The sequence below is a fragment of the Anarrhichthys ocellatus genome, unplaced genomic scaffold (assembly GCF_004355925.1).
Source record: "Anarrhichthys ocellatus isolate YVR2014 unplaced genomic scaffold, GSC_Weel_1.0 scaffold192, whole genome shotgun sequence".
NCBI classification, from domain to species: domain Eukaryota; kingdom Metazoa; phylum Chordata; class Actinopteri; order Perciformes; family Anarhichadidae; genus Anarrhichthys; species Anarrhichthys ocellatus.
Genome location: NW_022280222.1, coordinates 153,780 through 225,868, shown reverse-complemented (window position 1 = coordinate 225,868; position 72,089 = coordinate 153,780). Strand labels below are relative to the sequence as shown.

General features: G+C 42.0%; 1 protein-coding gene across 2 annotated transcripts; it reads left to right on the top strand.

Moving 5' to 3' along the window:
• The first annotated feature begins 21,737 nt into the window (after positions 1–21,737).
• LOC116400704 (phospholipid phosphatase-related protein type 4-like) lies at positions 21,738–64,395 on the top strand. Of its 2 annotated transcripts, XM_031878663.1 has the most exons (11): positions 21,738–22,193; positions 32,704–32,889; positions 42,408–42,537; positions 42,669–42,864; positions 46,146–46,203; positions 46,472–46,645; positions 51,693–51,828; positions 54,610–54,838; positions 57,002–57,617; positions 59,401–59,557; positions 60,637–64,395. In XM_031878663.1, exons 1-11 carry the CDS (start codon positions 22,110–22,112, stop codon positions 61,872–61,874), a joined length of 3,204 nt encoding a protein of 1,067 aa, XP_031734523.1. In that variant the 5' UTR covers positions 21,738–22,109; the 3' UTR covers positions 61,875–64,395. The 2 variants fall into 2 exon arrangements, with proteins under 2 accessions (XP_031734523.1, XP_031734524.1); XM_031878664.1 differs by lacking the exon at positions 32,704–32,889.
• The last annotated feature ends 7,694 nt before the right edge of the window (positions 64,396–72,089 follow it).

The following is a 72,089-nucleotide window of genomic DNA, read 5'->3' as shown; positions in this document are numbered from 1 at the left end:
GGCCCGACTCTGCTTAGCTTCCGAGATCAGACGAGATCAGGCGCGATCCCATTCCCATTCTTTCAGTACCCCTGGTCACTGAGAATGAACCCCACTAAAATAAACATTACACTTTATTTAACCTAAAAAAAACTATATACACACCATACATTTAACACCCCTAGTAACAAAGAATAAAACTCAACAAAAGAAACCAAAAAGGAGGATACCGTATTTTGCTGTTAATTCAGAAATCAAAAATAAGCCCCTCACCCTCCACAACCCTGCACAGTGATGTTCTATTTAAAAAGTACTCCGCTAACCACTCCTCCCTGCAGGCATGCAGCAGTCCCAAGTGTGCCTTTAATTAACATGTTTCTGTACATTTCCTTCACGTTTACCACCTTTCCCTCAAATAAAGCAAAATTCCTCCTTAGGACTGCTGGCAAAAGCGAGGAGTGTGTTCACCTGAGCATCTGTCCCCCCCTTACCCTTTCTGGGCATGCCGAAAAGCCATTCCCATTCTTTGAGACTAGCACAGCAACGGGTGCTCAAAAGATCATGTACATATTTCTTCAAATATGTTAGGGCTGAACATTCTAGAATAAGGTGTTCAATGTTCTCATCCTCTAGCCCAGCGGTCCCCAACCACCGGGCTCATTTGGTACCGGGCCGCACAGAAAGAATAAATATTATATCATTTCCGTTTTATTGATTATCAGAGTCTGAAAGTAGTTTTATTTTGAAAAATGACCGGATTCGTTACCTCAAAAAGTAAGCCCGCAAACTAGCGAAAATGAGTAAATAACTTTTGGAGAGCTTCTTTGCAAAGGAGGAAAGGCCACTAAGGAGACGGAAGAAGAGCTACAACTTCCAATAAAATGAAAGCTTCATTTAACAGACAATACCAGGATTCTGATTAAATATCAGGAGTAATTCTGACGCGCCAAACCCGCTCTGCATAATATGTGGTGACAGAGGAAGATGCTGGAGATTGTAAATGACGGTGGCCTTAAAAGTATGTTTGAGACAATAACTCTGCTGGTGTTTGGATTAAAATCAAGGCTGAATATCCTGAGATCGCCACTAAAGCACTGAAAACCCTGCTTCCATTTCACACATCCTCTTTGTGAAGCGGGATGTTCTGCAGTGACAGCAATCAAAACAAAATGACGGAGTAGACTGGACATCAGGAACACACTTAGGGTGTCATTGTCTCCCATTACCCCAGATGGTACCGTCTCGTTGCAGAGAAACAAGCTCAGGGCTCCACTGATTCAGCGTTATTGTGAGTTGTATTTTTTATGCATTTTATATTTGTTTTCATGCCGATCGTATCATTTTATTTCGTCGTGTTTATCCGCCACACCTTGAAGGCCGGTCCGTGAAAATACTGTCTTACATGAAACCGGTCCGTGGTGCAAACAAGGTTGGGGACCTCTGCTCTAGCCCACACACCGCACATGTCCTTTCGAATTTGGTTTTCTAAATCTGATGCAGGACGATGCTAGTAAAGATCCTCCAGTGCCTCAGCTTAAAATCTGTATTGAACACGGCATGCAAAATGAAAGGAATTTTTAAGTTATGCCAGATTGTTCGAATCTCTTTTTTCTGAAACATGATTGCCCATTTTGGCTCTGTCGCCGGTTTTTTAACGAGTTTTCTGATTAGAATGCTGTAGATTACTTTTGTTTTTATTTGTGTAACTGGTATATTCTTTTCCCCCTGGCACAGGAGGAAATTCACAGCATCGCCCTGCATCCTGCTGCTGCAATACTTCAGTGCTTGCCAATTATCACCTATACAGTTATTGATTCTCATTCCTAATCCAACTATCTGTTTTTTCTTGAACCCCACTCCAGCCCTATTCAAGGCCGCCAGTGTTTTCTCCCTGTCGAAAACAATCTCCCCTCTCTCCCACAGACTCCCCTCAGTGTCGTCAAACCCGCCTCGCGGAGAGCCTTGGACACCAGGGGTCTGCCTTTGTGGGAAAAGAAGGGGGAGTTGAGGAAAGGTAAATGCATCACATGCTCTTTGTATTCCACATCAGGTCTGAGGTGGGGCAAACATTTGTCCCAAGCCTCCAACACTTCACGGTAGAAACCGTGCAACCCTCCTGAAACATTTCTGGGAGTAAAACCACACAGGTTGTAATGGCTTCTCTCACCGTACTCTGTCAGGAGGGTCGCCAGGGTGTCTTTCCATGGGTGTTGCCTCTTCGAATCAAGACATTTTCCTATTAATTTCACCCTTAGAGCATCTCTTTTGGCTCCAATGTCAATCAAATCTAAACCCTCCCCTCCCTTTTTCTAGCAATTAACGTCCTGCGAGCGATCGAATTGCCCTTCCCCCTCCATAAAAATGAGGATATCGCACTATTAAGTGAATCTAGGGCCCAATTTGGCAGCTCGCAGGAACCCATAACGTGATTAATTTTGGACAGTACTAGTGCATTATACACGATTACCTTCCCTCTTAAGTTCAGCCCCCTGGCGTACCACAAATTACACATTTTTTGTCTTTTTGATCATTTCTGTCCAGGTTTTGTCCCTGGCCCCCTCTTCATTTCCCCCTATATATACCCCTAGTACCTTCCTCATGTCCGATACTACTTTGAACCCCCATTTGTCATCCAAATCACTTTCTTTATTAAAAAACATTATCTCGGACTTTGTGACGTTTATTTTTGCCCCTGAGGCGAGTCCGAAATCCCTCATATGCTCCATAATATGACTGATGCTTTTTTTTATCCTTGATACAGATGTTGATGTCATCTGCATATTGTATTATTAGGGCCCGAGCCCCGACGTAGTCGGAGCGGAGGACCTATTGTTTTTCGTATGTTTATTATTAGGGCCCGAGCACCGACGTAGTCGGAGCGGAGGACCTATTGAAATTGTACCTGTTTGGGTAAACGTACGCATGGTTGGAGGACTTGCCATGCATGAAAACTCACCAAATTTTGGGGACTTGTCAGGCCTGGTAAAAGTAGCCATCTGAAAAAGAATGCATCTTTCTGTGTAAAAAAATGGCTCTCTAGCGCCCCCTACAATTCGGACCGGCGATGCCCCTCGGCCAGTATGTCCGATTTACTTGAAATTTAACACACATGTCCACTTGAGTTAGATCTACAAAAAAGCCAATCAGACCCCTAAGCTCCGCCTACTTAGATTTTCCGCCATATTGAATTTAGTGTAAAACACATTTTTGTGAACTCCTCCTACATGCTTGGTCCGATTACTACCAAATTGGCTGTGGATCATTACTGGATATACGTCATCAAAAGTTATCAAAACCTGTTTGATAACTCTTTTCGTTTACACGATATGGACCAATACACTTCTTAGGGGCGTGGCTTAATATCAATACACATAACCTCTCAACCGTTTGTCCTAAATTTACAAAACTTGCAGCATATGTGCACATCGTATCCTCTAACATACCCTGAGAATTGTTTTGCATTCAACCACTAGGGGGCGCTACAGCAAACCCGCGAAGTTGTGCTTTTTTGTCACTTTTTGCATTTTTCAGCCTTCGCACTTTAACGAACTCCTCCTAGAGATTTTAAGCGATCAACTTCTACTTTGGTCAGGATGCTCTTAAGACCTTTGTGATTAAAAGTTATCAAAATCGAGAGTTTTCATCAAAGAACCTTGACGTGGCGTGGCGGCCATTTTGCCTCATTGTTTATGAAAAAAGTTCTTATAAGTTGTTATAACTCCAAGGTACATTATCCAATCCGCAAAAAACTTTTTATCCATGATGGTACTTCAAGCCTAAACATACTTCAATTGAGAAAAATTCAATAACTCATAGCGCCGCCTACTGGATAAAGGAAATGTCATATTTTATACTTTTATTTATTCCTCCTAGCCAGGTGACCTGATGACTCTCAAATTTAGTAAGGATAGCCTTAAGACATTGATGATGCATCATCATTAATATTGTGCGTTTTCGTTGAATGCTGTTGCCGTGGCGATGCATTGTTTGCCATGAAAAAGGAAGCTGATGGTTTAGTGGGTTAAGATGCTCAAAAACTCATGGAACTTTGTACATGTGTCATAGGTCATAGGAAGACAGTGTATATGGATTTTTGGCTTGGCCGTTTTAAATTGCCTCTATAGCGCCCCCTACAATATTTCAAAAGAGCAGCCCCAGCGCTATGTTTCAGCTACATGTATGAGAGTTGGTAGGAACATGTATCCTATGGAGACTTAAAAATAAGTCTCTTGGGACCATGCTCTAAACCCTACCGGAAGTCGGCCATTTTGATATTTGTGTCATTTTTCGATAGATTTTGGTCTATTTCTAGTCGCTATTCTTCAACAAACTCCTCCCAGGGAATATGTCTGATCCTCCTCAAATTTGGTCAGTACAATCTCAAGACAGTTGTGATTAAAAGTTATCAAAAGCTTTACATGCTTGATAACACTCATGGCCTGATGATGTCTACAAGCAAATTTTCCCTAATACTCACAGTGCCACCTGCTGGCGAAAGGAAATCTGCGATTTTTGACAAACACCATCCGATTTACATGACTTTCACATAATTTTTTTTTTTTTTTTTACATTTTACATTTTATTTTGTAGTGCTTTTCATAAAACTCAAAGACACTTTACATTAAAATCATCATATATAAAAGCAATACACTAAAAACATAAAATACACAATAGTGGTCACACATTAAAAGCAGTTTTGAACAGGTGGGTTTTGATCTGTGATATGAATATGGAAAGTTCAGTGCAGTCTCGGATGTGTTTGGGGAGAGAGTTCCAGAGGGAGGGGGCAGATATGGTGAAGGCTCTGTCACCCCATGTCCGGTGCTTGGTCCTGAGTGGAAGAGACAGGAGGTTGGCATCAGAGGAGCGGAGCCGACGGGATGGAGTGTGGTGGTGAAGCAGGTCGGTGATAATGTGGTTTACACTTGATATAGAGCTACATGATGCATGTTGGCACGCGTTCTGTAGCGCAAGGCAGCTGATACAGGGAGCATCGGACTATTTGGAAAGCATCATTTCCAGCATCAGGCGGTCCACGCGGGATTAAAAACGTCTCGCTCGCGGACGCGCTGTCCGACGGTCGCGGACGTTCTCGGACGCGCAGGCCGGAGTCCCGCCGGCACCCCCGACGCGCTGCAGATTGCGAGGGCCCGTTCATCGCTGCTCGCAGCTTTAATTATTATAATTATTATTATTCTCTCGAATGAAATGCCTTTTTGGGGGCTTTATCATGTCCCGAACACCCCAATATTTGGTGAGCATATCAGGACTGCGGGGAAATTTGATATTTTATGGGTTTAATGCTCGAGCATGACAAAATTGCTCGCTAGCGCCCCCTAGCATTCTGACCAGCAACGCCTTGCGGCGCCTCTCACCCAGTATGTCTGATTTACTTGAAATTCGACACACATGTCCGGCTCCGCCTACTCTACAAAAAAGCCAATCAGAACCCTAAGCTCCACCTACCAAAATTTTCCGCCATTTTGAATTTTGTGAAAAACACATTTTGGCAAACTCCTCCTACACACTAATATATGGACTAATGAACTTCATAGGGCGTGGCCTTCTACAGCAATATATATATAACTTCAAAACCATATGGCCTATCATCACGAAATCCGTAGCATATGTTCACATTGTGTCCTGTAACATGCCCTCAAATTTTCATTCCATACAACCACTAGGGGGCAATGCAGTAATACTCCCATTTCTTTGCATTTTTAGGCATTTTTCATCGTTTTCAGGCATTGCACTTTAACGAACTCCTCCCACAGAATTTATACGATCAACTTCAAATTTGGTCAAGATGATCTAAAGACATTAATGATAAAGTTACTAAAATGGTCTACTGACATTGAACGACCTTCGTTTTATGTGGCGCCCATATCACGCACATTTCGTGCTGTTCGCCATGAAAGAGGAAGTTGTTGTAACGCCAAGGTACTTTATTCAATCTGCCCCAAAATTGTTATGCATGATGCTGGTCCAGGCCTGAGCACATTTCCATGGCAACATTTTCACAGTCATAGCGCCACCTACTGGCAAAAGGAAATGACAAGTTTTATACTTTGATGTACTCTGACTAGGAAGTTGCCCAGATCAGTCTAAAATTTGGTAAGCTAAGCCATAAGACATTGATAATGCTTCATCATGAATATTGTGAGTTGTTGTTAAATGCTGTTGCCGTCATTCACCATGAAAAATTAAGCTTATTTTTCTGTGACTTAGGATGCTCAACAAGCCTTGGAACTTTATACAGGTGTCATAGGTGATGGAAATAAATATTTCATATGGCTTTTTGGCTTGACCCTTTCAAATTGCCTCGATAGCGCCCCCTACAAATATTCAAAATCGCAGCCCCAGCACTACGTTTGACCTACATGTATGAATATGTATGTATCACATGAAGACTTAAAAAAAAGTGTATTGGGATAATGCTCTAAAATGAACAGGAAGTCGGCCATTTAGATTTTTGTGTGAATTTCCCCATGATTTCTAGTCGCTATACTTTAACGAACTCCTCCTGGAGACTTTGTCAGATCCTTTTCAAATTTGGTCAGTATAATCTAAAGACCTTTGCAATTAAAAGTTACTCAAAGCTTTACGTTTGATAGAATGGCGCAGCCGTGACGTGGCGGCCATTGTAGGTGATTCGCTATTAAACAACAATCTGATGTAACTCCACTGGACTTGCTCAAATATGTCCCAAACTTGCCATATTTGATAACAGTCATGGCCTGAGGATGTCTACAAGCCAATTTTCACTCAAAGTCATAGCGCCACCTACTGGCAACAGGGAGACAGCGTTATGTGACAAACTGAATCCGATTTATATGACATTTACATGATGTGGTCTATACTTGATGTAGAGCAACACAATGCATGTTTGCACGTGTTCTCTAGCGCCACAAAGTGGATACAGGAACTGGTGGAATATTTGCACTATATAATTTCCAGCGTCACACAGTCCAAGCATTAAAAATATGTCTAACTTGTGGGCACGCTGTCTGATGGTCGCAGATATTTATGGCCGCTTCTGCCGGCATCCCGCCAGTACCCCCGAGACGCGGGAAGGTGCGAGGGCCCGTTCATCGCTGCTCGCAGCTTTAATTGTATTTGGACTTACATGAAAGTTAACAAATAGTAGTGCCATTTGATTTTACTTGAACACTTTAATTTAACACTGTTTTCATTTTAAGTTCTTCTGCAACTTTAGATTGTAGTGTGAAGCATTCATTATAACGTTTAACCTGATTCTCATGTAGAAGCTCTGGACAGATCATTTATGCTAATGCCCACCGACAGTGGCTTGACAACCACTTTTATCTAATTTCTGCTCTCCAAGCATCTTACTATGCACATATTTAGATCAGAGAAGTCATTCTTTTCTCATGGTGTGCCCACAAACCCTTTCAATAAGGTCAGTGTTGAACCATGTAAAATGGCCGTCACACCATATCCACGTCGTTCGATGAAACCTAAAGCTTTTAGTAACTTTTAATCGCTAAGGTCTTTAGATTGTTCTGACCAAATTCTAAGCTGATCGGATTAATTCCCTAGGAGTTCGTAGTACAGCACCTGGAAATGGAAAAAAAACACGAGAAATTCATACAAAATTCAAAATGGCTGACTTCCGGTTGGGTTTAGAGCATGGTCCCAAGAGACTTTATTTTAAGTCCACATGTGATACATGTGCCTACCAAATTTTGTAAATCTATGTAAAACGTACAGCGAGGGCTGCTTCGTTGGAATTTTGTAGGGGGCGCTATTGAGCCGATTTGCCACTCTGAACCAATAAAATCATATTATATAACTACATTTTGGGCTTTAACTGTGTATGCCAAGTTTGCTTATGTTTCGAGCATGTCTAGCCTCTCAAAAACACCTTAATTTTTCATGGTGAAGAATGCGTCGCCACGGCAACAGCTTTTCACGAAACCACAAGCTTTGAGTAACTTTTCATCACAAAGGTCTTTAGACTGTACTGACCAAATTTGAAGTTGATCTGATTAATTCCCTAGGAGGAGTTCATTAAAGTGCAGTGCCTGGAAATGACAAAAAACGACACTAGAAATTCATAAAAAATTAAAAATGGCTGACTTCCGGTTGGGTTTAGAGCATGGCCCAAGAGACTTTTATTTAAGTCCATAAGTGATACATGTTCCTACCAAATTTCATACATCTAGGTCAAATATACTGCGAGGGCTGCTTTGTCGAAATTTTGTAGGGGGCGCTATTGAGCCGATTTGTCACTCTGAACCAATAAAATCATATTCCATAACTAAATTTTGGGCTTGTAATCTGCTTGCCAAGTTTGCTTATGTTTCGAGCATTTTTAGCCTCTCAAAATGACCTTCGTTGTTAACGGCGAAGACTGCATCGCCACGGCAACGGCGTGCGACGAAACATCAAAAGCTTCATGAACTGGTATTATGAACTTCTTACATTTGTGTGGAAGTAATTTGATGTTGATTTGATTTACCTACTAAGAGAAACAAGCCAAAGTATAAAGACTTTAACTTCCTGTTACCAGTAGGTGGCGCTATGACTATGATTCAAAATTGGCCTACAGATGTCTTCAGGCCTGGAGTCTAATCAAACATGTGCAATCTGGTAAAGATCTGATGATGTGGAGTTGAGTTACATCAGTTTATTCGTTCATGGCGAAGGATCGAAATTCGCCGAGCCGCCACGTCACCGCCCTTCAACAACTTCTTACAATTTTCACAATGAAGCATTATCAAGGTCTTAAGGCTGTTCTGACAACATTTTAGAGGGATCTGATTAATCTGAGAGGAGCAGGATGTCAAAGTACACAACTTACAACTTCCAGTTGCCACTAGGTGGCGCTATTACTATGATTCTAAATGTTCCGGTTGAGGATGTTATGACATATGAGAGATTTGGAGCAGATTCGACAATGTACGGCCGATTTACAACAACTTCCTGTTTCACGGCGAATGGTGTTTTTTTGACGCCACGTCACGGACACATAGTTCGATAACTTTTTGATCTTTGAGTAACTTTTTACTGCCAAGGTCTCAAGAGCATACTGACCGAATCTGAAGTCAATCGGGTCAAATCTCTGGGAGGAGTTCGTTAAAGTATGACGCCTTGAAATGGTCAAAAAACGTCATAAAAGTCAAAATGGCCGACTTCCTGTTTGGTTTAATGAAAAACTCCAAGAGGATTTTTTGTGCGTCTCATCACGTTCCACATACCTACCAAATTTCATACAGCTAGGTGAAACCGAATGTTGGGGCTACTCAATAGGGGGCGCTATCGAGCCAATATTTCATACCGCAGTTTAAATCCAAATGCAATAAATCCTTGATCTGGAAATAGATCTGTAGAATCAGGAGCTTCCTCTCCTCTGTCGTCCTCCTTCAGCATCTCGACCTCGTCCTCCGTCAGTCTCTCCGCCAACCTGCTCAGGATCCTCCTGCTCTGCCAGATGGAATTCAGCCCGAGTAGTGAATCCACTGCAGGTGCATCTCTCAGTCCAGGAACATCTACCTCCACCAGTGTCCTCAGGGTGGTGGTCCCAGAGGAGCACAGCATGTTGTTCAGACCTGGAGTCGTGCGGTCCTGGATGTCCATCTTGGATCCGTTCACCAGCGGTTCTTGAAGCAGTCAGTGTGAGCACGTGGGCTCCGGTCTCTTATTTTCCATTAGCTCCATCATTGTTCAGCTCTTTCTTTAATATCTGAACTATTTTTTTTCAGTCTGAAGCCTTCCTGCTCTGTGAGACCTTCTCTGTCCTTACTCCTCATGTGTGCTCTGACAGAGTTTAAGAGCTTCTCTTTGTCAGAGATGTAGTCCTCCACTTTAGCTCCTCTTACATTTTTACTCTTCATCAGATAGTCCTGTATCTCCTCCACACTGTAGCCTTCAGAGCTCCTACAACTGCCAGCCCTGTATTCAGAGAGCTCACTGTCAGCAGCAGCGTCCTCCTCCTGACTGGGCTCACACTCAGCTGCCCCTATACTTCCTGTTGTTGCCACTTTTTTGGCCTGTGAGTTTCCACTATTTCCTCTCTGTTTCCTCTTCAGCTGAGGGGCTTTGAGTTGCTCCTCGTCTTCCTCCATGTCTACCTCACTACCTGACTCCACCTGTCCTCCAGTTCTCTCCCTCACCTTCTGGACATCACTTGTCCCCTCCTCCCTCACCACCTGTAATCCACTTGTCCCCTCCTCCCTCACCTCCTGGGCCCCACCTGTCTCCTCCACCATCACCTCCTCCACCCTCGCCTCCTGGGCCACACCCGTCTCCTCCACCCTCGCCTCCTGGGCCACACCCGTCTCCTCCACCCTTGCCTCCTGTGCCACACTTGTCTCATCCACCCTCGCCTCCTGTGCTCCACTTGTTCCCTCCTGTCCGTCCTGCTTGTCCCCTCTGCCCTCCTCAGTACCTTTCTGGTTCTGGTCTTTATGAGAACCGTTTTCCCCAGGACAAGCTCTGCTCTGATGTCCTTCTTTCCCACAGCTGTAACATTTCAAATCATCAGTCTTTGCAAAAACTACATAATCAAAGTCCTCTACAGTGATTTTAAACACGAGGTTGACCACTCTGCTCCTGTTGTTGGGGATCATGAGGACATGTCTCCTGTGAGACACCACGTGTTTTAACAGCGGAGATTTAAACCCAGAAGACACTTTCCTAACCGGAGACACTACCTTCCTGTGTTTGGACAGCTCCTTGATTATGGCATCGTTTCTTATAAACGGAGGAACGTTAGACACAGTGACTTTTACTGCCGGTGAGCTGAGAGGGTAAACGGGCAGGAAGTGTTCACCCACCTCGATCCCGCACTCCAACACCACTTCCGCAGCTTCTAAACTATCTAAAAAGATGACCACAGCGTTGTGCGGACTTCACGCAGCTGTGGCCAACAAGCTCCCCTACTGCCAGGCTGATTCCTTCCACTGAACACCCGAACAGCGGCGGGATCTTCACCCCGTTCTTCCTGGTCAAATCCGTCAGGCCCATGGTGGCGTTTAGCAGCCGACAGCTCGCGCTGATCAGCTGCAAACACCCACAAACAAAGACCCTAAAACCCCCTAAATGTGCACACAAACCCCGTGAACCCTACACTACACTATCATACCCAACATTACCTAGTGAAGAAAGAGAGAGAGAGAGAGACTTTTTCTTCAGTAACCTGAAGAACCTATGACCTTTAACCAACGAATTTCTACCTTTAGCTTCTTTTTTGTGTACTTTTCTAAGAACAGTGACGTGTTTCTTAAGGCGAAACCGCTTCTTCTCATCCAGAACGTCAAAACTGACCGCTTTCATAATAGAGATGGCTGATCTTATGAATTTCGGGGTGTCACTGAAGTGTTCGTTTATTCTAGCTATCTTTTGATATGTTTCATCTGGAAAAGTGTTTATTTCCTTCAATGTGTACATATCTGTATCTTGTCTGGGGGTTCCACTCAGAGACTCTATGTCTGACTCATAGTCATGCTCCATGTCCTCTCCAGCTGACAGCTGACTGTTAGACACACTGGGTTCATCACTGGTGGAGGCTGCTTCCTCCACGCTTTCTGCTGGCTGGGGATGTCCAGTCTGAGAGCTGCTGTTCTCTGCAACATCGGCCTGTTGCTCCTCTGCTTGGCTCTGCTCCTTCTCATCTTTATCTTTACCACCAGCCACTGCGCATGCAGTACCGCAATCCGCCACCGCGGGCCGGGCCCCAGGTCCGTCCGCCGCCGGTTCGACCACCGGTCCGTCCGCCATCGGTCAGATCACCGGTCCGTTCGCTGTCAGTTCGACCACCAGTCCGTCATCCTTCGGTTCAGCCACAGGTTCTTCATCCGCGGGCATAGCTCCCGCTCCGGTGTCTGTGTCAGCAGAACCGGCCTTCTTTCTGTGCGGACAGTTAGCCCGCTTGTGTCCCACTCCTCCACACTCGAAACACTTGAGCTGTCCGGAGCTGGCATACACTATATGTAGGAGCCGTCACCGTGCTTCACTCTGAAGGACACCTCCAGGGTTTGAGTCGGTGAGTCCAGAAACATGAACAGCTGCCGCCTCAGAGACTGAACGTGCCTCAGTTTAGGGTCTTTACATCCCAGACTCACTGTTTTTAGTCCGCTAGCAAATTTCCCGAACTTCCGGAGCTCTTTCTCCAACAGTTCGTTCTGGATAAACGGCGGAACACTGGACACGGTGATCCGCATGGAGGTAGCTGACAGCGGGGAGACCTGCACGAACACGTGCCTGATGAACACTCCGCTCTCGATCAGCTGATGGACTAGAGGCTCTTGCTTCAGGAACACCACCACTGCTTTGTTCATTCTGGAAGCAAAACTGAGCTCATCATGTCCCACCTGCTCACCGACAGCCAGCACCCCCTTCTCCACCGTCACGCTGTTATCCGGGGGGACGATCCTCACTACCTGCCGGAGAGACGGAGGTGGCGTCTCCGAGGACGCCATTCCTCCCGAACGCACCTCGGCAGAGCCCCGATCACTCACCACACCAAGCAGTAAAAACGTTCAAGAGACTCACTTGATCCTCCGCCTCAACAGAGGAAGAAAACAAGTTGAAGATCAGGAACCATTCAAATCTAGTGCCACTTGCTCTTCCACCGTCTCGCCTCAGAGAGAGAGAGAGAGAGAGAGAGAGAGAGAGAGAGAGAGAGAGAGAGAGAGAGATCCCTATTGGACTGGCATGATTCTATTGGCCCAGAATCTATTAGTGACAACAGAGCAGAAGAACAGTTGACACAGATCAGAGTACAGTGAGAGAATACATGAAGACATTATCAGGATCAGACCACAGGTCAGTCTCACTCTTCTCTCTCTCACTCCATTTACATGTTGTGGGGACCTCAAATCTGTGAAACAGAAGAAGTTTATAAACTTCAGTTCCTACGGAACAAACCAGCCGGCAGTAAGATACTGGAGAGTCTGGCACAAATAAGGGTTCGGTGTTGAGAAGCACATTGCAGCAGGACAATGGACCAACACAGGAAGAGGTTTTTCCTCTCACGGCGTCCCACTTATTTTTCAATCATAATGATCGTTGCCACTCTCATTGAATTTAACCACATAACCTTCCGCACTGTAAATACAGCTGATACCTAGAATACTTCTGTGTTTGGACACTTAACAGACAAGCAGTCCTGCTAACAGTAGTTTACAATTCACCTCAACAGTGAAAGCATGGCAAAAAGGCAGCTTTCACACTCAAAGTAAAAAGTTGTGTGCTCATTGTGGACCGAAGGTGCCAGATTATATTATGGGTGTTATTTCTTTTTTGTGACAGTTTAAGTTATCTTTAAATCAGAAACTTCATAAAAGTGTTTCTTTTTTTTACTTATTCTCGCCGGTGAGGAAAGGTTCTGAAAGCTCATTTGGACTGTGGTTAAAACAGCTGTACTTTTTGGGAACTATTGTTAGCAGCTAATTAATTCATATTTAGTGTGAGTATTTGGACCAGTAGGACAATATATGTTGGATAAAATGTATTGATTCTGCCAATAAACAGTTTCTGATTCTGATCAAATACACTGCAGTGTGTGTGTGTTCGTGGTAATGATGAAACATGTCACCCAGTGCAAGAGTGTGGTTCACTGGTTTTTTATACTTAAATAACACTGGTGTGTTTTTAATAGTTTTTGGAAACAATGATGACATGAAAACCACATTCAGTCTTGTATCTTTTTGCAAAACAGGGGTTCATATCTTCCAGCTGGCGTAAAGCCTGTCACTTTCTTGCCAGAAGGGATTTATTCATATTTGATAAATAATTAAATATAAGTCGACAGTGTTCCTCCCACTTAGTTCACTATAATAACATGCTACTGTTACTGGTGCTATTATGCTAATATTATATGCTGCATAGAGTTAGCTAGACTTTATTTAGTCAGGGAGTCTCTTGGACAAGAAAGATGTGAGAACAGGTGACATATATACAACAAGACAATCCAGTCACACAAAGCAAGTCATCAGACACACAGGCCCTAAATGCAAAATGTACAAGTATGTTAAAAGTACCAATGAGCACAGCTTTGTAGTCCCCCATAGGAAAGAGTGTCTCTTACTTCAGTTTGTGTGCAGGTACTGGAAACCAGTCCATCCCAATTAAACCTGCAATAAGTGATTATTTTGGGCCACTTGTGGGCAGCAGAAACAAGCTGGGAACACAACATTGATATACAGTATCTTGACCTTTTTAAGTCAACAGGGTGAATTTGTGAGCAGTTCTTTGCTTTCTGTATTTACATTTCTTGTAATCGAATGAGTCCAGAACAAATTTTCCTACAGGGACATTGATACCATGTCATGTCTTATCTTATCTTTACATTACTTATTTCATATTATCTTAGCAGTCAAAGAGGAACATTGTCATTTATTAGCAGTTGGGTTTGTGTCTACCTGAGAATTTTATGTCCATATTCACTCTCCTTTTACCTCTGTGTTTGGTCTATACCAACTCCTGCAGGAAACACGGGTCACTCTGGCTGCTGAATGCTCCACTATGTTCCCCGGAGTCAGTCGGGGAGCTGCTCCAGAGTTGCATTTGCAACACATACCTAATTCGTTGTTGTTGCACCCAGGGTGTTGGATGTTTTCATGAATAAACAGTAATAAAGACATGTGGAAACAGGCCATTATGTGAACGACATCAACAAGCATGACTTCACTGCGCCTGTGTCACTTCTCGCTTGCAGATTACTGCAATTCCAATTATCAGGCTGCTCTAATAAGTCTCTTAAATCTCTCCAGCTGATTCAGAATGCTCCTCCCGGGTTGCCGTACTTTGTAATTGACTTACCCAATCTTTTCAATTACTTTGTAGGTTCCCTGCCAGCCAAGAACTTACATTCCACCGTGGGGACCAGAACTAGGACTCCGTCTCCTGGTTGGAATTCTCTGGGTTGAGCTGCTCGGTTATAAGCGGCACTCTAATCTCTCTGGGCTTTTTCCATGTGCTCCTTCACAATGGGGACCACCGCTGCCATCCTATCTCGCATGGCCCCTACGTGTTCGATCATGGTCCGGTGGGGACAGGGTTGCTCCTCCCAAGTCTCCTTGGCTATGTCTAACAGACCCTGGGGTTTGTGGGAATACAAGAGGTCAAAGGTGAGAAACCAGTGGAAGACTGAGGAACTTCTCTTACTGCAAACAGAAGGTATGGGAGAAGCTGGTCCCAATTTCTTCCATCTTTGTCGAAGGCCTTCCTCAGCATGGCTTTGAGAGTCTTGTTAAACCTCTCTACTAACCCATCCGTCTGGGGGTGGTACACCGAGGTTGTAATGGAAAAAATTCCTATACCCGCTTTGCGTGAGTCTTTTCATGCTGGAATACAAAATACCAAAAACCAGGTTGTCTTTTAAGTATTTATTCTCTGCGCAGAGAAGGTTCAATCATCACAACAGAATGCGTACAGTGTCAGTGAGGAAGAACCTCGAAAAAAATTAACAAGCTTTCTTTATACAGAATGAGCAAAGGTGGGGGCCGATGGCCAATGTTACAGACATTTCAGCCTCAGACTTTTGGTCTCAGACTGATAGGAACAACATTCAAAAACAAACGGTCAGCAACCAAAGCAAGCGGCCCAAAGGCCTTGGTGGTGGAACATTCTCATACAACACAGTTATCTTTGTGAACAGGCAAGGGAGAACTCTTCTTCTGCACAACAGAGACACGGTAAAGTTCAACAAAGTTCAGAGCAAAATTACTTATGTATGAATACAATATACTGAGTAGAAATATATACTAAGTAAGTAGAAATATATATACACACTACATAAAAAATGACCATTACAAGATTCTCCCCTGTTTCACTTGCAAAAGAGAACACAACTCCTTGGTGACCCTAGACATAAAGGGACTCCCTTGGTCCGTAAGGATCTCTTTTGGAATCCCTACGCGGCTACTGAAGAGGAACAGTTCTTTGGCTATTTGTTTAGCATTCGCCTTTCTTAAGGGGACAGCTTCCGGGTACCGGGTAGGATTGTATACTATGACCAAGATGAACTGATGACCTCGAGCACTCTTGGGGAGGGGACCCAGAATATCCATCCCCACCCTTTCGAACGGAGTTTCTATGATGGGCAAAGGGATAAGGGGGTTCCGGTACTGCTGTTTGGGGGCTGTAATCTGGCAATCTGGGCAACTGCGGCAGTAGTTCTCTACCTGCTTGTGAAATCCTGTAATACTCGTTCCTTGGTTTTCTCTACCCCCAAGTGAGCTCCTAGCAAGTGGGTGTGAGCTAACTGTGGAGCGATGAGGTTGGGGAACGAAGAGTTGCTCCATGACTGTCTCATTAGCTTTCACTACTACTACTAAGAGGCCATTTTTCACTGCAAAGTGAGGATATGAAGGAGTTAACCTGGTTCCCACCAAAGTTCCCTCTAGGACCTGGACATTTCTTAAGGCATTACCAAGGGTGGGGTGCTGTAATTGAGCTGTTCCATACTGCCCTTTAAGTGGTGGCCGTTCCAGAGGGCCAACATAGTCACCTTCACTTGGCCCAGGTTGAGGCTCTAGGTATTCCACGTCCACCGGGGTCGATTCCGCGCCACTCGAGTTTCCTGCCAAGGCTTGGACAATCCCTGGTGAGGGGGGGGGCATGGTTCTGCAACATTAACACAAGATTTATTCATTTAATTATTTTTGGGCTTACGTTTTCGGGGTTCCTGCCTGAGCCTCGTTTGGGCTTCCCTCCACAGCATTTGGAAGACCGGGCAATCCCGACCTATCAGGACGGGAACTGGAAGTGTCTTGATTACTCCCACCTCAAGAGTAAACGTGCCCTTGGTGGTTGTCAGCTTCACAACCGTGGTTGGGTACTTGCGGGTGTCTCCATGGACACAAACCACTGGAACTGGGTCTCCGTGAGCAGGGGCCAATGCCTCCAACACAGATTCATGGATCAGGGTCCGGGCACTTCCAGAATCGAGCAAGGCTTCCACATCAGGTTGATTCACCCTCACTGGTCAGGTTGGTCTGCGGTCTCCACTTTCACCCAGGAGAGCAGCAAAGTGGACCTGAGGGCTGCTAGCACACTCTGCTGTGGGCATTGGCTCATCAGGCTGGTCACACTGCCATGAGATATGGCCCAATTCGCCACAGCGATAGCACTGGCGCAACTCGGGGTTCGGGACTCCTCTTGGCGGCCTAGGAGGATTAACAAGTCTATGGGGTGGGCCAGAGTGAGGGTTGGCTGATTTAAGACCTTTTTGTTGAGGCCCACCTGTTTGGACGGGGACACAAGCGATAGGCTTTTTACTGGTAGGGCGGAGCATGTCTGAGGCTGCCTGGAACTGCTCCACTGCTTCTACCAACTCTGTGGCCGTTGTTAATTTTTGGTGACATTACTTTTTTGGCCTCATAAGGCAGAGCTCTTAGATAACGGTCCATAACAAGAGTCTCTATATGTCTGTGGGGCTGCTCTTTCTCTGGTTCCAGACACCTTTTCGTCACCCGTATCAATTTGTGCATTTGGGAACGGGGAGTTATCCCATTTTGGAAGGTCCAGTTATGGAACCGTTGAGCCATGCTAAATTTAGTCAGCCCATGGCGACTCAGTATCTCTCCCTTTAACTGGCCATAGTCTTGATCAGTACTGGCCTCTACGTCTTGATACGCTTTAAGTGACTCACCCGACAGAAAAGGAGCCAGGAGTCCAACCCACTGTGTCTTTGGCCACTCCTCCCGAGTGGCTGTCGCTTCAAATGCATGAAGGTAAGCTTCCACATTTTCCGTCTCCCCCAGTTTCGGAATGAAGTCAGCTGCTTTGGGTTTTGACCTGGTTACCTGTTGCAGCTCCTGCTCTTTGAGTTGGTTTACTTGCTGTTGCAACAAGGCTGCCCCGATGTCTTGCTGCGCCCTCTGGCTCTCCACCAGCTCCATTTCTCCATTTGGGTTGGGTGGTCATTTGTGTGAAGTTCTGAAAAAACTGTGTCAAAGCTTCAATATCTTCCGTCCCAATCATCAGCACTTAAGCCCCACTGCCCACATTCTCCACCATCTGTAACGTCATGAGAGGTCACTAGGGCAGGCTAGGGTGGGGTGGTGCAAGGGAACTAACAAAAATCAAAGGTTCTCAGAATAAGGTCACGTTTAATTCTTATTCTGCTCGGCAACTCAGGGAAGTCTCTTTATCAAAAAAATCCAAAACAAACAAAAAGCATCCAAACTATGCGTTGTTCAATAGAACCGTACTAGACAAAAACTCAACTTAAAGTGTCCTCTGCTTTCTCCTGACAACCGGGTCTTCTTCCTTTGTAAACCTGGGTGAGTGGTGAGGCCTTCTAGGAGACGGAGTTGTTGCCTCGGCGGCCATCTTGTAGTGTGGCTGCTGCTCCTTAAAGGGGAAGTAGCACCCATCTACCACCTGGCCCCGTGTGATGCCACAGTAGGTACTCCATAAAAGGCCCATAGCAGGTCATGGGTATTCAATGTATATTACAAGCATGTGATATACCTCCTCTGTTATAAATTATTAGTCAAAATGTATGTCGAAAATGCATTAAGCGCATACATAAATCTATGGAAAGGAAAACCTCTCAGGGCTTCTGTTTGTTTAAATTTAGTAATGCTGATCAAATTAGTTACAGGTCAAATAAATACACATAAGTTTGTATAGATTAAACAGTAAACAGTTATTTATCTCTTTAAAATAACCAGTTTATAGTTAGTTTCAAGTACCTTATGCTCTCAGTTTACATCGGCCATTTTAACCTAATGACACCTCTAATGTACCTTCATGACAGTGTGGAGGTGAGGGTGATTGATAGGACTGATCACATGTATGGTAGCAGTCTAGCAACACACTGACAACATATTGCAGGCAGTGGCCTGAGGCCGCAGCATGGCACAGTGCTTCCTGCCCGTGTGTCCTGAAGGCTGAGTGCCCCACATATCAGCACGAGTACAGCTCTGTTGTGCTAAAGGGCGCGTTCACACACGCACGCACGCACGCACACACACGCGCTACCCGTGCAGAAAATAGGTTTTTAGCACACTTCTGACGTCACGCCCATCGATCGGTTTTCCTCCAAAGGTTATATAATGAGAAGATGAATCACTCTGTCTGTGAAATCCAGGCCAAGAAACAGTTAAAAAACAAACTACTAGTGATATCTAGCTATGCAGGGAGTTGTGGGCTCTTTATATACATTACAGGCTAATGGAGAATGTATATTAGTGGTTCTCAGCCTGGGGGCCGATCCAGGAAGGATCATAAAAGGGACCTTTTTCTGATACCAACACTGGATGCTATTACCCCTACAAAATACTTCTAAGAGAACAACAATTCATTTAATTATTATTCTTTGCTTTACTTTCATTGATTTAACAAAACGGCAGTTCTCGTGCAACGGCACGAGAACTTTGTCGAGAAGTGAAAATGGTAATATTGAAATAAAATAAATAAAATCATTATTTGAGACAGTAAATATTTTATTAAAGAATAAGTGAACAAGATAAAAATCGTAACAAGTGTGCAGCAGACACATTTCAGTCAATTCCCGCAAAAATATGTAGGTTTCTTACCTAGACTTTGTCACACCCCAAAAAATGGAACTGAATGGAATTGAGGCTTTCTTTTCTTTTCTCTACCAAATGCAACAAGGTAAGGAAAGGAAGCTAAGAGACATCTTACTTGTTTCGATTAATTAGAGGACAATAGGCTACTGTGGGCCTACGCCAAAACAAGTCAACACCATTTAGTGCTCTCTTAACAGGTTTGACAATCCGCTGCTGGTCCTAGACTAACTCTCAACAGACTAGCAAGACAAACACATCCCACCTCACTCTCTATGACAATCAGGTACACATTCACGTGTGCCACCCACCCCCATAGGTAGCTAGACTGATTCTAGCTAGTGGTGGGCTGTCAGGGCCTGCAAAGCCTTCTCTGCTGGCCTAAACAGAATCATAACGTTATAGCTATTTTATAATTTAATATTTTTTCTTAAATACACTACATGTGTTATAATTTATAAAAATATTTTCCCCATTATCTTATGTTCTCATTGCACAGCTACTGTCTTCCTCAGTTGCTCTGCTTCCAGTGCAGCTTGTTTTAAGTAGAGCTTTTATCCAATCAGATTTCACCTCTGTGTCTCTAGGTAAGAACAGAGGCAGAGGCCTGCAGACTCACAAGTGAATCCATGTGCAGTTTAAGTGAATGGGGACGATATTGTTGATTGTCATAGTGTTCAACCAATCAGATCTTTAGTTTGACATGTTGGGTGTATTCTTTGACGTGTCAGAGCCTGCTAGCTGGCCTACAAGTACGTGATTGGTCAGTGGGCTAGCCTGACATGTTGGGCGGTGACAATCCCAATATCTGCTGCCTCTGTCTAGCGGACATTTTCAGCCTCAAACGCATTAAAACGTATATAAGAAATACAACTGGGTAGGCTCAACTGTCTTCACTGGCGTCTATGAATGGAGAAGAACTTCTTGTTGGAACTAAAACACACGGATGTACTGAACAACCGTGAGATTAAACTCTTTATTAACAAAGAAAGGAGGATGGACTTTAAATAGTGAACAGCAGCTCTGGTAAGTGAACTGCTTTTGTTTTTACATCTGCAGTAGCTTTAATATGCTTGTTTATATATTGTTATTTGTACAACTTGTTTTTATGAAGATGAATTTTTGTTTGGTTTTATATGTGATAGAAACTATTGTTATGTCCAATGTTGCTCTGGGGACATATTTAGTCGGTGCCAGTGTTGCCAACTTGGCGACTCTCTCGCTAAATCTGGCGAGTTTCCAAACCCTCATGGAGACTTTTTTTTGTCAAAAGCTACTAGTGACAAATCTAGCGACTTGTTCTGGTGTTGTTGGAGACTTTTCTGGTGTTTTGACTTGTTAAAGCACGTACGTTCTGCACTGTCGTGAACGAGCAGCGCGAGCTGCCGTGAGCCGCCCCAAAGCACACAGTCAGAGCAGAGAGGAGACACTCTATCTATAGGTGTTGGCTTAATTTTGACACGAAACAAATAATAACCGTAGCTGTGTTTCAGCTACGGTTATTATTAGTTTATATTAGTTTATAGCTACGGTTATTATTATTTTAGTTTATAGTGAAGGCCCAGGTATAAAATGCATGGCCCGCTACTGATTCTAGCATATCTAGAATGATTAAAGATTCTACAATCCTTAATCTTTTCTTCTTTCCCTCCAAATGCCCCAGTAGCAGACCTTTGGATGAACTACTATGAACAATTTACAAAGAGAACAATTTACTTCAGCATAAATAGTTCACAGAGAGGTCTGTGGATCTTACGTGGCTCAAATTACTGAAAATAATTAATTTGGTGCAGAGTGAGAGGAGCACAGCTACGGGAGCACATTTTTTTGGGGGGGGGGGTTAAGTGTCTTGTTCAAGGACACATCGACATGCGTCTAGCAGAGCCAGACCCAGGGATCAAACCGCTGATTGAATGACGGCCCTGCTCCACACTTAGCCACCGTTGCCCACTGCTAGTTGCCTGGCACCTGCTGATGCGTCAAGTTAACGAAAGTTAGCCGCTATAGACCAGATGTGGTTATTCTTTTTTGTAGTATAATTCTACCATCAAATTTCAAGCAAAAATCCTCTGTAAATAACAATAACAACATTACAAAGTTTTGCCTAAATGTTGTTTAGAATGCCCAGGGGAATTATTGATTAAATAAGAAACTGTGCTGAGAAATTGTTAAATGGCTTTGCTTTGAAAATCCTGACAGGAACCACTACTATTGTTTACTTGTTTAATGACGGTCCCCTGCTGGCTGCAGCAGAGCTGGAGGAGAGTGAGTGGAGAAGCATCAGAGTTACGCGGGGGTGTCAGGAGTAATCCTCTCCTCTGACCACCTTATGCATTTCCAGGATGAATTTTAATGTCAGCACACAGGGCGAACAGATTTAGGGGAGACAATGCCAGTCCTGCGCCGGCACCATTTTTGAAGCCCAAGAACCGCAATTTTAGAGGCGTCCACGGACAAATCACATTAGCAGGCATCGACACCTCCAGCTCACCTCGTCGGGCGATGGAGGTCTGCCGTTAAGGGCTTGGGGGAACCGGAGTCCGTCGGAATTTCGCCAAAATTACGACGGGAATCAAATACAGCTCCCTGTCTCCCTGCAACGGGAGAGACCACCGGCCGCTCGTTATGTCTCGTGCCAAGGAGCGACTGAAAGGCGGGAATGAGACCAAGGACAGCGTCACTCTGCTGCCGTGCTTTTATTTTGTAGAGGTGAAATATTTAATCTATCTATCTATCTATCTATCTATCTATCTATCTATCTATCAAAACCAACCAACCAAACAACCAGTCTGTCTGCCTGTCTGTCTATCTTTTTATCTGTCTATCACATCAGAGGTACAAGTGGAACTGACTGTTGTCAGGCTGCTGTCTGTTTGATATGGTTGATATGTTGCATGGTTCACTGTTCAGCTGGTCTAAGGAAGCAAGCAACCACACTGAATACCCCAATCAGGTTATGCTGCTAACAAATATGAAGTTATCATTATGGATCATATGTATACTATTGAGATGACACATAACAATGAGCCAGACGGTCTGTAATCCTGGTATGAAGCCCATGCAGTTTGAGGGCAGTGATACTGAGAATCTGTATTCACCTCGTCCCTGTTTACCCTGTTCTTCTTCTGCAGCCAGTGACGCTGCAGTCTCAACAGGGCATCATGATTCCTCGTGTATATGTTACAGCAATGTTGTGGGGCGGGATGCAAAGATTTATACAGCTTGATTCATGAAAGAATGCTCATCATCTGTGTATCATCCGTCAATACACCTTGATAGGAAAAGACTGAAGAGAGCCACGGTGTTCATAGACGACTGTGAATGACAACTGTCCAAATATGAACATATACTTCGATATCATGCCACACTAACGCAATTTCGACACAATTTAAACATCAGCACGATGAAATGCCCGTCCCCGTCACATCACTGTGTTCCACTGTCTCTGTCACAGCCATTGTTCCTCAACCCAGGACTACAGCTGACAGTGATGCTGCATTTAGTTCCTACGCCCCCAGACTGTGGAGCAGCCGTCCTGAAGGCTCCACAATGTGCACTTCTTTCAAAATGATTATTCACATTATTACTAGCACAGTAGTAGTTGTGGTGGTGGCCTTTAATGATGACTTTTGTTTGGACATAACCTACATTTCGATTATCATATTGGAATATGAACACAGGACACTGCATTGTCTCTGACAGGCCCTGATGAATGAGGGCTTGTTGTGATTTTGCAGTATTTTCCTAGTCAGAGAAAGTCAAAGTTCCATTACTATTGCTCTGTGTTAATTAAAGGACCATTTCAATTAGTGTCAGCCTAATTTTAATGCACCTGCCATGGACTGAATGCTTGCACATTGTATTACAGAACATAATGCAGTGGCAGCCGTGCTCCGTCCACCACTTGAATTCTCCACCTGGTGATGCAGTTAACCACGGGCTGATCAGCAACAAGACAGTCATGTTTTGCCAGAATCTGCCTTCCGAATTTCTGGTTTGAAATATTGAAATGGTAGGAATGATCAAAGGTGTTGGGGCTCTATTGAGTCCTGCCTGCTGCTGCTGAGCCCCTGCTTGCACCATCAGGTGTTGAATGTGGGGTTAGAGTGGGTTAATAGAGTCTTTGACCAACAGAGTGTACTAGCAGGTCATACTGCAACAAATACAGACATTATCTCTTTACTTATTTACAATTAACTGAATTACCAGGCAACCTAAATTGCTGTAGTATGTATACATGAAGGCATTAACCTAGTCACGTAAAAAGAATGTTCAAGCCGTTAAGTATCGCATTTCCATAAAGTTGGATGACAGATAAAAAAATAAATAAAGAACGGGCCTAGTTCAGCAGAAGCTGAGATTACCTGACATTTAGTCCTTAATATAGGGCAAGCTCCAACATGACTGGTCCTTAACTTCCCATAATGCAACTCAATAGCACCTTTACAGAGTGCTGCAGAAATTAGTCCTAAAACCCCCAAATTAGTCAGCATTGTACACTTACGGTTTCCTTGTCTCGAAGTCTATGGGATTTTTGAACAGGCTTTTGGTTAGATGCTTGAAATAAGGTCTGTGGCTAACACAAGTTTAGAAGATTCTAAGGATTTCTTGTACAACACAAAATATGTCAGAAAATATCCCACTTGTGAATTTTTAAGTTTTTACGTGTTTTTATGAAGGTGTTTGCTAGCAAGTGACTATATGAGAATACAAAACGTCATCATCTAGTTTAGTGGTGGTGACATGATGTCATGCGATCTTGGTGTAGTTTGCTACTATAGCCTAACGTTAGCTTTTTACTTCTGGTGATTGCATTGTAGTGTTCATTTGTGAAGATTATCTTATTGAACAAAATTCGTAAGTATCAAACATTTGTTTACCTCATTTTCTGCAATAATCCAAAATCCGATGGAAAATCCCATTAGCTTTCTGTCGAGGGAACCAGTTCGATGCTAATTTCCAGGTTAGCCTACACAAATACGTCATCCCTGCAGCACTCTATTAGACCATACTGTATGTAGAACACCTTGGTCTGTGTAACTTTATATTATGATATGGATATTCATATAGTTTGGAATGTAGTGCAGTTAGTAGTAGTCAGTATGAAGTTAGCATTAACATTATAGCAGTTTAGGCTATTTGGCATTTGAAGAAATGCCACAAATGCTCAAGGGCCAAACAGTGATTCGTGGGTCGCGGGACGCGTATTTTTTACTAATTAAAGTGAAGGGGGTTAGCCCCAAAGTTAGCCCCAACTTCGGCCCGGGCTCACTTAAGGTGGACTGACCTAAAAACAAGACACTTGGCCGCCAGGACTAACAACCTTTTTACTGGAAACCCTGAACAGCAGCTGCAATAGGGGCGGTCACTGTGCTAGCAACAGAACACCCAACTGAAGTCAACTGCTGGTGGCAGAATAACTGTACGTGTTTGGTTATAGTATAAGATGTGCCAGTGGGGGTGAAGTTGTGCTCTACTGCCGCCCATTCAAAATACAGAACACTGATGTCACTGGGTGACAGGTGCAGCCGTATCCGCTCTCTGTTTGGAAGCACCTTTCCTGTCTCGTTTGATATTTAGATGACATAATTTAATTGTGTGGCTATCCTGAGTTGTATTCATGAATGAGCAGAAACTGCAGCAGGAAGCAGGGAAGAGAAGTGGAACTGGAGTTTCTGGTAAGTTTGGAACTCAAACTCTCCTGCCACATACAGAGTTGTTTCTTGACGTTATAGCCAATGTAGGTCAGGGACTTGTGGCTATAAGACTGCAAAACCAAAACCAGTGGTCAAAGAAAGCTTGTGCAGTGGGATGGAGGGTAGAGAGAACCCTGACATTCTTCTCCCACTCCACACCGCTTGGCCAGTGTGAAAACCAGTTGGCGGTTGGCAGATTCGCGGTTCAATCCCACCTCCTCCGTTCCAGTGTGAATGGGTAAAGGTTGACATGCAGTGTGCCCACCAAGCAGGCGTCGTGTATGGACGTACAAAACAGGTTGATCTCTTGTCTTGTTGGCCAGATATCCAGAGACGTCCAGAATTAGTTGATGAATGATGTTTCGACAAAAAGATGAAGAAGCCTTTAGTTAAAACTCTTTTTCCAGGTTGTGCGATATACATCGGACATGCTCATGTATCATTACAGAGTCCGCCTGATGTGTCGGTATGGAGTGTGTTTCCCTGTCTACTGCTCACTGCGGGCCAGTTTCCAAACCAATCTTCGAATGGAGAATAGGATCAAACTGTGATCCGACCAAGCTATAGGCAATCCTGTATATTAAGTGTTAGGCACACTGAATAATGGATGAATGACTAATGAGGAAAAAGCCTGTTGGCACGTAGTTTTGCAGATTTTATGCTTATCTTGAAATGTTGCCATGTTAACTGTAAACAGAGCGCGTGATCAAGGATAGTTTCAGCTTGGCCTCTTTCTTGCAGAATTAACAATTTTGTGAAGTATGGCAAGATCCCAAAATTGCACATCAGTATCTATATGAGTGTTTGGTGAAAGGCTGAAATTTCTTGGCTTTTAGTTAAAAAAGCAATTTGAATCTATCATAAATATTGTTCTCCTTATTCTCCCTGACTGAGCTGCTCTGTTTCGCCTACATTTTCTATCTCACACACTGTCACACCATCCTACCCACCAACTGGCTGCTAGGCAACATGGCCCTCTGAATGGGGTGTATTTTTACATCTGTGTGTTCAGGGCTAGAGAGGTTAAGAGGAGAAAAACATCCCTACTGCAGCCTGGTTTCCTCTGTGTGCACAGTGGCTACGAAGGCTTTGGTTGACTATGGGTCTCGAAAATGATCATTATTGTACTCCCTTCATCAGATATGCATGATATAGTACACACCGGGGGATTTACATCCCAAAGGTTTATAATTGCGCCAGTGACAGCCGTGGCTGGAGGCATTATGTTTTCTGGTTATCCATCCGCCTGTCCGTCTGGTCCATTATATTGAACACGATATCCCGGGAATGCCTGGAGGGAATTTTTTGAAGTTTGGCACCATTGTCCCCATGGACCGAAGGATGAACTCATTTGAATTTGGTGATCAAAGGTAAAAGGTCACTCTGACCTTACAAAGCTACTCCGTCTAGCTGTCAGAGTTACCACTGTCACTAACTGCTGTCCCTGAATATATATTATCTAGGTAGGTCTTTATTCACTGTTACAATCATTAAAAAGCGGAAGCAGCATGTGTTTGCATTCAGTATACCTGCAGTAGCTAGGGTAGCAAAGAAAAGCTAACGCTAGTTAATGTGTTCTCTGCTAATATTAGCTCCACAGGTTTTTAGGTAGAAACGTAACAATTCAGAAAGGTATATCTCCTTCCAACCTCTCCAAGTTAGGGTTAGAGTATCACTCAGTGGTGGGCCGTCAGGGCCAGCAAAGCCTTCTCTGCTGGCCCTGACAGAATCACAAAGTTATAGCTATTTTATAGTTTAATTATTTTTCATAAATACACTACATGTATTCTTAATATTTTTTCCTATTAGCTTCTTATCTCATTGCACAGCTACTGTCTTCCTCAATTGCTCTGCTTCCAGCGCAGCTTGTTTTAAGTAGAGCTTTTATCCAATCAGATTTCCCCTCTATGCTGTCGCTAAGTAAAAAAATCTGCCTGGAGGCCTTCAGAATTGCAAGTGAATCCCTTTGCAGTTTAAATGAATGGGGACGATATTGTTGATTGTCATAGTCTTCAACCAATCAGATTTTTAGTTTGACATGTTGGGCGTATTCTTTGACATGCCAGAGCATTCTCGGTAGCCTACAATTACAACATCATTAACGTGCAGCTTGATTGGTCAGTGGGCTAGCGTGACTGTTGTGGAACTAGCTATCTAGTAGAAAGAGTTCAAGGTATAATATCTACTGCCTCCATCAAGCGGACATATTCAGCCCTCAAATGCATTAAAACGTATTCAAGAAATACAACTGGGGAGGCTCGATTGTCATCACTGGCGTCCATGAATCCAGAAGGACTTCTTACTGGAACTAAAACGCACGGATGTTCTGTACGACCGTGTCATTAAACTCTTTGTAATCAAAGAAAGGAGGATGGACTTTGTCTTTCAATAGTGAACAGCAGCTTTGGTAAGTGAACTGCTTTTGTGTTTTTACATCTGCAGTAGCGTTACTACTGTGTTCATTTTTCTATCGTGTCGTGTTTATGATATGGTTAATATTGTTCCCTCTGATGTGAATAATATTTGAATGGTGCTCTTGAGTGTGTGGATGAATGCATGTTTTAGCGCTGCAGTTTTGCTGGAATGTGCAGAGGCATGTTGAGTCGTGTTATTTGGGTTTTATGTTATTCTACATGCTTTGTTGTCATATCAATATATGTGACTGGTTCTTGTGAGTTTGTTCTTGTCATTGTGTTAATTACGTTGATTTTGACTATATGCATTGTCCGTTAATGACGAAGCATCCCGTCATGCACGTATTCATGTATCTGCACTCTGCAGTTAGTGTATTTGTAGGTGTTGAGCTTCATGTAACATTTTATTTCACTTGTCAAACGTTGCAGTGTTATGTGAATATGCGTTTTTTACACGAAACAAATAATAATCCGTAGCTGTGGCGTCATAATGAGGTTATTAGGAGGTGGTTCAACTGTAGTAGGACAGACCTGAAGGCCCAGGTATAAAACACACGGCCCGCCACTGGTATCACTATTACACAACATTTAACCATGACTAGCTCCAAATCCAGTAAACCAGCCTAAAAATATTTATTTTCATTCCTAAAAAGCAAATCATAGGAGGCCTCAATATGCTTCAAAATTCTGTATATGGGTTAGATGACCAAGGCGGTGTTTGGTTTCCGGTTCGTAACCTCTACCTCTTCTACTCGGTTTACTGGGGGATTACATCCATGCAAACCTCTAGCGCCAACTTCTGAGGGTATTTACTACAAACTAGTTGACGGAAATTACCTCATTTTGTATTTCATTTTGTTCATTTTTTGGCAACATTTCTAAAGTTTGCTTTAAAATTTGCTTAACAAATGACATCAAACCTATCTTTGATACATCTGTTAATTTCGTATTGGCTGACACGCTACAGATATATCAGTGTAAATTATATTGGGCTCCTATGTTAAACAGTATGTAACATATCTCTAAGGCTGAGCCCGGCCACCCTACGGAGGAAGCTCATTTCGGCCGCTTGTAGCCGCGACCTTGACCTTTCGGTCACGACCCAGAGTTCGTGACCATAGGTGAGGGTAGGAGATATTGATGTTTTGATAAATGTATTGATGACATGGATCAACCTGATAACAGCAGGGAAGTCTGCTGTATTTTTGAATGCTTTTCTGTTGGCTTGTTGTTGGTGCACACATCTGCTGCCCCACTTCCAGGGTAGCTTCCCACGAGCTTCAGTTTTTAATGTGTTTTTTTCAGAAAGGGTTTTTTACCTTTCCCTGCTCTTTCTAAAAAGTTAGTTTCACATGCTAACTATGCAAAATGCTATTTAGATGCAGATTTTAAAGGGTGTTATATTTCCATGAAGAAATGATAAGTATGAAGTTCTCCCCCAGACTTTTCACAGCCAGAGTATTGAAAATCTCGTAGGTGGGTGAGCAGCTCCTTAGGGCAGTTAGCAGGTACTATTGACTGACACCCATTAAATTGTTTTTGTAAACCCTCCTACACTAAATGATTTGTTTCATTTCTCACCTGGAATAAATACAGAAATGATTTCTCCAGGCAGGGAATCATCAATATAATGTTTTAGAAAAAGAAAAAATCTGTACCAATGTACCAGCATATTATTCTAACCCTAGGTTACAGATTGGGATTTTGAGAAAAGTGAATAATTGTAATGCACTGAACTACTGAATATAATGATGGCTATCATGATGTCATATGTGATTGGTTAAATATGGTGGCAGACATTCAGGAGCATTTGGGCTTCCTTGTGATTGTTATCCTTTAAATCAAGCTCATGGCTCTATGGATGGCCATGTCTGTTGTGTCCATCACTTTGGTCCAGATTGAAATATCTCAACTATTGGATGGAATGCAATAAAATGTTGTACATTTATGTTCCAAGGAGGATGAATTACTTTGATGGTCTCTCCTTTATAATTTTGAGTGAAATATCTGACAACTATTGAATGGATTGCCATGACATTTGGTATGGACGTGCTTGTTCCACATAATAATTTGTGATAACTTTAATGAACCTCCATTTTTTCAACATGTCAACATTTGCAACTGAGTGTTCCTCAGCCATAAATGTAAAGCGGACTTACATTTTAGATATTTATTATTTAGTTAGTTTGAGACATTAGTAATTTTCCACTCCATGAAAACACTTTCAACGCATTTCTCTTGGCCATAGTGTTAGAAAATGTGGGCTAACACTTAATCGACGCCGGGAGCAGCTGATTTTTCAGCAAGTTTACAAGAGGTATTCGTGTCATATCTTGTCTGACCTGTTTTCAGTTTATTTCTCCCCACAAAAGCTATCCTTCAAAAATATATAATGCAACACTCTCAGCTTTGTCCATGATACAAGACAGGCAACCAGGGAAGAAAAGAAGTTATTCAACTGGTACTTAAACTTTAACTTAAATTTGGCATTCTCTCTTGAAGCATAACCAAACAATAGTTTTCTTTATAAATGAATGTAGCAATGTTTGTTTTAATTTTTACTAGTTTATTCAATAAAGTGTCAGAAAATAGTAGCTGGATTCTCGCAATATCAAAACATCAAACAAGAAGTTTCACTCAATAGTGCTTATCTAGTCCTACGATGACTCTTACGTCCTAAACTTTACTACATGTCACACCCATCATACACTGATGGCAGGGGTTAAGTGTCTTGTCCAAGTACATATCGACAGACTAGACAGAGGACCGAACCCCCGCTCCTCTGATTGAAGGACGACCCGATCTATCACTGAGCCCCCTAAATCCATCTTGTCAGGCTTCAAGTAATGCGTTTGTGTCCGAACCACAGTGTCCTTCGAGGAGTAATTCTGGCAGCTATGGGCGGGATTTAGGTGTGTGTGACGACACAGAGAGGCAATAGCATCAGTTACATCAGAACTTGAGTATTTCTTCATTGAACAAAGAGCAAAGAACTACACGGACGCTCTTCTCCCTATTAACCAACTGACTTCACTGGTAGTCCATTGATTGGTTGCCCCGTGGGTTAGACAATGATGGACAGATGGTTCATCCAATTACCTGCCAAGTATTTTTTCAACCCCAACAAAGCAAAAAGCACTATTTATTACAGAGGAACTTTTCATGAGCATATTTTCAAAAATATCTTTTAAACTCACATCCTTTGCAAATGATGTCCCTTGATGAACATTTCTTGGAAAGGATTGGGAGCAGTCTTCTTCACATTTATTTGATGCTAATGCTTTTCATCAGGCTTGGCATTATCCTGAATATGTTCTGAAACACAGATTAAAGTGCAGTGAGTAAAATGATTTCTGCTCGTTTGCAGTGTGAATGATTGGCCTTGTACAAAGAGTTGTTCCTGTAACGGGTGTGGTAAGGACCCAGGAGCAGTACAACAGACACACTGGATGGAATCAAAGCTTTATTTTCCTCTGGACACACAACAGGTAACAGTCTTTGAATAGCACCGATGGATAATCCCACACGGTGGAACGACAAGCCGTTAAGGGAGAAGGCAGACAGAACCCCGAGGAAACAGCGGCAGGATCTCGTGGTCGGGGACAGAAGACTGTGAATTACCGGGGGAGAGGCGAGGCGGATAAGTCCAAAACAGGCAGGGTCGGTAACGGGAAATCAGTCGGAGGGTAAACACTGGAAGGTCTGTCATGAATGCGGAGAACGATCTGGCAGTGAGTGTGTGTGTGACTGGGGGCTAAATAGTGGATGCAGCAGAGTGAGCAGGTGAGAGTGATGAGCTGATGAGGTGGGTGTGACTAGCAGGTGCACTGAATAAGCTGATTAGGTGAGTGAGAGACAGAAAAACAGGATAGTAGTGTCAGAGCTGTGACAGTTCCATTCTATTTGGTTTTGTTAATCTTCTGTCTGCAGGTTTGTGTCTTTGTGTGGCTTACCTGACAAGTAATGGTTAATAAGAGCAAAGAGAGGAGTGTTATTCCTCTTGACCGTCTGTCATTCACACCCTTTAGTACAAAGCTTTGGTCAAAATCTTTGAGAGCAACAAACCATTTACCTCCATCTATTCCTGCATGTTTGTGTCTGTATTTTTGTGCGTATTGTAGCCATAACTGGTAGTGGTGTAATGGGCCGTGGTTGATCCATGATCTGTGCGAATCCCCCCTCACGGTTCGGCACGCACATGAAGCACAGAATTATTACATAGACACTTGAATAAATACAGCTGTTTGAAAACGATGCCTTTACAGCATTATAAAATATATATTACGGAGGGAACTATGACATGTTTCACTTCATAACATTAGCTCAAAGTAGCTTATATTAAAACTTTTCAAGATTTAGTTTTTATCAATAAAAAATACAATCTTTTATTTCTTAATCATTTGAACTGTGTGCAAATAATCACTATAGATGACTACAGCAAAGTAAAAGGATAACACTTAGAACCTTTGATGGTTTACTGACTTCAGAGTGGTTTTGAGACGGTGGAGTCTTGTAGACCAGCTGCTATAATCAACAAAAACAATCTGTTTTTGCCAATATTGATCATCAAAAGATGGCAATTTGTATCGACGGCAATAAAAGCATGATCGGGGTTCTCCAAAAGTTATATTCGCTCTTTTTTTGTGCTGATCCGATTTGTCACTCAAAACCGTGAGTGTTATGAGCCGTTGCACCCCTAAAAACTGGAGTTAACTGAGGTATCTAGTCACTGTTGTTCAGCCTCTGATATGATATACTGTGTATGGTGTTTAAATCATAAAACACCATGGTTAAATATTGAAGGGTTCTAATGGCCACTAGTTTCTGACCCGACTCCCTGATGGATCAGAAAACTTTCTTTTGCTGCCAATAAGCAATTAAATGTATTTACACAGAGTTAAATCATAACATAAGTTACCTCGAGAAACTTTTCATGTAGAGCTGGTCTAAACCGTACTCTATAATTTACCCAACATTCCCCCATTGGCAAACGTTGGGTGATAGTGGCAAGAAAAAAGGTTAATATTTGACAAAATATATAAATACAACTTGACTATATTTTTAAAACTATTTTCTCACTTATATTGTGTTGTTGTTTCTTTACTGCAGCTCCCTATCCTGGCCTCCTCTGTTGTCAGTCTTTATTTCCTGGAGCTGACCGATATATTCCAGCCGGTGCATTCTGGGTACAGTTGCAATGACCGCAGTCTGTCTCTGCCCTACATCCTGCCCAGACAGGAAGTCTGCACACTGCCTCTGCTCTTCAGCTTGGCCTTCGCCGCTCCCACCGCAACAGTAAGTCATCACCCCCACACTGTACCTCACATTAATATCTACGAACCGAAGGCTTACGAGCCGAACAATACGTTTGAATAATACTAGTGCATTTGGAAAATGCAGAAGCTTAAATTGTGGGAAATATAATCGGTGCACTCAACCTGGCAACCCACCCAGCGTAACAGACAACATGCTGCCACCACGGTTCTGCTAGGCTATACTAAACTAGCTTAGCAGGAAAACAACACGCATAAACTCACGCTACAAGCACACATGCTACAAACTCTCCCCGTAGCGTTTAGCTGTTCCCTACTGATTCAAACAGGGCTAAAGCAATCGCCACACAATCCCCATTTCTCCAGACCATAATTCCTGCTTTGTAAAAGAAAACAAAAGCCCAAACAGAGAATCAAATGTCCGACCCTAACCTCGCGATGACGGCATGCTTCGTCAAAATTAATGTAATTAACACAAAGAACAAACTCAGAAGAACCAGTCACATATATTTATATGACAACAAAGCAACAAATCAATCCAGAAAACTGCGGCGCTAAAACACATATTCATCCGCACACTGAAGAGCACGAGCCATTCAAATATTATTCACATCAGAGGGAACAATATTAACCATATCATAAAAACGACACGATAGACAAATGAACACAGTAGTAACGCTACTGCAAAAACACAAAAGCAGTTCACTTACCACAGCTGCTGTTCACTTAAAGACAAAGTCCATCCTCCTTTCTTTGATTACAAAGAGTTTAATGACGCGGTTGAACAGAACATCGGTGCGGTTCAGTTCCAGCCAGAGGTCCTCCTGCGAACGTGTTCGTTGAGTTATTGATCCATTTGGGTCTCAGCAAAAGTTTTCAAAAACACCGTAGCTTGTAAGTTTCGTGTCGTGCTATGGTGTCTTGTTGCTGCCTTGGTTAGCCACCTCAGCTTAGCAAATCTAGCATAGCTCCAAACACCAAGACGCTCACTCGCAAATAAAACTCATTCTTAGCCATAAAATGTGTAACGCTTCTCCGACACTGTCAGCCAGGAATACCATTTGTACAAATCCTTTTCCTGGCTGGGTCAGGGCTGCTAGCTGTGGGGTTGGCTGACCTTTTCTTACAGCTTTTCTGGAAATGTCCTTCAGAAAGCTGTTGCCAGTAACTCCCAAATCTGTTTCTCCTCCTTCAGCCATTGAGTGTTAAAAAAACAAAGCCACACCAAGCAAAACGCTAAAAATATCATGTCAATGTCATAACCTCTTATATCTTTCAACTTGGACTCTTACTACTACTAAGTTCTGCTAGCTAGCTTTCAGCTTCACAACAGTGCCGCTAGCCCACTGACCAATCACGGCGCACGTTAATGCTGAGCTGCACGTTAATGCTTATGTACTTGTAGGCCACGTAGGAAGCTCTGACATGTCAAAGAATACGCCCAACATGTCAAACTATAGATCTGATTGGTTGAAGACTATGACGATCAACAATATCCCCCATTCACTCAAACTGCAAAGGCTTCCTAGAGCACCTCAGGCCTCTCTCCTTACATAGAGACATAGGGGCGGAATCTGATTGGATAAAAGCTCTACTTAAAACAAGCTAATGGGAAAAATAATTTGAAAACATGTAGTGTATTTATGAAAAATTATGAAATTATAAAATAGCTATAACTTTGTGATTCTGTTTAGGCCAGCAGAGAAGGCTTTGGTGGCCCTGACGGCCCACCACTGGATTATACATGTAGGGAGGAGCTGTTGTGAGAGGTAACAGAAAAACGCAAACATAAAAAACTTCAAATTCCATTTAAATAGTTTGACGACTTCAAAAAGATTGCAGAATCTAGTATACAAGTGTGTTAAACTTGTATTCTCTCTACTGGCCATCAGGGGGTGACTCCTCTGGTTGTATAGAAGTCAGATTGTACAGAAGTCTCTGAGAAAATGACCCTACTTAAACATCGTATACATGAGTTTATGGTTATACTTTTTAGTTTAAAGTCTTCTTCAATACAGCATGGTATTCATTTTGTAAATTATGGTCCATTTAGAGCAGGGGTCTCAAACTCATTTTCACTCCGGGCCACATCAGCATCATGGTCGCCCACAAAGGGCCGGTTGTAAATGTAACTACTTGTAACATATTGGTAAATAACTCTCTGCATTTGATTATTGTTTATTCAAGTGTAAAAATATTGTACATGCAGTTATATAAATGTATAAATATATTTAAGCACATTTGTTATTAGAACTTAAATCCTTTTAACCCACATTACTCTATCAAAGATCAAACTATTAAAGAAAATAGCAAACACAAATATCAAACACAAGTTATTACAATAACTTTGTTCAAAGCTTAAAATCCTTTCAAGGGTGCGTTTGCACAATCCCACGTGAAGTATTTCATGTGTTTTAAAGCCAGTTTAAAGTAGTCTTCAATGTACTCACAATACATTTCATGTCACATGTACAGTAACCAGCCAAAGAGCTGCTTCTGTGACTGTGTGTTTAAGTATTTCATAATTTTGACTTTCAATCTCATCATTTTGACTTTCTATCTCATAACTTCGACTTTCTATCTCATAATTTCGACTATGGGGATATTTTTATTATCAAGTCTAACTTCAACTTAAAAATTTTTTTTTTTTTTTTTACTTTTCTTTTTTTTTTTTTGCTGGCGGATTCGCGGGCCACATAAAATGAGGTGGCGGGCCGGATTCGGCCCGCGGGCCGGGAGTTTGAGACCCCTGATTTAGAGTCAAATAGACCATAAAGGAAGGTATGCTTCAGGGCGGGGTTACCTTGTGATTGACAGGTCGTTACCAGAGCCATATACTGCGCGTCTACCGCGGCGCGTATCCAAATAGGTCACTTCAGTTTTGTAGTGACTGATTCCTGTAACTAGCCACTCGCCTGGGTGCGGGAGAAGATCGTGTTTTCGTACTCGCTTCGACATAAAGTTTCCAGGCTTTTCGTATCTTTGGGTGAGGTTCCCATTTAATTAGAGTTCACAATTTACAATACAACTTGATATCACTTAGCTTCCTGGTCTCCCTCTGGTGTGTCTGGTTTTGCGGTAAAAACCATGCAATCTCCCCGTCACCCATGCATCATCACCTGTCTGTTGCACCTGTGCCCCATATATTAATTACCTGCCACACTAACCCACACTGCCACCCGTGGTCAACCTAAGGTAGGCTCCCAATATACATTTATAATACCCAGACCTAACTAATGGCTCCTACAAGTTTACTTGTTGCAAAAACCAAGATGGCCATGGACTCGGCAACGGGTGACGTCCTGACGACTATGTCTACTTCTTATATACAGGCTATGATCAAGCTACTGTGCTAGCACAACAACCATTGCCACCTTTCCCATCATTATGATGTTGCCATAAGTCTTTTTGCCATTTTCTGGTATGTGTGTGATGAGATGACCCAGCAGCACAGACAGTAACATCACAGCCTCTCAAAACCACATGTGTCAATGAGGGAAGAGGACATAAAGTCTGTCACAACTGCACGTCCAATATAAGTTGTTGAGGAACAACCTTAAAAAAAATTGTAACACCTAACTTAATCAGACACTTATTATATTGTAATTCATTCCCATCATGCTGCTCAGAGTAATCACAGTGAGCGGCTCATCTGCCAATAGCACTGAGCTAAACAGCTAATGGAGATTTTGTTAGTGACCACTGGTAGACAGACACTTGACTGGTAGACAGACACTTGAGTGGTAGACAGACACTTGACTGGTAGACAGACACTTGACTGGTAGACAGACACTTGACTGGTAGACAGACAGTTGACGGGTAGACAGACAGTTGACTGGTAGACAGACAGTTGACTGGTAGACAGACACTTGACTGGTAGACAGACACTTGACTGGTAAACAGACACTTGACTGGTAAACAGACAGTTGAGTGGTAGACAGACAGTTGACTGGTAGACAGACACTTGACTGGTAAACAGACAGTTGAGTGGTAGACAGACACTTGAGTGGTAGACAGACAGTTGACTGGTAGACAGACACTTGACTGGTAAACAGACACTTGACCGGTAAACAGACACTTGACCGGTAAACAGACACTTGACCGGTAAACAGACACTTGACCGGTAAACAGACACTTGACCGGTAGACAGACACTTGACCGGTAGACAGACACTTGAGTGGTAGACAGACACTTGACTGGTAGACAGACACTTGAGTGGTAGACAGACACTTGACTGGTAAACAGACACTTGACTGGTAAACAGACAGTTGACTGGTAGACAGACAGTTGACTGGTAGACAGACACTTGACTGGTAAACAGACACTTGACTGGTAAACAGACAGTTGACTGGTAGACAGACAGTTGAGTGGTAAACAGACACTTGACTGGTAGACAGACACTTGACTGGTAGACAGACACTTGACCGGTAGACAGACACTTGACCGGTAAACAGACAGTTGGCCGGTAAACAGACACTTGACCGGTAGACAGACAGTTGAGTGGTAGACAGACACTTGACTGGTAGACAGACACTTGACTGGTAAACAGACACTTGACTGGTAAACAGAGAGTTGAGTGGTAGACAGACAGTTGAGTGGTAGACAGACACTTGACTGGTAGACAGACACTTGACTGGTAAACAGACACTTGACTGGTAAACAGACAGTTGAGTGGTAAACAGACAGTTGAGTGGTAGACAGACAGTTGACTGGTAGACAGACAGTTGAGTATCAACATTTGTTTATTTATTTATTTATTTTTCAGGGACAATGCACACCAATCAACAGTTGAACTGTAAGCGAGCCAGAGTTAGCCAGAGAGTCTAATTTACATCTGCTGTCCCCAGCCAGATGTTTCAAGGCAGCCTAAAATAACAAAGTCTCAAATGGAAACGGAATTAAAATTCATAGACAAATGGACAGCAACGTATAGACAAAACCAATACAAAAGAAAAGTGTACGACATTAAAGCAGAGCAGACATAACAGGCTGCAGCATGCGTCACGCAGAACAGACTCACCTACAGGACAAGCACATATACAGTATAACACTGAAGCACATAACATACACATCAAAAAATGGAAAATAGCAACACTGAACAAGAGAAATGCACATATAGGCGAAACAAGCAGGCAGGACAGAGCACATCAATGCTTGCACGCCTGATTGGCAACAAGCCATTCCTTAAGGTTATGCTTGAATGTTTTGTACGTGTTTTGTGTGCGTATGTGTGGTGGCACAGCATTCCACGAGTGAGCTGCTGTCACAGAGAATGTAGACTTACTAAACGAGCTTGACCTTTGTGAAATGACACAATCACCTCTTGCAGCAGATCTAGTGAGTCTGCTGCTTTGAGTGCTTTGTTTAATAAAATCACTAAGTGGAGGCGGGGCCATACCATGTCAAATTTTAAAAACCAGACACACATCAGTGAATTTAATGATGTTCTCCCAACTCAGGATATGGTGTTTGGTGAGAATATTGCAGTGATGGTGACTTTTGGTTTTTTATCAAGTGTTTTTAGGGCTTGTTTATGGAGAATATGAATAGTTTCAAATGTTGTGCTGCTGGCTTGTGCCCAGCTGGTTAAGCAGTATGTCAGATGGGGGATAATCATTGCATTAAAATACAATTTTGCACTTTGCAAGCCCTCTTTGTGAAGAACATACAAACCATTTAGTTACATTTGTCATTGTGGACGTGAGTTTAAGTGCAGCTTGTTCTTTGTTCTTTGCGTGCACATAAATCACTGTATCGTCAGCGTACATTTGAATATCACACCCATCGCAGACACCAGGCAAATCATTAATGTATAAACTGAATAATAAAGGTCCCAAGATAGAACCCTGGGGTACTCCCATGTTAGATCTCACAGTAGATGATAAAACATCACCCACTCTGACACACTGGGTTCCTTCAAGGTAGGATTTCAGCAAAGCAAGAGACTCTCGGGAAAAGTTAAAATTTGACAGTTTATTAATCAGGACATTGTGATTAACCGTATCAAAAGCCTTCTTCGGGTCAAGAAAAAACGCTGCTACTACACCCCCTTTATCCATTTTTAGCTTCACATTCTCTAAGAGGAAGCAGTTGGCCGTTTCAGTCGAATGATTAGCCCTGTAACCAAACTGCATAGGATGCAGCTGATATGGAGAGCTGTAGAGATGTTTAATAAGTTGCTCTGCACACGTTTCTCAGCAATTTTGGAAACAGCAGGGAGGATACTGATTGGCCGATAATTAGAGACATCGGTTGAATCTCCTGACTTAAAAATGGGTGTTACTATGGCTGATTTCCATCCTTTCGGAAACATATTGCCTGAGAGAGTTGTTGACAATGCTTATGATCGGGTGAGCAAGTGTGCCTTAGTGTTTCTTCAGAAAAATATTGTCAATTCCATAAACATCTTTGGCCCTAGAGTTCTTGAGTGAGCCTAGAACTCTGGTGACAGTAGATTCAGAGACATCTTGAATAGAGAAGCATGGTTGACCTTCATTTACTGGTATAGGATCAAATTGACCAGTACTGGAGCTTCAAGTTAAAGCTTCCACTGAGTTGATAAAGTATGAATTGAAAGCTGTACAAATTACAACTTCATCTTGTGTAAGGCACCTGTTCACATTCATTTTAAGTTGCTTCTTTGAATTGCTGTTCTGTTTGTCTGTTAAGTTCTTTAGATTATCTCATATTATTTTAGAATTACCTCCTGCTTCATCAATGATCTTAATAAAAAAATTAGCTTTTGCTTTTCTAAGTTCTTTCTTTACCTGATTTCTCAGCATTTCTCTGCCTATCATTTCCTAATTTAGACTTGAGATCCAGTTTTAACGCATAGTCCCATTTTTTCATTAAATTCCAGATGTCACTATTTAGCCATGGAAGTGTGTTCTTTTGATTTTGTTTAATTTTGGCTTTTTTAAGGAAACTGTTAATTGTGGTCTGTATTGTGGATAAGAAGATATTGCTATCTTCCTCCACACTTGCACCCGTTAAACAGTTGCTCCAATCAATTCCTTGTATAGCATCCTCAAATGAATTTTGGTCACCTTTTGGTATTCTTAATTGATAAGCCTTCCTGGTAGAAGACATATTAAAACGTTTCTTTGTAAGTTTTCTTGTTAAAAGTATTAAATTATGGTCAGACATACCAGTTACCATATTGTGTATTTTGATCATTCTTTCTGGTTTATTGCTAAAAATCAAATCAATCTGGGACTGAGAAGAGTGGGTTATCCTTGTGGGTTTGTTCACTAACTGGGTCATATTAAAGCAATCAATCGTACGTTTTAGGGATTTTCTTCCAGATTTATCCTCCCAATTTACATTAAAATCACCCATTAATATAACCTCTTTGTCAAAGTCACATTCCTTTAACATGGAATTAAGCTGATCATAAAATTCACATTTGGACGATGGTGGTCTGTAGAGTCAGAGAAGAATAAGAGACATTTGAGATGATAGTGACACTTTCAGACCAATACATTCCAATATGACATCACTTGACGACTCAATCTGGCTGCAGTTAAGGTGTTCTTTAATGTAAAACATTACTCCTCCTGCTTTACCACTAGATCTATCTCTTCTAAATATATTGTATCCACGTACATTCAGAGCAACAGAGGGTGAGTTTATATGTAGCCATGTTTCTGAGAGACATAGAAAGTCCAGGTTTGAATCCACAACAAGATGTTTTATTTGGTCCATTTTAGGCAAGAGTCTTCGAATATTCAAATGCCCCCCAAACAGTCCTTTAGGTCTTGTGTGCGTATCCCAGAGCACCCTGGCATGATTGACCGTTTTGAAAAGTTTATGTTTACGTAATCTTCTGATAGCTGGATTCAGGCCACTTTGTTTCACTTTCGTTGTTACAGCACAATGTTTGGAGTTTTCAAATTGTTGTGAGCAGGTATCCATATCAGCGTGTCAGTCAGTGGACTAAAATGATTGACAATTGAGTTTGTATTATCAATGGGTAAAATGTCTCCTCCGTCGCAGTATGTGTAGATGGTGTTGTTCTCAGGACTCACTCACTTGTTGGTGTTGATCCGGACGCCAGACCGGTTGGTAGCTGGCCTGCTGCTGCTGGGACCTGAGTGTAATCTGGTGGTACGTGGCATGCTGCTGGGGCCTGGACCTAGCCTAGTTGTAGCTGGCATGCTACCGCTAGGGCCTTGGCCTAGCCTGGTTGTAGCTGGCATGCTACTGCTAGGGCCTTGGCCTAGCCTGGTTGTAGCTGGCATGCTACTACTTTGGCCTGGGCCAGACCTGGTGGTGGCAGAAAGTTTGTTTCTTCCATCCAGTAGTTCACATTTATCTGGATGAAGAGTAGAGCCACCCATGCATTGCTGTTGATCAGTAGCCAGCAGTCCCAAATGGAAAATATCTTATCATATCAACATTGTTGATAAATGACCTCAAACATATCTTCGTCATTTCTAAACCACAATTTCATGTTGTTCTTCAGCCAACACGTGCAATAAGATAATATTTGCTGATAAATTCGCCAGACATCCTTTTATTGTGAATTCACAGTACACGTATAACAGCACTGTTGATTGCATCATTGTTGTTGCTTGTTATCTTCTCAGCACGAAAGGGCAATGACCCAACTGTTTGTCCACATCTTTTGCTGCTTCTGCTGCTTTTGATCCTTTCCACGCTGCAGTGTTGCTGCTGCTGCTGCTTGCTGTGTCAATTGACAAATCTGCATCATGTCTTACATGAAAATTGTGACTTATTTGTCACTCGGGCTTCACTACTCCACTGAAAAGACTAAAAATAGAAAACATACATGAAACAAACATGGTTTGAAATGATTTCCACATGGTTTTCCACTGCATGAGGTTTGACTGGAGCTCTTTTCATTAAGTGATCTATCTTATTGTGTCCTCTTCTTCTGCTACAGTTTAATGACATTCGACTAGAGAATTAGTGCCACCAACTGGTTATCTCGATGCGCCCAACTCTTAATATTCGCATAACAGCAGTTGATTCATGTTTTTTTCTGTTGATGTTCCTTCAATTTCAATTTATTTTCAGTTTATTTTTGTATAGCCCAAAATCACAAATCACAAATTTGCCTCAGAGGGCTTTACAATCTCTAAAGCCAGGTGTTAAAAATCTGGTCTAAAGCCAGATCAGTTAATCTTAATGCACCATTTATATCAGAGAGCCAGCACATCTAGTTCACCTTCTTTGCTTGTGTTTGAACTTCATTTTGATATGACTTTTCACATTTTGAGATTACATAAAGTACATTTTTGACCTTCGAAGCAGTAGGTTGACAAAGAAGCAAAACGTAATACTAGCTTTTTTTAGAGTATCTTGCAGTCTTACTCGTCTGGGATGGAAATCTCTTGATTTTTTTTGTCAAATTTTTGCATTTAATCTTCTATTTAAAGTGTAAATAAATAATCGAAACCATAAACTCAAATTCAGGTATCAGTCATGACAGTGGGACATTAACAATAATAAATTCCCTAATAATATTGGATGTATTTGGTGATTTAAAATCTCTTCTTTGTCTGTGTCTGTGTGTAGATTCTGATAGGAGAGGCCATTCTGTACTGCTATCTATCCAGGAGGTCATCAGCCACACAGACGGAGGCCAACATCAACGCTGCAGGCTGTAATTTCAACTCCTACATCCGCAGGGCTGTACGCTTCATAGGTGGGAGGACACATGCTTTATGCACACAACTGATTATATGCATGTTTTCAGTAACTGAACCACAGACAACAGGCAACAGCTCGAACAGCAACATGTTCTACTAATCTGGTGTTTGCTGTTGCTTTTCCCAGGTGTCCATATCTTCGGCCTGTGTGTGACAGCACTGATAACTGATGTTCTCCAGCTGTCCACTGGTCAACACACACCCTATTGGTTGGATGTGTGTAAACCCAACTTGACCCACATTAACATGTCCACCTGTGATGAAGCTTTTATTCTGGAGGATATCTGCTCTGGACAAGATGCTGGGCTCATCAATGCTGGGAGGTAAGGCTTAGTTTTACCAAGCGACTGACTGTGGGAGTGTGGGAGTGATCTAGTGAGTGTGTCAGAGGATGTGTGTGGGTGAGTGGGTCCTTTTTAATGTTTAGTTTTAGCACACTCACACATGAACGGGCTATAATCTTCTTGTAGCTGCAGACTCATTTTCCCTGTTGTTATGGTTACAGATCTGCTCAGCGGACAAGTGTTCAAACAGACAATATGGGCTAAATAGTAGAACTCTACATCATCACTGCCAAGGTCATGTACTACAACATGGGTTGGTGACAACATGGCTGTTTTACTGTGACAAAATGATAAATGACACATATTAAGCCAACATTGAGCTCACTTAAAGCACCTACACACCCATCTGCACAGCCCCACTGATGTTTCACTTATTGGCTGGTCCACCAAAAACTGCAGTTTGTCAATAAAATGAGAATTGCTGGTCCACCTTGAGATCAGCCAATTTAAGTAAGCCTGGGCTGTGGTTGTGTCTAACAGCCCCCTTCACTTTAATCAGCAATTTGCAAACAAGATACAGGAACTCAGCTCGAGGCTGGAGGAGTTGTAGCAGTTCACCGACAGCCTGCACTGCTACGTTCACAGTTACTGCTAACTTCATACTCACGTACTAACCTAATATTACAGGCTGATGTGGTGCAGCACAACCCTATCATGGTTCACAATCACAGTTTATTGTGCAATATAAGGGGTTCTTTTGATCAAAGGGAATTATAATGGAACCTGTAGTCTTACAAAGAACCCTTGAAAAAACCTTATTTGCCGAAGTAGATGGTTCTGGATAGGATCTCAGCCCTTCAGGAAGAACCTTTCTGGAGCCCTTATTTCTAAGGACATGTATGCTTTTTGGTCTTTCTTCAGCATTAAACATACTGTAGCTCCGAAGTCACTGGGCAGTTTTGTCACCCATTGTTGCTTGTATTACCAGCTGCTAAATCAGTGGTGGCTGGTGGAACATGTTCTAGGTAGGGCTGTGCCATATCCTATCAATTTCAGCAAACATCCCACAATGATTTAATGCAAAAACATTAAGGTATCAAACACGCATTACTACTTTGCAGTTAAATAATATAACATTTATTCCAACATGAAAAAAAGCAGTAAATTACACTTTGATAAACACGTCAGGACATCTTATTAATGTCACCCTCACAGGGAATTCAGTATAATATAATAATATATATATCATATAATAATATATATATCATAATAATATAATAATACATATATCATATAATAATATTCAGTATAATATAATAATATATATATCAAATAATAATATTCACTATAATATAAAACACACACACACACACACATATATAATGATTTATTTATAACTATATATCCATTTCTCAGACTTCATGTCCCTCACTCCCTAACTGTCCGTGCTGGATCTGTCCCGTTGTTTTAAAAAGCTAAATAAGTTATTAGCATGACGTCATCCAGCTAGCCAAACCTGTCTGGTGTACAGTTAGTACAGAAGCTTCGCATGTACTGCTTCCCTTTCCTGCTAGTCTGCTGTCTGATTGTGAGGTCAGGCTGATCTGGGATCTGCAGAATCTCTGCCAAAGTTCTCCTCTCAAACGGGTCTTCGAGGAGTAGTGCTCGCGCTGGGGCACGCGCTCGCCTGTAGAGATTTCTCCTGACGAGAATGCGCAGCTTTGGGCCAAATCTATTCGAGGACGCTGATTGGCTAAATTGTATGTCACTCATTTATATCTTTAATCAGCAATTGGCTAAACTGCTTCATAGACCCCTAGCTGAGCGTTCTGAGACGTGTCGTGCACACAGGCGGAGAGGACGAGCAGGAAAAGCATATATTTTGCGCAGATATCATATTTTACACATATTACTGGGTACATTCCATAGTTCAAAAACACAAATATTGACAATTTGTATAATTTATTATTATTATAATTTTATTTTTTGTGTGTGGCTCAAGGTGGGGCCAGGCCCCATGGCCCTCTATTGGCCAGCCGAACACTGTGCTCAATGATCTCTGATCGGGAAGTGCTCAGAGCAATTTCGTGGCATTAGATGGCAGAGGCACACACACAGACCTCTCTGAAATCTCATTAATGTAACATTTTACCAAAAGGCTGCACAGTGGCGCCTCCATTAAACCTTCTGACAGCAGCAGCAGGCTTTAGCAAAATACGATACAGAATGTTCCGTGCCTCTCTGAACAGCACACTGGTGAGCTGTTCCACACAGATTCTTAGTGTACACAGGGAAATTATCTGGAGTATAGCAGGCGTTCTCAGGATCCATCCTGAGCTCCTTAAAAATCTCAGGATATTTCTTTCTTTCATTAAATCTCAAAACACCATGTCCGCTGCATAATTAAACATTATCTTATCTGTAAACTGTATTATTATCGGGAAATGTGTTTATGCAAATGTGTCTACAGATTAAACAGACCGTTGCTTTTCTCTCAATACTTTCTCAGTTGTGACATTGTGCATATGTAGATAGATATGACTTAGTGAGTCAATGGGCATCAAAGAAAACTGAAAAATATATTATCGTGCTACAAGTTACTAGGGCTGTGTATTGGCAAGAATCTGACGATATGATACGCATCATGATAAAGGTTGTGATTCAATATATTGCGATATATGTACTGTAAGCAAGGATAATAAAAATTAAATGTTTACTTTTTTATGCAGTCACAACAGTTGGATCTCTCTGCATTTACTACAGTCAGTGTAACATCCAACATCCCAACACAACATTAACCACTGTCTGATACCAATCTTTGCATGTCAAATATTAGTTAAATCAATACTGTATCACAAAACATTATGTGACAAATACATTAACGGAGATCTATGTATTTGGTAACATATTTGTGGTTCTATATTTATGTAGACCTCTTAAAATATCCAAGACTACCAACAGTGTCAATGCAAAGGTATGAATTAATGCTTTATAATAATGAATAGTTAGAAACACTTAATAACACACACTGCATCTGTATTTAGTTGCATGATACCAGGATACTGTTTGTAATATTTAGGCGATGAAATAGCAAATCACACATCAGAGGTCTGGAGTGGTTGCCCTCCTTTTGTCCTTCATACACTGCATTTATTAAACACCTGCAGAGCTACCACCACACACACACACACACACACACATACACGTCCAAGTTTCTTTGAAAGTCACTTCCCTGTTGCAGATGCATATTCAGCATTGTCCTCAGCTGTCTGTACATGATCATTTTGTAGAACACACTGTCTTTCTTTTGTTCTTTATAGGAAGTCTTTCCCCTCCCAGCATGCAACTCTAGCTGCCTTTGCTGCTGTCTACATCTCAGTAAGTGGTTTCTTATACACTCTCTTATGTAGACTGAGACTTGTAGCTGACGATGCCACCTAAACTCTAGCCACAGAAACATAGAACATATATCTCTTGTGGGTCATTTACAAATGGCTTGACATTTAAATAGATCTAATTTAATCACAGGTGGGAATTGAACACAGTCTCACTAATCGGAGTTGACAATCACAGGTTTGGGATTATCTGTTTTTATATAAACATTTAAAAGATCATGATTGGCTCATGTGAAATATTTGTGTTTCAGATGTACTTCAACGCAGTGCTGACGGACTCTGCCAAGCTGCTGAAGCCTCTCCTGGTGTTCTCCTTCGTCATGCTGGCCATCCTGGCCGGGCTGACGAGGATCATCCAGTTCAGAAACCATCCTGTCGACGTCTACTGTGGATGGTTACTGGGATCTGCCATTGCTGTTTATCTGGTAACACTTTGAACCATCACAACCTTCTTGAGATATAAAGAAAGGTTTCCTGTGTAGCTTAAAGTGTGTGTAGTATTTGTGGGCATCTAGCAGTGAGGGTGCAGACTGCAACCAACTGGAAGTTCTCCCGTGCACCAATTGTGTAGGAGAACTACGTTGGCCGCCGGAAAAACGTAAACGTGTTTGGTTTGTCCGTTTTTGGCGACTGTAGAAACATGGTTCTGTGAAGAGGACCCGCTCCGATTGTAGATAGAAACGGCATGAAACCAAAACACAACCATGTCTCATTTTTAGGGGATTATACACTAAAGAATACATACTTACTGTGATTATATTCTATTTCTGCCAATAGATCCACGTAAATGCTACACAATGTATTTTAAACCTTATTTATCTATTTGTAGCCTAAATGATTTATTGTTTCAATATTGTTTAATAGTTTTAAACCTAATTATTTTATACTTAAGTGATAACCAACTTAAAGCCGATCAGTGCTCACCTGCCAATATTCTCTCCGAATGAACGAGCCACCAAAGCTGTTGTAGCTCCTGCAGTTGTCCTTTAAACAAAACGATTAGGCTCTTTATTAGTACCAACATCTTGAAATATGCCAATGGTCACACTCAAAGCAGATCAAGTAGTGATGCGCGGGTCAGGCTTTTCTAATATCTGTACCCACCCGACCTGTTATGCACCGCCCAACCTGCAAAAATATATGTTAATCAACGAATCCCGACCCGCAAACCTCCAACTCAATGCATTATTGCATGTTCCATTATTATGCATACAATCCCTACTTGTATGTACTGTATATGACGATTGTTTTAAGTTTAAGTCTTAATATGATAACTGCTGTATGAGAGATAGTGGACCAGAGAGAGCTTGATGTCGTTGAAAGCCATGCAAGAAGTATGTTGTGCGACTGAATGCACCCTTTTAAGCAGAGCTGCTTCTACCCTTGTACATCATAGCCTGCAAAACAGCTCTGCCACAAGAGCAAGATGTTTGACACTGAAACGTCGTCCAACCCTCTGTGTAGGAGTGTGGACTGAACGGCCTTAATGACTAAGTGAAAGTTTTTTTAGGGCTGGCTTTACAATCCTCTTGGGCCTGGTTGGCTGAGGATTCCAGATGGGAAAAGACAGCTGGAGGCAAACTTACAGTAAAATCGTTCAACATCTCCAACATGAGGGAGGCCGCAATTGTAAGCCATACGCAATGGCAAAAACACAATGGTGCTGTCACAGCATCATTCGCATCCAGAGTCACAAAGTCACATATAGTTTGAAAATCTACAGAGAAGTAGTATGGAGTTTTAAAAGGGAAATATGTTTGAGGTGTAAAAATATACTATTCTAATGGATGCCTGTCATCCAAGAAGAGTATATTGCATCCATGATGTATTTTTTGCTCATTTTGTGCTAGTTTGTATTTGAAAGAGATAGCAAGTTCATACAGCAGGCATTTTATGCAGATTTCATGTACTGGCATTGGTTCATTGGTTCACTGCATTATTCAGTACAGTTTTATGGGCTGAAGGTAGACAATGATGTTCAACTCTTGTGGAGAAACTGGTGGATATTTGCACAGTATATTTGATACCTCCCACACGGCTTCACCCTCCAGCCCACACACACTCGGATAAACATGTCCAGCATTCACTCTAACAGACATGAGCGGTACTGAAGCAGTTTCACTTGTGAGCAGACACACACACACAGACACACACACACACACACACACTACCCTGTTCAGCTGCCTACATCTTTGTTTTTCTGCCTTTTCCTGCAGGAAGAAACGTTGCCTCCCGATATGTGAGGTTGTGCTTTTGAACATCACCTCATCAGTTATTTAACACAATTTAAACTAAATATATTTCACTAGCGGAGGGCCTTTATTTTCTGCAAAAATATAATTATTAACCTGGAAAAAGATCTTTGTAATTAACTTTAATTGCAAGATGTTTATCCTCCCTTTATATGGCTCTACACCATGTAGAGATGATGATTACGCACATTTGTTCTCAAGGCAATCATTTTGCACAGTCCAGGCTTCAGGGTTCTTTGTTTGGCATTGCATCATCTTTCATCAGAGTAGAAATTAAAAGACAAGTAGATCAATTGAAGCTGATTGGCAGCCTCACTTGTTTCTGTGCTGCAGGGCATCAGTACTGCACTTGGTTTTTATTCCAGTTACACAGGATGTTTTGAACTACATGTAAATCTACCCACGTCAGATGCTTTTTGTGTTTTGTTGGTTTTGTCCCTGCTTTGACTGGCGAGGTAGGGGTGGTGTGGTGTGTGGTGCATGGGACGAGGGTAACTGAGTATTCAGATTCTTTACTTCAATAAAAGTACCACAATTGATGTCACATATTGTATCGCAATATGCTGCCTTCCAAATAACTATCAAGTTATGTGTACACTAGCCAAATAAATGTCAAGTCAGCTACGGTTGTTGTTTATGTTTGCCGTCAAGTACCTGGAACACTTTGAGGTCTGAAGATGGAAATTAGAACTGGAAAAATGGCAACTTCCGAGTTGTCTGGAACGCAGCATTAATAGATAAAGAAATTGTGTCACCAAGTGCGTTTTTTAAGCTGTAAAGTAAATGATATGACTGTACTGTCATGAAACACATAAATGCTAGTGTTAATGTTGATGTTTCTCACCAGGTTTATCAAAATAGTTATGTCATGGTTGAAAATGGCTCAAAATGCCATGTCCTATTTTAAATCAGCCCTAATCTTGCAAGACAAATTCTGAAACAGAGTGGACCTTTTAAGACTAATCTACATTTTGAAATAACAGAATGTTAACGCCCTCTAATCTCTTTAATGTGTAGCATTAAGGTGCGTTCACACCAATCACAATCACAGCACAGCCCGTTCACTCCTTTCTGTGAACTAGAAATTAAGCTATGAGCACATCACACAATCTGGTAAATCTGATTTAGACTGATTATCTGGCGATAGCAATGGGCTTTCCTACACTGTGACAAGAGTGTGTCGATGAAGCATTAAGCTGTTTGATTTGAATCATTTAGCAGCTGGCTAGTTAGCTGGCTAACGTAAGCTTGCTAATTTCACCATGTTTTCATGCTAAACTTACACTGGTTATAGAAAATGAGCAGATTGGCAGAGCGGCAGCGCATTTTTCAAAATGATGCAGTGGATGCACTTTGTCAATAGGTGATATAAGTGATATCAGTGGTCTGCAGAGTTTTGACTCTGCCTTCTAGTATCAAGTACCAAAAAGCACCAGGTACCAGGTACTATCAATAACTTCTCCCAATGGAACCCAAAACACAGTGAGTCCAGTTTAGTAGAGCTGTGCTGTACCATGCAGTGGAAATGCGTTAATAGGGTCCTGCGCTCTAGCTCTAGGATGTGGGCACAACAGTCTCCAATCTCCCGTGGCTGGGTTTAGCTTGTCTTCTTTCATCCATTTCACTTTCCTGTGATTGGACATCAGCCATTATCAGGCTGGGTAGTGGACATTCCTAGGCAGCTGCAGGGACAGCTTAGCTTTTATCCAGGCACTCGTACCTCTTTTCTCGGAGCGGTCACTCGGCACACATAGGAGAAGTTTGCCTTCAGGGCTTTCTGCCAAAAAGGGTTTAATTTAATCCAAACTATCTTTTCCTAAACCTGTGTTGCCTGTACCTACGGAGAAGAAAGCCCTGAGGGCAAATTTCTCCCATGTCCTCACTTCAGCCTCGGTGGCGTTTGGTCTGGCTGGTCTGATTAGGTGGTCGGAAGATGCCGTGGGTAGTGATCGTCTCAAAGTCTACTGCACATAATCCAATCCCTGCACTTCCTTCTCTGACATTGATGATTGTAATACTGTCATAGGCCATACTGGCTCCAGTAACAAAGGCGAAAAGACAACAAATCCAAACAAAATTGTTGCAAAATGCATGGAAGGTGTCTGCTGCAACTGCACGTGCTGCCGTCACCATGGTAACATCTTGCATCACCCGCCATTTCAATCAGGAGACACAAGGTAGCTAAAGATAGGATCATTGTTTTCTTGTTAACAGATGATATGTGATGATAAGTCTTGAGAGAGTCTTTGGTGCTTGGACTCTACAGGGAGATTTGTAATGGAGGGGCGTCTGCCCTGAGCAGCAGCAAGATAAACCCCCCCATGGAGTCCAGGCACCGCTGGTGGTGGTGGTGGCTGATGAGGCTGATAGAATGATCTAGTTGATGAAGATGAAGATGAAGATGATGAATCTGCAAAGACTGGGCGGAGATTGGGAGGTGGAGGGGTGTGTAACAACAGCATGAACGTACTGAAAGTAAAGAGACAATCATTTAAAAAAAGAGACAGCAGCAAGATGATAGGATAACCATGTCATTGTTTTTCGTTGTGCTATTGGACTCGCCCCTTCAAAGGAGTCCTGTGCGGTGGGTTTTGCTTGCATGTTTGACATTTTCTAACTACGTGGACGCTGATAGGCGGAAACCATGCTGGAACCATGCTGTAGTAGTGAATCTTTGATACACTGCCCACTAGAGTTTGGGAGAACACCAGTTTGCCTCGAGGAGAAACCCACAACAGAGTATAAAACGTCCAAAAGTTTCCGCATCACAACTCCGTGTCCTCAAGTCTGTACAACTTTGCGAGCAGAAAGCATAACCGGGGCTTCACCTTCCCCCTCCTGGTCTATCAGGGCAAGTGAGGGAGTTGTATGTGGAGGCTACTAGTCCTCTGCAGCTCACTTGCTCCATATCTCTCATGATATTACTACTGGTCTGTATTGCATTGCCATACTTGCTAAATCATTGCTTTGGAGCGATCCAGTGATTTAAGGGATTTTATTTAAATCCCTAAAGAAACTAAAGTCTAAATTACATACATCACATCACTGAAGATTAGGACACTAACTTCCTTTTCACTGTAGCTTTAGTTAAGGCTTAGGGACAGAGGAGCTGACATGGCTGCCACCTGAAACCACCTGGATTTGACAAACTCTTTTTTTATGCTTATGTCTTTGCTGCATATTCCTCTGTGTCTCACTATATGTGTCTGTTTGTATGCAGGGTGTCTATGCGGTGGGGAATTTTCAGCCCAGCGAGGATCGGTCCAGAAGTCGAGCACCTACCCCCACCCTGAGAGAGCCCCACCTCTCCTCCCTACCCAATGTCAGTCAATCTGCGATTAGCAACAGCCACCAAGGTAAAACTATGCCTGCAATGTGTCTCTTAGAATTACAGATTACATCCCCTGTGATGGCAACTACAACCATAAATTTCCATAAAAAGAAAAGTCCCAGAAGTTTGGGCATGTTAATGACAGTTACACTTTGTAGATGTGGACATCTCTATGGAGTTTTATCTTGGCTCATTTACTTCACTTCAAGTGTTGATGAACAAATTTTGAATTATTTTAATTAGCCATACGTCTTTTCAGTGCAGCAGGCATACTCTATATCTTTGTTTTCATTGGAAATTATATGTTTATTCTTGGTCAAATCTTATTTTAAATGTATATTTTTATCCGTTGATGACTTAAGGATGGTATTGCATTTCCATACATTTTGGGGACTTGCTTGAGATAGTTGTCAATGGAGCCCCTATCCCTTCAGTGATGGAGAAGCCGTGAAGGACCAGGGGAAGGTATTTACATGCTCCGTTGAGGATAAAGCCTCGATCCAGGAATCCTGATGTTGGGCATGGTAGACCCTACCATCAGTGTATGAATGGGTGAATGATGACAAGTAGTGTGAAAGAGCTTTGAGTGGTCGGAAAGACTAAAAAAGCTCTATAAAGGTACAGTCCATTTACCATTCATTCCATGCATCCTCTGGCCTGTGATGATCTTTGAAGTCCCATTAACTTCAAGAGGAACATTAGTCACCACCTCCACAGATGGCTTGGCCTAGCCTGAAGTCTCAGCAAAGGTGCCTTCTACTGCCAAAAGACCAAGCACATACTTTCAGCAGCATGAGCAAAGAGTTCATGGTGGCCAGAGGAGAAGTGCTCCAGTAGAGTGACTCTAACAACCCCAGAGTCTCACAATGTCATGGGAGTTCAAGATCAGGACCCAATAGCAAGACCACAGGAGACAGAATCTGGTACAACAGATTTTATTTTACCACAATTAAAGGACAGGAATGGCTGTGTGGAGCCCCTGGTCCGACACAGGGTGCAGGCCGGATCGACGGTGTGGTACCCGTGGTCCAACACTGGAGAGCAGGCAGATCGACGGTGTGATTCCCGTGGATCGACACCAGAGGACAGGCAGATCGACGGTGTGATTCCCGTGGATCGACACCGGAGGACAGGCAGATCGACAGTGTGAAGTCCGTTGGAACACAACGGAGGGCACGGGGGATTCCCGGACCGGCGGACACCGGAGGCAGGCGCTCGAGGCAGAAGATGATACGGGGTTGAAGCGGGTGAAAGATGGTACGCACTGACAACCCCAGACTGCAGGACCAGGGTCGATATAGTGCCAGGGGAATGGTTAGTGGGATCTGAGTCTGGTGTGTCAGCCTGCGGGAGGTAATCGGCTGGAGTGTCCGCAGCTGTGCACTAATAAGGGGTGTGGCCATGGGAGGTGTCTGGAGGCAGAGGAAAAACACAGAGCACATGGCACACAATAACAAACAGGGGATTGACAGAACACATGAGGAGAGGAGATCAGGGGAAACAGAGGTAACACACAACGGGTCAGACAGGGATCCTGGATCCTGACACACAAGCAAGCATTGAGGTGAGAAAGCGGTGGAAGTTTAAGGGCTGGAAAGCAGTGGACCAGTCAAATTCCAGACTGCAGAACGGGGTGCTCATGCTGTGGCAAGAGTAAGATCTGGCCAAGGCAGTGGTATGGTGGGGCGCTATGACCAGGCCCAAGGCAAAGAGAGGCGAAAAATTGTACAGGAGGAGGTGCAGGAAGGAGTCAAAAAGAGGTACAAGCCAGCAGGATTGTTGGCTTGAGTTAGCAAGAAGCATGGACTCAGTGGAAAGTAGCAATGCTGCGTAAGGTCACCCTCAGACCTGACATTGTCATGTTTTCAGTGTAAAGTGATCATGCCTAAGCTCACTATTCCCTGAGAAGACCAGACAAAGAAGCCAAGTAGGAAGACATGGTGTAGGAGTGTAGCTGCCAGGGGTGAGGCGCTATACAATGGAAGAGGGATGCAGGGGATTTGCAGTCTCCTGGGAATAACAGGGTATTTAAACAAAAGCCATCAGGAATGCCACCAAGGCTGTAGAAAAATCCTCTAGATCTGTCATCAACAAAGCGAGCTGCAGAGTGTAAGTTCTACTTGGACAGAAGCCAGGGCTTCATCAACCCTGGTGGGGTAGCCTGGATGAAGGTGTCTGAGGACCCGAAACACAAGATTGGTTAAATTACAGATCATGTGTCCCAGTGCATCCGAAGATTCTACGTAAAGAATGGTCCAAATTGAAGTTGGAGAAGCTGAGATTCCCTTAAGTCCCTCTTAAAGGTTAAGCTCAAAAACTGGTGGATCCTACACTTCCTACAAAGCAAATCAAATATTAATCAAATAAAAAAAATTCTGTGTATACCAAGGAATTCAGAATTCACTACAGAGGTTACACCTCCTCCGGAAGCTTTATGACTTCTGGGTGACCCAGAATATTCTTGAAATGGTCTACAAGAATCTGGTGGAAAGCATCTCGACTCACTTGGTAAGGATACTCGAATATCCATTGTAAAGGGAAACTGTCAAGAGTGGTTAACACTGCCAGTAAAATTATAGGGAAACCACAGATGCAACTAAGCGGCAGTTATGTACCGAATACCAAACAAGTGATCCGTCCCATCCATTGTACCCAACATTTGAATTACTTTCCTAAGTAAGTGGCCTTAGACTGCCACGAGCAACCAAAAGTGTCTTATTTTTATTTTTGTCTTTTCAAAGATGACAAATCATCCTCTTTTAACTTTACATTAGCAGTTTGACCTCTCCCTGTTATCCATTAACAGGTCACCACACCCTGGCTCCCAGCCAACCAGAGCCCATCATCACAAGGACCTCCTCCCACACATTGTCCCCCAACCAACCAGAGCCCATCCTGACACGGAGCGCCTCCTACCGAGAGCCGTCTCTGTCCAATCTGAAGCGAGCGAGTGCTGAGGTGGAGGTGATAACCCCATCTAGTCCTCTGGGCAACCATGACAACATGATGACCTTTAGCAGCAGCACACTGCCAAGGTAAATGTTTTTGGTGGAGTCTTTATCCACAGGTTTGAGAACGTAAATGTCTTGTACTTCAGGGTATAGGTGGGTGAAAAGCTAAGTGATTATGATGACTCCTTTTAGCCAACCTCCTCATTCAGCAGCAAAATCCCACACAGTGACTAAGTCAACCTACATTGGCTATTGCACAGCTACAAATTGTGACTGAACAGCTTGTTTGGTCGCAGCTGTCGATCCTCTGTTAGATCATGAGGGAAATATCATAATGAATGTCTTAATTAAGCTATACAACCAGAACATTTATCAGAGGAGCTAATTTATTGTTTCTACATATGTTGTAAATCATTATATTGATCATTTGTTATTTAACACAACTGACTCAGTCTGACCATGTGGGCAACACACTGTGATAGTCGTGACCTTATAGGCATTATGTTTTCAGTTCGTCTGTCCGTCCCATCTCATGAACGCGATATCTCAGAAACGCCTGGAAGGAATTTCATTGCATCTGGCACAAACATCCACTTGGACTCCAATATTTTGGGCCATAACTCAATAATTCATATTCTAATTATGACAATTTGACACAAATGTCTAATAGGATAAAATGATAACGTGATGACATTGGATGCAAACTGTAACTTGACTGGTTGGTGGAGGCATATTCTCTTTTCTTCTTCTATAAATGTTATTTGGAATATAAAAACAATTTGCATGTGTTATATTTCCCCAGCTTTTTCAGCTCTTCTATTATTATAAGTAATATGTGTGTTCCCCTGTCATCTTTGTCTGTGGTAGAAACATTGAGGGAACAGGAAAAGGGATTATAGATGTGATAGAATTGTTCATCTGAGAAAGAAGCATAAAGGTCTCTGTGGGCGTAATTGCGAAGACAACTAATGAAATACTTGCAAAAGCACCTCACTAAAGCAGCACTGATGGAAACACGCAGGGCTCTGTGGAGCATGGCAGGATTTCTGGCATCCTGGAGCACACACAGATTAAAGTACATCAAATTCAAAAAGAGAGGGACATGTGCCGTGTTACACAACTTGAGAGTTGTTGACATGGCTTTATCCTCAACTCCTGCCAGTAGTTGTTCATGGTGATTGGCGGGTGGATGCCATACATCATGTAGGCAAACTGTCCCTGTAGATCTGTTTGGCTCCTCATCTATTATTTAATTTATTTGAAAGAGAGAAAGAATCAGTGGAAATGGCTTTTGTTACACTTTAAAAAGAGGGCAGGAGGGGATATGATTTGTCATGACTGGCATTCTGCCACACTCCAGAATCCCACTTTGTTTCCAACTGTGTTATCCTTGCCACTGACCCCAACATTTCCAAAAGTCAGTCCCAATTCATCCACTCACAGCATGAATGCTATCTACTAGCTCTGCACAGACAGTAACAAATTCAGATATGCAACTGGACTTGACAACAGCATGTTTGTTGAAAAGATTGTGGCCAGAAATTACTTCATTTTTACTCTGACATGAATTACTTAAACAGAAATTACCTATATTTTTACCTATAAGATTGACGTATCAAAGAAAAAAGAGACGAAGAGCTATCCGATGTCAGCCACACTATATAAGACTATGTGAGAACAGAATAAGTCAGTCATTTCCCCCAGAATAACTTTGCTTGAAGAATAAACTCTATTGCATAGAACTCTGTCTGATTCCAGTGCACTCTTCAAAGATCATCAGGACACCAATAGGTATGAAGTGTAGAACAAGAAGAGAGTTGGGGATCAGTAGTTTAGACTTCATCAACTGGCCCGGTCTGAACTTCTTTTCCACGACAATAGGTCAAGGTCACTGTGACCTCAAATCCATCTCATTTTTGTGAATGCTATATCTCTGAAACATCTTGATGTGATTCCATTACATCTGGCACATATATTTACTCAAGAGAACTGATTAGAATTAGTTGGTCAAATGTCAAAATGATGAAGTAATGACATTTTGGATAGACATTGATATAAGCTGCAACTTGACTGGTTGGCGGAGGCATATAAACAGAAGGTGCTAATTCTAGTTTAGAGGTATATTTAAGGATAAAAGTAACAAAATGTTTACTGAGATTTATTTGAAAGCACAAATCAACAATTGGTGCATTATTTCCGCAATCTTCTTTCTTGTTGTTCACAAATTTTCTTTGCCCCTTCTTCCAGGTCCCACGGAGGCTCCTCATTGGAGGAGGGTCGCATTCCACGCCGTCATGCCTCCATCCACACATCAATGGACTCAACCCGATCCAAACAGCTGCTCAGCCAATGGAAGAATAAAAATGACAACAGGAAGCTATCCTTGCAGGTGATGGATGGAATAAGACCAGCCTCCTCCTCATCTCCTCAGAGGAACATGGAACTGCGCTGCTCTTCTGAACCTTCTGCCATGGGCCTGGAGGAGCACCGAGGTGTGATACACCTGCCTTCCCTTATCGCTTTTCAGGAAACAGAGCTCCGTGCTGGGGCCCACATCCCAGCTCAGTACATGAAACTAGCAGCAAGCTCTGTTCCTATGGCCAATCATAATCACCTGAGCCATAATGGCAGCACTGGATTGACTGGTGGGGCCAGAGTGTCTATCCAATCCCGACCTGGATCCTCCCAGCTGGTTCACATTCCTGAGGAGGAAAATCTCAATAGCAAGGATCAGGAAAGTGAATCCGAGGACAGTATTATGGATGGGGGTGGGTCAGTGAGAGAAAAGTGGCTCAGAGTGGCTGAGAAGACCACCATCCCCTGCAGGCCGCTAAGTGCTGGAGGACAGCCTCGTCTTATGCAGGTTAATTATTCTTTTTCTGCACCAACTGTACCTTTCCTAATCTATCTGTTGTGAATCTACAGCAAGTCAAGTGCTTTCAGTGTGTCCAGTCTTTGATGGCATTGACACAGTCCAGGAGCCTAGTTAATGTGAAGGCCTCGCTGGGCTTGAATGACAGATGGAGTTGGATATCATCTGCATATAAATGATAGGCAACACTGTAACTTTTTATAATCGGTCCCAAAGGTAACAAGTAAAGGGAAAATAACAGAGGCCCCATAACCGAGCTCTGCGGTACACCACAAGACAATGGAGAGGTGACAGACACAAAATCACCCACAGATACATTAAAAGTTCTGTCAGTGAGGTAAGATGTAAACCAGTCTAACGCTATGCCAGATATGCCAATCACGTAGCCTCTTAATCAGGATGTTATGGTCTACAGTGTCTAATGCAGAACTGAGGTCCAGAAGTACTAACACAGAGCAGTCACCTGCATCAGAAGACATGAGAATGTCATTTGAAACCCTCAGGAGAGCAGCTTCAGTAGAGTGTTGCTTACGAAACCCAGACTGGAATTTGTCGTACATGTTGTGCCTCTCCAGTGCAGCAGTAAGTTGGTTTGCCACCACTTTCTCTAAGATTTTGGACAGGAAAGGCATTTTTGATATGGGCCTGTAGTTCATAGGCAATGCCGGATCTAAGTTGGGTTTCTTTAATATGGGCTGGATAGTGGCATGCTTAAAGTAGGACGGGACAAATCCTGTAGACAATGAGGAATTGACAATATATGTTACTGCAGGGCCAATAATTAGCAGAACTTCCTTAAATAGAGAGGATGGTATTATATCCAGAGGGCAAGATGATGGCTTTGTTTTGTTGCTTAAGTCCATAAGGTCTTGAAGGCTGATAGGCTGGAAAGAGTCCAGAACAGTAGGAGATTGAGAGGAGCTATATGTAGATGAACAGATTCCAGGCTGAATACCAGACCTAATAGCTATTACCTTATCAATAAAATAGGCAAGGAACTTGTTACAGTCATCAATAGAACAGCATGGTCATGTAGAGACAGACGGTGAAACAATTCTCTTAATTGTGTCAAACCATATCTTGGGATTTCTCTTTGAGGAAGAGATTAAGTTGTCAGCAAAGCAGTGGTAGGAGAAGCCACACAAGGGATTGACAGCACCAAGAGATAACAGGAAGTAAACATAGACCCAATCTGTTGTCTAGCAATGCAATTCCATTGAAACAGTTTTTGGAACACTAAAGCGTGTAAACATGTCTAGTAGAAACCTAAGAATAAAGTATAAACCTGGAAATGAGCATACGTCTCCTTTAAAACTTGCCCAATTGAAACAAATTCCGAAAGACCACTCTCCATTTTTCTCCCACAGAGGGGTTAGATGGCCAAGGCCACTTGTTTTCTTTGCAGTTTGCAACCTCTACTTCTTCTGCTCTGTTTCCCGCCAACTTCTGACAAAATTACGTTGCCGATTTAAATCACTTCGGTTGATGAAAATTGCTTAATTCTTTATTTTTCTTTTTTGCGACATGTCAAATGTTTGCTGGAAATTTGCTTGACATTTGAATGGAAACACGGCTAATGTGCTGCAAAAGCTTCTTTAATATAATTACAATGCAGGCTGTATGTTTTGTGGACAGCTGCAGTTATTGCCTTCATGGTAAAACGTTCCTAGTTGTAGCAGTGCAATTCCACCTACAGAAGAGAAGGTTAGTAGCTAATGAGTATGTATCACAGCAGCCAGGCAAGAAGCTCACATACACTGTTCTCCTATTTCAGGTGATAGCCTTATCTAAACAGCAGGGTCTGCTTTACTCTCCTCGGTCTGAGGATGGTGGCAGCACAGTCAGCTGCACCGGATCCATTCGGTACCGAGCCCTGACAGACCAGGACCCATCACCACCGGCCTCCACCACCGGAGCAATGGGAGGAGGAGGTCTGTACTGCTAATACAGTAATGTGTATATAATATATATATATATTTGACGCCAGCTTTTGGTACTTAAGAGTTTTCATACTGTGTTATGGACACATTCTGCTCCATGTCTAATAGGATTGAGGTCAGATACTTAGCCTTTCTACAACTGTGCCATTGCTTGCTTTTCTACATTTAAGGCAGATTAAATTAGATATAGATAACAGAAATAATTTGAGATTAAAATGCCTCTGGAGGGATAATTTTTTTCACAAATCTCACAAGTCCACATAAGATAAAAAAAAAACAACAACACTGAACGTGTCTACAAGTGTATATTGATCCCTGATATATCTTCTTCATAGAGCTCCATTGATGTCCATAAACTATTAAAAGCACATCAATGAGCCACACTGTTGCACTGTGATATGTTCCTTCATTACCATGAATACACACACTTTTATTTAGTCTTAACACTACACACACAGTCCTGCTGCCCCAAATCCCAGCACCAAATGTGGATTAATCCCCTGCTGAAAGGAGTCCACAAGAAATGCACTATTTCCTTTGGTTTGAGTAACACTAGCAACTACAGTGTCCAGCTGTTTAAGAAAAATACTTTAAAACAATGTAACTATATGTTTGTTTGGGAAGGTCAGGAAATCAGAAAGTATTTGAGAGACACACTGGGATTGTTGATTTTTTTTTTTTCATGGGATTTCTTTGCAGTAAGAAAAATTAATAATTTTGCCTGCCTCAACCTTGAAGTGAATAGTTAAGCATTTAGGGAAACACATTTGTTACTTATTGATGAATATCAATTTCACCTCTGTGCATGGTTATAGATCTAGGAATTATTTACTTTGGCTTGTTGAGAAAGGATCTAGCTTACTTCTGTACTTTATTCCCAGCATAGGACTGATTAAGGTGTCGAGAGTAAGAACACTGGGACCTCATCAGACACTGGACTCTTTTGCTTTGTGGCAGTCACAGCAGTGTGAGCGCTGTGCCTTTAGCTATATGGATTTGAACATTGAAGATGCTGATTATTATTATTAATAGTAGAATGTAATTATTGATCATCTGTCTTGTTCTGTTAGGAGGTTTGGAAAGAAGTGGCAGTATAGTCCGTGTTGATGCCCACCCAGAATCCAGATCAAACAAACCTGTGGTGAAACCTCCGAGCACCGACGGAAGTGGCTCCTGGCGATGGAAACCACCAGATCAACGCGCTTCGCTCCAACAGTCAGCTTTCGCCCTCAACGACTTGAACAGACACACAGACAGCTGTGATTCGCTGAGGGATGGAGAGTCAGTGGATGGGCGGAGGAGCGTGACAGGAACTGAAAGTGAGAGCGAAGGGGGAGGAGAAGGAGGAGGAATAGGAATGGGTGGTGGGGGAGGTGTATACACAAACCACCCACATGTTGTACACCCTTTACATCCTTTACATCCCAATAACCCCAACAACTTCCAGCAACCCAATTTTAACCCCAACAATCCCAACTTTAATAACGCCCACTTTAACTTCAACCCCAACTCTGTCAACTTCAACCCCGACTCTGCCAACTTCAACCCCAACTCAGCCAACTTCAACCCCAACTCTGCCAACTTCAACCCCAACTCTGCCAACTTCAACCCCGACTCTGCCAACTCTGCCAACTTCAACCCCAACTCTGCCAACTTCAACCCCAACTCTGCCAACTTTAACCCAAACTCTGCCAACTTCAACCCCAACTCTGCCAACTTTAACCCAAACTCTGCCAACTTCAACCCCATCTCTGCCAACTTCAACCCCAACTCCGCCAACTTTGACCCAAACTCTGCCAACTTCAACCCGATCTCTGCCAACTTCAACCCCAACACGACCAACTCCAACATGCCGTTTACCCCCACTGCCAACTTTGCTCCTCCCTTCCACCCCCACCCTCAGGCCATCACCACCATCAGGGTCACCCCGGTGGAGGTAACGGCAGCCAGCAGCGACGGTGGCTCTGACTGCCAGTCGGTTGCTTCGTCCAGCTGTGAGTCCACCCTGCGGAGGAAGAGTGGCTCCCAGTACGGCCACGTCCCCGATCGAGGGCCCACCCCCGACCTCCACAATAACCACCGCCTCTGTGACGACAGTAACCGCCTCGACAATGAAAGCAGCAACCGGTTCCATGAAAACCTTCGAAGTTTTCAAGAGAACCCCATCCACCCTAATCACCCCAATCACCCCAACAGGCAGTTGCAGGGGATGTTTGGCCGTCCCAGCCCAACCCCTCCCCCTACCTTACCACGCCCCATCCTGAGTCACACTCCGCCTCCTACTCTGGGGTTGGCCTATAAAGAATGACACTCCCAGTGTTAAATTGATTAATCTTTACCTGTGATAAAAAATGTGTCCATGGCCAGTACAGCATTTCAATGGTGATGCTGCATGGGCCATTCAGAACTTTAGATTGGGCCAAAAATGAAAGGAAATTTGGATACTCTGTCCACCATCATGGGTAAGCCAACAGGGGATGGCCAAAAGCATGTTAGTGCCTACCGCAACATCTCACCTGGCCAATTAGGGTACAATATATAGCACCCCAGCTGTTTAGTACCCAATCGAATAAATATTATGTTTTACAAGGAGATGTACTGTAAGCTTATTAAAACTTATTAGCAAGAGGTTCATGATCCTCCTTGGGTCAAAACCCATTGAGAGCACTACAAATTAACTCTGCCCAAGATCTCCCACTGGTCAATAAGAAAGGACTATAGTCGCGGCCCAACATAAGAGGAGGAAGCTTGATTCAACATTCTTTCTTGTGTTTATTTTTTTATTTGGATGACTTTGTAAATGTAATACATTGAGTGCACTTGGGCATAGGCATAGGCACAAGGATAATGGGCTAAATAAACTGCTGATCCCTTGACTTACTCAGAGGCTCCAGCCCCCTCGGTCCGTCCAATATCTCCCTCCCAGTGAGGTTGGAATCAGCCTAATGACTCTCACCCTCTTTCCTCTGACTGCTAGGTCAGTTGTCATTGGGGTAACATTCTTATCACAATATTTATACATACGGTATATTCTTAGCTCTTATCTTTTATTAAAACACAGATACCAATATTGATACATAAAGTTTACAATGTAACCACATGCCATTAGATGGAAATTTGCATTCAAAGCCCATAACTGTGCTGTGTTTGTACATATGAATGTGGGTGGCCACAATGGAAATTAAACCCACAGTCTTAATTGTGTCTGGGCTACTTGGGAGTCCCTTTTGGGCAATAGCAGTATCTCTTAGTTCATGGTGGAGTTGTGTTTGTGTTGGATACGAACAATATCACAGGACATACCTTTTGTTAAAATATAGTTAAACAATCGTTCTATTTTCTACATGCTGTGATTTAATTGATGTACAGTATATGAATTATTCTGACTGTGTAGTAGCTGTTCTGTACACTGGCACATTCGGCATGTGAGTCATCTGAACAAACTTGGACCATACACAAGTCCAAACAGATGTTTTCTTTGTTTGGTTCATTTGATCAGCTCATCATGTCTCCCAGTATTACAGTATGGGTGTCAGTACCAATGACATTAATGGTAATTGTTGGGGAAAAAGAAATCTAATATTTTTAGCATAAAGTTGTGATATTTTTTGAAAAAAAGGTTACAATATGACCAGATAAAGTTGTAGTTCTATGCGAAAAAAGTCATATTATCTGATGAGTATAGTCATAATTTGGCAAAATATTACAATAATGAAATGTAATAGAACAAGAACTTACAATACAATACAATATTTAATGAATACAGTCAACATTTTACAACAAATGTTTGTAATTTTGAGAAAACAAAGGCATACTATTGAAGTAATAAAAGTAAAAGTAAAATCAATGAAAAGGCATTACAGTACAAAAACGTCAAAATGTAACATGAATAAAGTGTAATTTTGCAAAAATTAACAATACAATACAAATTTCCAAAAGACTATTTTTAAGGAAAAATTACAAAGTTATTTATTCTAATTTTAAAAACGAAAAAATTATATTACTACAAGAATAATGTCTTTATTTTAGTTTTTAATACTTTAAAATCTGTCATATCTGGAGAAAAACAAAATTGTGGCTCCACAATCTAAATTTGATCAAAATGCCAATATGGCCGACTATAATTTTCAGAATCCCTAGTGGTTCAATATTTAATGGCAAAATATGAGTCAAATTACCATTTTTTTAATCGAATAATGTTGTGCTATAGAGATTTCCTGGCCTGCACATTATATTCTACAGACCTCTTTGTTTGATACAGATCCCTTCAAAATCACACTATAATCATTTTTATATTGTTTTCAATAAAACTGAATCATTCCCTCTAATGTCAAAAATGATATCACAATTGCACGATTAGTCAAACAGAAGACTTGACATGTCTGTCCTAAAATCTATGATAAAATCATGCAGACTTTTGAAAGCTATAACCTTAGAACCTCAATAACCCAATAAGTAGGCTGACAGCTGCTCTCACCTGTTTACTACCATCAAATATTAATAGTAAGTTTTCTTCGAGGAAAATCATAACTTTCTTTCATAATATTGTGAATTCTCTTCTGCCAAAAGTCAAACTTTCTTCAAATGTAGATCTTTTTTGTGAAACCGGGACTTAATTAAGAACTTTTTTTCTTGTACACTTACAACTTTATTTTGAACATATATTCTCACTCATGTATTCTTGTAATCAGTATTTTCCCTGAACAGACACTATATGTCATATCTGTACCACGCTTTTACAACTTTGCTTTTGTATTTTACTTGTGTGTTTGAATTCATGAAGTAGACAATTGTGATATTTCTACACCATTAACATACCAACATTTTAATTTGCTGTTTACTGATGACCAGAAACAACACACTGTCTGACTTTTCATCCAACATAATTCATGATTTTCTTGCCCAGTGTTTACATTCTTTTTTAACTTAGTGCCCAAGTGCCATCAAAAGAGAAGCCATGTGTCTGTGGGCTAGTCACATAGAGTTAGTGCAGGACTGGAATGAATCTCAGCAGAGTTCTGATGGAAATCTGCCTGAAGCAAAGATCCTGAAGTTTGGATCATGTAGAACTTTAGTAAGCACAATTACTGCAGCTTGATGACAGCGTCAACAGATTTATTGCTGTGTTCATATTTATATATTTCTGTAAACTCCCACTTCTGGTCAGATGTCCTTTATTGCATTTGTAGTTGCGAAGCTGTGATTCAGATTTAGGTGCCGATGTTGCTGGAGATGATGGTACTGCTGCTAACGGCGTTGTAAAGAGCTATTCATGTTTTTAATAGAGTATACAACAGCTGAGTGGAGAGGACTTACATTCTAATGTTTCAACATTTATTATAGGGAGTATTTATTTAAACGAGCTGATATATCAAATGTATATGGTTGTATGTGACAGTCACTACTCAACTCCTTTACATGTGTCTTTTCTACCTAACAATGAAGAATGGACACAAGTGCTTTGATTGGTCAACTACTAACACTGACTTTGATTGATGAAAAGGATTCAAGAAGGCTTTTGTGTCCATTCTAGTAATCAATGATGTTATTCAGTTTTTTGGTTTTGTTGCAGTCATTTCTTTGAGAGAGAACAGGCAGTAGCTGTTGTGAACATATAGAGGGGAGGAGCCACAGCACCACATTACCTGTAGACATTGTAATGAACTGTCATTGCTGATTTCACAAGGCAGAGTGATAAGATTTCAAGAAATAGATGTTGCTTAGGTTAAATTAACATAGAAATATAATCTTTGAAAGAGAAGGAGAACATTGCAATTTTTTGAGGGTTTAACAACAGTGGAGCCATTGTGCATTCATATTACAGCCGAAATAGCTTAATACGGAGTTTGTTGGACAGTAACTCTCCTCTTTTAGGAAGTCATGATGAAATGGCCTTTTTGTACAGTCTTGGTGAATATGTACCTGCCAGTCAACATTAGCTAAGTAAGATTGTAAACAGCTATGTATTGAGTTATGGAGACAATATTTTGATATAGATGGAAGAGGATATTTTCTGGCAAATAAAATTGTGGTTGTTTGCCACCATAATAATATATACTTGCCAAAATCATAGTGATTATGCCACTATAGAGCAGCAGTCTTATTCAACTTCTAAGTGTAAGTTGATGTATGTACAGTAGTGGCAGAGGGCAATCGTATAGTGCTGACCAAGAAATACTTGGTCTGAATACTAAATTAAAGTGTACACAAGACCATGAATGTTAGCCAAGAAAGGACCGAGTGCTCAACGATTAATTGACCCTTCCTAAGTCCCTCCCCTTTTTGCTTGGTGCTCCAAGTTGAGCAAGCTTGGATGGCGGCAGAACCTCGGTGGACTTCCCCTCTCCTGCTTTGCCCCTTTCACACAGTTCTGCGCTGCGCTTGCCGCTGGGTTTAGCATACATCGCCACACGCTGCACCCAAAGTTCAACCAAGTGGAACATACTGTATATTGGTTATGTTCATGTAGAAACAATAAGATCATGTTTATGCCTGCAATTTAAATTGCAGTTACAATCAGAGAAATTGCTATTATTTTCCTGTAATTGTTTTAACTGCAGCACATATGTAGAGGAAGCACTAGTTTACCACAGGATACTGAGGTTTATAGGTAAGTTGCCGTGGCCAGGTGGATGTACATTTGCTTTTAGCTCCGAGAACCTGGCTTCACAAATTATTTTTAGCCAAGATTTCATATACAGGACATTTTGAACAGTTTAGATTGTCTGCTCATAACCTCCCCCTTAACCAAAGCTGCTTTACCTGCTCAACCTGTTGCAAATAGATTCTCACGACAAAGGACACAGGATACAGGATACAGTTGTGCTATTATTGTAACACAATCAAGAGGAATGTAATGAATAGAATACTCCCATGAAAGTTCAATATTTTTGCATACAAATCTTTGCATACACATTTTGTGAAGCCTATTCATTTCTATAACATGTTTCCAGCTTACTCATTTCGTCAATTTACTGTGATGCAGTTAAACAGTCGGTGTAAAAAGAAATAATCGCGTACATAAATCTGTTTTCCCTTTGTATAGTCTTGGACGACAGAGAAGTATATTTTGATATGATAGATGTCGTGCAATGTGGTTTGTAATCAAACGCAAGAAATGTTATCCAGTTTGATGTATAAGGCATGTCAGTGGATTATCATCTCAGTTAGATACGCTACCCGTAAATATTTTAAAGTGAATATTGTACATTTGAGTATAGTTTTATGTGCTTCTAGCGAGAACAACAAAGTAATATGTTTTGGTGGAAAAGATGAATTTGAGAGGATGACAGACAAGTGGATTTGGAATACTGATGTGTGTTTGCAAGGGAAACCCTTGGATTATAGATTATTAAGAAAGGCGTACAATTAATAGTCAAAGTTTTGGCTTAATAACCTCAACTGGTTTATGTTCATAACTTATGATATCTTTAAACTCTGAGTTATATTTGTTGTGTGAATTCCTATTTTTAGTATTCTGATGTAGACAGTTTCTGCATTGGTCAATTTAAAATTCTGGTTTTGCTAACAGACATGTTTTCTGTGAGAGCCCAGTGAGAAGGTCATACTCATTCCAGAAGGCCTGCTGCCTAAATACGGTCAGAGTAGGAGGAGGTACATTGTAATCACAGTGTCCAAGAAACTTGTGGACACCTAAATGGAATTGTGCCAAGTTTCAAATATGTGATTACATTGTGATGGTGAGCCCAACAATTAGCATCTTACTGAAAGAATGTCAGTGGGTCGGATCATTAGGGCCACAAAGGTAGAGCCAAGAGCTGAAGTCAGACCAAACTGACCCAATACTTTGGCTTTTAACTGTAATGAGATGTTTGCAAGTTATTCTAGTTGTGGTAGGATTTGCTGTTACAGAAGCAAATATTCTATGAATCAGATGATATTTAGACATCTCACAACGTCGTTACCGAGCTGCATGATTAACTTCAGGTCGAAGAGCTCGGAGCATTCGATCAAAACTTGTTTGCAGCCTTAACAATCAAATTTCAGTTTATCCCTTATTATATGAAATGATCATATGAAATCTATATGAAAAGGGGTTGAACTAGCTAATGATTAAGTGTCTTTGGGAACAATAGGCTACTGGTAATAAGCTAGTAACAATGTGTTTATAACAGTTTATTAGCTCACTTACATTCAAAGGGTACTTGGGTTGTTGTTGGTTGTTATGCTAGCAGCTACAAAGCTAGCCTTCATACTACCTATTGTGCACAACACAGATGTTCATAGATTTATCCAGCTGGTAAAAGTTTCTTATACAACATATGAATCAGATTGACTGAGTGTGAATTATCCACAGATACCCAGTTAATAATTATGTCATATTTATAACCATCAGTTATTTTTCTCTTTCTCTTTCTTTTAAACTCTATTGATATTATATATATACATATACAGATATTTTTGATTAGTGTATGTGAAAGATAATTTTTTATATCTGCTTGTCAAATGTGTTGCTAATTTCCATGGCAACCATCTTCACTCATGTGAGTGCCTGGTTGTTGTACCGTACAGTGAGCCCTGTCCCTACAAGCAGCCAACACGGAGATCTGTTGTGTTCTGCAACTGCCTCTGGAGGATCCTGAAAGCAGACAAATATATTGAATTTCTACTGTAAGTCAGCCAGTAAATTCAGTTGATTGTCTGACTTTCTGCGACTCAGCGCTGTTGCCTCACAGCAGACGGGTCAGATCAGCTGCTCTTCAAACCTACTGATACAACAGAAAACACTTCATCAGTCACAGGACTCCGGTACGACAAAGTGGTTGTCAATAGCTCAATCTTGGTTGCTGAAAATACATTATATTGTATGTAAAAATAAATGTGTGGTTTAGCATTTGTGGAAATACACTTAATTTCTTTCTTCAAGAGAATAATCTGAGAAGATGTCAATCTCAGTTCTGTACATCAAGCACAGAGCTGCAGTCAGGTTGTGGTTAGCCTAGCTTAGCATAAAGACTTGAAGCAGGGGCAACAAGCCCGCCTGCTTCTGTCTGGAGTCCAAAAATACAACTAGCACCAACTATACACGACAAGAGAAATGCACACATGACAGTTTGTAGGTTCTTGGAGAGTTACACACTTGAACAGTTCTCTGCAAAAGAAATCCGATTCGTGTATTTCCAATGTTTCACTATTAGTTTAATATGATCAAGACAGTTGACTGTCAAAACTGTCAAGCAGGACTGTTACCATTTTACTGAAATGTAAGACAACGCTATTAAGTAAGATGTTATGTAAATCCAATAGGATCCAAAGGGAGTGGATGCATAATGTTCTACAGGACTGATTCCTATTAGAGTCTTGATGTACGTTTTGGTTTGTTGTTTTTTTCTGTCAGATTTATAATCAGTTGACATGAGCTACTAGCTATTTATAACGACCAACAACGGTGATGGTTTGCTGTTTCTATTGCTGTACATAGACATTTGTATCTTTATACTCATCAGTATATTCTGTGTGTAAACCCAGCCTGATGGTCTGGGTTGTTAGTTTGGTAAAACATGCTAATGTTTAGCATAGACTAAAAGACATTTTCAGCCAGGCCTGGAGCCTTACCATTTGCAAGTCCATACATCCACAACCTGAATAGACGAGAGGGTTCACTCTATATCCCACTGTTTACGTTGGTTGGCTAGAAGACAGAAATTTTACTGTATTTACATTTAAAACTTCATTGCTAAGTTTCAATGGATTGAACCCATGCCTCACGCCCATTTGGTACACTACAAGAGCTCTGACATAATAATAGAAAGTCTTTGTGAAAAAGTGGCTGCCATATGAATACCTTGGAAATACAGTCTAGGAGATTTTAGCTGTTTGCCTTGCTCAGAGGTCATCCTTACCATAATGACACTAATTTAGAGGCAACGGAGGGCGGCTGGTGGTATGTTTTTGCCCTCTGTGGCTCACAATAGACCTGAACTGGGATGCAAGTCTGTATCCAAATAATGTGTACATGTTAAGATAGCTACTGAAATGACGTCGTCTCACACATTCTGTGACTGTAACACTCTACGCTTTACATGAATCCACAGTCTGACTCTTTTCTCTCCCTTCTACAAAGACTGGGCACATGTGAACTGATCGATGGATTGTTTTTCTAAAACACGCTGGAAAAGTTGCCTTGCATTAGGACTATTATTTGTTGAGGGCTAATTGCAGTGTGGATGACTGAACTGTTATATTTGAAATGACTGTGAACATGTACAACAGTGACAGTGGACTGATAATGACAGACATCCTTAAGTTTCTGTTTTCCAGTGGTGTCTCTGTAATAAAATAAGAGTTTGATATCAAATGTGTCCGTCACAGTTTGTACCTATTCATTGCCTTTTTTACCCCTGGCAACTGGTTGTGTTTCTGCCTGTATGAAAAGTTGTCTGGAGAAAAAAAGTGAAGTTAAAGGATAGAACGGTTCGGAAATGAGAGAGGCGTCCAGATTAAGGCAGAGAAATAAGGAGAGAAATGACAGAGTAAGCCTAGAAATGTCATCGTAGTATATTTAGTTGTAGAATAGTACACCTACATTTCCCTCTGGATCAATAAAGCATCCATACTTCCTGCCATCCGTCCATCCATTTATCATCCATTCATCCATCCATTTATCCATGTATCATCCATCCATCCATCTATCATCCGTCCATTCATCCATCCATTTATCATCTATCATCCGTCCATTTATCATCCATCCATTCATCCATCCATCGATCGTCCATCCATCCATTCACCCATCCATCAATCCATTCATCCATCCATTGTCCATCCATCCATTTATCCATTTAGCATCCATTCATCCATCCATCGTCCACCATTCATCCATCCATTGTCCATCCATCCATTCATCCACCCATCCATCATCCATCTATTCATCCATTGTCCATCCATTCATCCATCCATCCTTTCATCCATCCATCAATCCATTCATCCATCCATTGTCCATCCATCCATCGTCCATCCATCCATTTATCATCCATCGTCCACCATTCATCCATCCATTGTCCATCCATCCAATCATCCATTCATCCGTCCATCGTCCATCCATCCATTTATCATCCATTCATCCATCCATCGTCCATCCATCCGTCCATCCATTCATCCATCCATCCATCCATTCATCCATCCATCTATCATCCGTCCATCCATCGTCCATCCCTCCATTTATCATCACAAGGGTAATACAACCTGTATAATAGTTTATTGCAGCCACTGGTTCCTCTCAAAGTACAGCTTTAATGTCACTTTGAAGTTGCCAAGTCAGAAGATCATCACAAGGAAGGAGGACAATAGAGGAAAAGAAGTGGATATGTTAACAGGAGCAGCAATATGACTATTAATGGAATATTGAGTGACAGTGGTGAGACCTAGTTATAACATTATAGGGTAATTTAAATCTGGATCACTCTTGATCACTAGAGGGAGGGATGTTTACTAAAGCTAAACACATATTTAGTCTCATTGTGGGTGGAAGCAGTGCAACATCAGCGTTTTCTTTGGTAGGGGAAGAGAAGGGGAAGATAAATGATGACCTGAATACAGAGACTCAAGAAAATATAGACGCTGAAAGAAAGGGATAGAGCTGCGATGTTGTGATGACTAAGCTTTTCACTGGTTTGTTGATTTAATAGATATTACATCCCCTTTATATCATTCTTACTATCTTGTTTTACCTCCTCTGTCTCTGCCTTGCTCATTCACCCTCTATCTCAATCTTACCCTTCTTACCCTCATTGCTGCTGCAACCCTGCAATCTAGTTGAGTTTCCATGGCAATAACACGAAGGAAAGCCTCGAGACCAAGTAGACGGGGGGGGGGGGAATCGAGAGGAGGGAGGCAGAGATATGCTTAATTACACATATCTGAGAAGAAACACATTATCTGTGTGTTTATGTCGTGCCTGTCTTTATTTAGTATGTGTTTGTGCACACAATGTAGACAAAGCTTTGATTGGCTGGTCAGAAATTCACCATGGCAACTATGGCAGAGAGCTCAGTATGAGTTCAGCACACTGGAGCACACACACACACACACACACACACACACACAATGGAAATGATCCAGTCAGGATTCAGGACAGCAAACCAACCAATCAGTGTTCAGTCCTCACCGCCGAATTCAGAGGATGCTGTGCTGTCTGACAGTGGCTGCACAGACTCTCTGAAGGGCAGGGGGCACACATGAGAGAGGGGCACCTCTTTCTGAATTCATGAACTGTTTGTTTACCTGTACATGTATTGATATATTTTTGGCCACTTGGTAGCAGTGCAACAAGCTACATTGACATATTATCACCACATGGAGTTGTGGCCTTGTGTTGGAAAACAAAATGATCATTTATTTGTATTCATGTTTGTATCAAACATTGACATTTGTATCCAGTTTTAAGACTTGTTTATGCTACACTTTTAGATCCCACCCGGCCAGGATAGCCTGTCGCAATCTGCTGCCAACACATCCCGGCTTGTTTTTAGCATGGGAGCTAGCTAGTAAATGGGGACTAAAGATA

Excerpts from the sequence above, each read along its gene's own strand:
- LOC116400704 (XM_031878663.1), top strand. The coding sequence starts at position 22,110 with ATGTCTCGTGCCAAGGAGCGACTGAAAGGCGGGAATGAGACCAAGGAC. Across the intron at positions 42,865-46,145 it reads GGGCTCATCAATGCTGGGAG|GAAGTCTTTCCCCTCCCAGC; the intron begins GTAAGGCTTAGT and ends TGTTCTTTATAG. Across the intron at positions 57,618-59,400 it reads GACAGCCTCGTCTTATGCAG|GTGATAGCCTTATCTAAACA; the intron begins GTTAATTATTCT and ends CTCCTATTTCAG.